This window comes from Lontra canadensis, unplaced genomic scaffold, assembly GCF_010015895.1.
Source record: "Lontra canadensis isolate GAN:19392208 unplaced genomic scaffold, GSC_riverotter_1.0 scaffold15, whole genome shotgun sequence".
Lineage (NCBI taxonomy): Eukaryota > Metazoa > Chordata > Mammalia > Carnivora > Mustelidae > Lontra > Lontra canadensis.
This window is the reverse complement of record NW_022631009.1, coordinates 13,088,021-13,160,109: the sequence shown is the minus strand read 5'-3', so window position 1 is coordinate 13,160,109 and position 72,089 is coordinate 13,088,021. Positions and strand designations below refer to the sequence as shown.

The window sequence follows — 72,089 nt, the reverse complement described above, 5'->3', positions numbered from 1 at the left end:
GGCTCAGGTCATGATCCCAGGGTCCTGGGATCGAGTACCTCATTGGGCTCCTTGTCCAGCAGGGAACCTGCTTCTCTCTCTGCCTCTGCCTGCCACTCTGCCTGCTTGTGTTCTTTCTCTGACAAATAAATAAATAAAATCTTTAAAAAAAAAAAAAGTCAGATGCCAAGATAAAGGAGTTGAAAATGTGCAATGCTCATCTTCTTTCTGGAGGCCCTAAAATTTATGGCTAAGTTATTTCTGTAAGTCTAGGACCAATTACTGCTGTTTCCATAATGTTTAAAGCAATCCTGCCACAGTACTGGATTCATATGGATTAATCTGCATTTTAAGTGATGGCTGTAATTATCAAAATCTAGCTTACTAAAATACAGATGGTGGAATAAAGGAGATTTTAAGAAATAGTTATTAATTTTTCACTTTTTATTTTAATAAAAATAGTTTTCACAAATAGAAATTTCCCTTGAAGTCCTCTAAAATCAGATTAATTTTTCTATCCTCTTATCCCATTTCAAATATTCTCAAAGTATCTACATGCTGCCCTGTAAAACTACTTCTCTAATACACCATGTAAAGTTAGGGCAATCATATATTCCAGCTCAGATAATAAATTATAATGTCAGCCTATCTAAAATGATTTTGAGTCAAAGCTATCAATATAAAATTAAATGTTCATTAGAGTAAGCACTAACTTACCAACACAAAATGCAAAGCAATTTAAAAATAAAAACAATTAATGTCTTCTACTTTTAATGAAATGACACATAATAAGTTGGTCTATATAAGCACTATCAAATAACAAGATAGAGTTTTTTTTAAGTACTATTACTAATATGTTTAAAGGATTATAACTGAAAGAAAGTCGAGCATAAGCTACACTCCACGGCATAAGAACCAAAAGATGTCTGTTTTGGTCCTTACTCTATTCTTGGCACTTAGCATGGCACCCAGAATAACTTTTGTCTGCTGACTTTAAGTCTGGTGGTTAAGTACATGGGTTTGGAGATCAGACAGAGGTTAAAATCCTACCTTATCTAGGTAGATATATACTAAAACTTTCATTAAAGACAGTATTATTCAGTTTATTTTTCTTTTTAAGTCTTGAGACATGAATTTGAAAGACCCTAGTTCTAAAAATCAAATCTGTTCTCAAAAGTTAGGATTACCACATGAAAACCTCTAAAAAGTCATGCTTTAGGCTTTAACAGCAACTCATAAAGAGGAGTTTCAGTATTTGTAGCATGTTATATAAGCAATTATCTGTGCGGAATGTTCACCCCAAGGAGGATGGTACTTTGGGATATATAAGCTCTCATATATTTGTTTAAATTCAGTCTCAGACACTGATTGGAGAATAAATTTAATAAAAAGGGGAATTATGTATCAAAAGACTTACTATTACTGTCTGTGTACTTTGGCTCATTAATTCCACTTCTGAGAATCTACCCTAAATCAAAATATAGAGAAGTTCATCAAAACATTACTTGAAACAATTGCAACAAAAGGAATAACATAATACCCAACAATAGAAATATGGAACCAACATTAATAATTATGAAAAGATTTTTGACAACAAAAACTGTTTTGTCACATTGCAAAATCAGAAGTGTATAATAAAAATTATGTATCTAGTATACATTCAACTACATAAAAATATACACAGAACTAGCATTAAAACTATCTCAATTTAAATATAAAAACTGTCAGATCAGGTTAAAATAAAAGGCAAATACTTCAGATAAGAGGAGCAACTAAAAAATAACAGACTGGTTTAAAAGTAAAAGACACCTTAGAATGTATTACATAAACACAAATAAAACAGGTGTCAAACATTAATTTCGTACAAAGGACAATTCAAGGACCAAAGCATTAAGTGGAATAAAAAATACAAATATATGTGTACGATAATATATTATAAAAACCTGTGTATCAAATAATCCAGTTCTAAAATATAGTCATTAGAGTATATGTGAAATACTTGGAAATATACTTTACATAGAAATTTCAACATGCTACTATAAATTCTGACATATCAGATAGAAAAAACAAATAAGAACAAAGAGATTTGAATAATTAATGATTAAAGTAATGATTAAAATAATTAATGATTAAGTGTTTGCACTTCATATAATTTGAAAGGCACTTAGGTAAAATTAATATACTGACCTCTGCTAAGCCAAAAAGAAAATATAAATAAGTTCTACAAAAATAAATTATAAAAGGCTAATTTTTAAATTGCAAAGCAATCAATTCAAAAAATAATGGAAATTTAAACAAAAACACTTCAACTTCAAAATTAACAGCGTTTCTCCTATTTGGATCACAGTCTGTGGGATATAGTCAAAGTTGTCCAAATGGGCAATTTCATAAGCCTATTTAAAAAAATGAATAGAGGTAAATGAACATTTTAATTCAAGAAGCTATAAAAATAAACACCTATTAAATTTTGGACTTTCCCAAGGCTAGACTCTGTTCTCATTCTGTTGCAAGGCAATTTCATCCATTCTTAAAGTTTCATTTGTCATTTATATGACAATCAAAATAAAATTTAAAAATCCCAGAATAGAAATTAACCTTCAAAAAGAAAGACAAAGAGTAAAAGAAAACTTTAGAAAGAAGAAAATACTTATAAACAACTTGGTCAGAAGGAAAAGAGAAAGGTAAGAAAAGTCACTATACTTAGGAAACAATTATTGTATGCTACTACAGATGATAAAAGAAAAGAAGAGATCTTAAAATCCAAAATAGAATAGACAGAATAAAAATTTTAAACAGTAGTTTAAAAGGCAGCCAGCACTTCCAATCTCTGCTCTGACATGCAAAAAAGTTTGGAAGTCATGTGCCCCACCCTCATACCTTCATAAGAAGAAAAAATCTGAACAAATGTGGCTGCCATGCCATGAGGATACTCAAACAGCCCGTAGAGTAATCCATGTAGAGAAGAACGAAGGTCCCTAGCATACAGCCAGTACAATTTGCCACCTTGGAAATGTATCCTCCAGCACCCTGCAAGCTCTCAGATAACTACACTCTCAGACAACATAAAACTTTAATCTCATGAATGACCTAGAATAAGAACTAATTAACTAAGCTCATTCTGAATGGGACCTACAGAGGGTATGAGAGATAAATAATTTTGTTATTTTAAGCCATAAAGTAATGGGTTTATTACACAGCATTGGGTTATTAATGCACTATTTTGATAGGTGTGTGACAGAAACATAGGAACATTTAGGGGGGGAAATCACATTATGTATAGAGAAAAACAGAGATATTGGTAGAGAATTTTTTCAATACTGATGAATGTCATCTTCTATTATATTCTACTGGCTCAAATAGTTCAATGAATTTTAAGTAGGCTTAAAAGAAAAAAATCACTTCTAGACATCATAATAACACTACAGAACATCAAAGATAAAGAGATCTCCAGGAAAGCCTAAGAGAAAAAGAAAAATGATCTTCAAAAGATCAAAACTTAGACTGATAGTAGACTTCTTCATAGCAACAATGGGTCCCAGAAGTCTATGAAATGATGTGTTCAATTTTGCTAAGAGAAGGGAACTATCAGAATCTACACCCAGAAAGACTATAACCAAAAAGTTATTAAAAATGGAGGTAAAATAAAAAATGTCTTCAGAAAAAAAAAAGTGAGTTTGCCACCAATAAAATATTACTAACTGGCACAAAAATAAGCACATAAAATAGAGAGCCCAGAAATAAACCCACGTTTATATGATCAAGTAATCTATGACAAAGGAGGCAAGAACACATAATGGGGAAAAGATCGTCTCTTTAACAATGGTTTTGGGAAAACTGGAGTTACATACAAAAGAATGAAACTGGACCACATTTTTACACCATACACAAAAATAAACTCAAATTGGATTAAAGCCTTATATGTGAGAGCTGAAACCATAAAACTCCTAGAAGAAAACATAGGCAGTAATTCCTTGACATTAGCCATAATAATAGTTTTCAATCTATGTCTCTTTAGGCTAAGGAAAGAAAAGTAAAAATAAGCTATTGGGATGACACTAAAATAAAACAGTTTTTGGTGCAGTGAAGGAAACTATCGACAAGACAACCTACTGAGTGAGAGAACATATTTGCAAATGATATATACAATAAGGGATTAATATCCAAAATATATAAATAACTCATACAACTCAACACCAAAAAATCAAACAATCCAATTTAACAACGGGCAGAGGACCTGAATAGACAATTTTCCAAAGAAGATATACAGATGGCCAACAGACACATGAAAAGATGTTGAACATCACTCATCATCAGTGAAATACAAAACAAAACCACACTGAGCTATCACCTTACACATACCAGAATAACTGAAATTAAAAACACAAAGCAGAACAAGTGTTGGTGGGGATGTAAAGAAAATGGAACCCTCATGTACTATTCATGGGAATGCAAATTTATTCAACCATTGTGGAAAAACAGTAGGGAAGTTCCTCAAAATATTAAAAATTTTAAGATTAAAAATTAAAATTAAAAATAATAAGAATTACCATATGAGCCAATAATTCCACTACTAGGTATGTGCTCAAAGAATACAAAAACACTAATTCAAAAAGATATATGCACTCTTATGTTTATTGCATCATTGCTTACAATCCACAGATGAATGGATAAAGAAGATGTTTTATATATACATATGTATATATGTATATATAATGTAATGTGTATATAAGTATATGGGTGTGTGTGTGTGTGTGTGTGTGTGTGTGTGTGTATGATGGAATATTATTCAGTCATAAAAAAGAATAAAATCTTGTCATTTGCAACAACATGGATAGACTTAGAGAATATTAGGCTAAGTGAAATAAGTCAGAGAAAGACAAATACCATATGATTTCACTTATATTTAGAATTCAAGAAACAAAACATATGAACAAAGAAAAAAAAGAGACAAACCAAAAAAACAGACTCTTAAATACAGAGAACTGGTGGTTGTGAGAGGGGAAGTGGGCAGGAGGATGGGCAAAACAGATGAAGGGGATTAAGTGTACACTTACCATAATGGAGAATGAAAAATGTATAGAATTGTTAAATCATTTTATTGTACACCCAAAACTAATATAACACTGTATGTTAATTATAATTCACTAGAAAAAATATTACTAAGTAAATTCCAAAATATGTCCTTTAGTCACATGGGATGGGAACAGAGGTGGAATGTTTAAAGTACAAGAAGCAGAGGGTTATATGGACGAATTCAATCAAATCTTGATGGTATAAAATGACAAAACTAATGTCTTCCTGGATTGAAATAAAAGCAGGAATAAGTTAGAATTAAAATGCATGACAATAATAAGACATAAATGGGAAGCAGGTGATTGGAATCAACTGTGCTAAGGTTTGTGTATTATTCAGGAGGGGTGTAAAGATTTTTTACTAAACTTAGATCTTGATAAGGCAACATTCATGTTACAGTTTCTATGAAAATCCTTGGAATAATACCTCTTTTATTATTTGATAGATAGGGCATCTACTAGTAAGACAAATGGAAAATAACAGAAAAATATCACTTGGGAGAAAGGACAAGAAAGAAAGAAACAGGAAAATAGAATAAGGAAACAAAATAAATGTTAGAAAAAATATCAAAATATGTATGTGCAGTAATTTAAAACATATATATTTATGTGAACAGATATTTATATATAAACATATGCTTATATATCATACATACTTATATACACATTTATGGTAATTATATTTACATATAGTAATTAAAATAAATTTAGATGGACTAAATACACCCGTAAAAGACAAAGATCATCAGAATACATTTAAGAAAAGAAAAATCTACATCTAAAACATGACTACGAAAAGTTTAAAAGGAAAAAGTTGGAAAAAATACTAGGAAATAATGACCAAAAGAAAATTGTGGTCATTATATTATTGTATTAACAACAGACACAATAGATTTTATAATTTAAAAACATTATTATAATAAAGAGGTTCACTACATGCTCATTAACGGAAAGTTAGCAGTTCTAGACTTCTATGTACCGAATATTATGGCCTCAAAACATACAAAGCAACAATTAACAGACTTCAAGGAGAGAGAGGAAAATCTGCCGTAACAGTGGAAGATTTTAACATAACTATTTCAGTAAGTGGAAGATTTAGTAGGAAAAAAATTAAGGATATAGACAATTTGAATAACACAAGTAATAAGATTCATCTTATGTTAGTCTAGAAAATTCACCCAACAACTGCACAAGGCACTTTTTCATCAGGTACACATGAAGCATTTACCGAGAGTGACCACATCCATAAAACAATTCTCAACCAACTTGAAAGGATTATACTCACGGAACTTTTGCTCTGACTATAATTTCGGTAAGTTAGAAATCAATACTAGAGTGATAAGGGAATAAAGACCTTAGAAAGAAATATCTTTCTGTGGTCATTTGCTCTATGATAGGGGTGCTGCTGCAGAACATCCATTCCTCACAACATACACAAAACCCATTCCATATGGATTTCACAGCCACATGTGAAAAGCAATACTATAAATTTTTTAGAAAACAGTATAGAAGAATATTTTTATGATCTCATAACACAAAAGGATTTCTTGAACAAAACACAGAAAGCACAAATCAGAAGAACAGATTAATTAATAGGAAGGCTAAAATTAAGAACTTGTGTGTATCAAAAGACTCCATACGGAACGTGAAAGGTAGATATCTGCAAAATATATAACCAACAAAGGATGATATATCAATAATATATAAAGAACATTGTACTTCAATTTTAAAAAGAACCTAATAGGAAAATGGAGGGGAGAAATAAAAATACACATACAACAGAAGATGTCAATCTAATTGGTAAATTGGAGAAATGCAAACTAAAATCACAGTGAGGTAGTATTGATACTAGACTGGCAGAAATTTAAATGTCTAATAATACCAAGTGCTAATGAGAATCCAGAACAAAAGGAACTCTCATCCAATGCTGGTAGAATTAAAAATAAATAAAATCACTTAGGGAAAATTTGATATTACTTACTAAAAAAGAACATACACAAAGACTACATGCCCCCCAGAGGCCCTATAAGGAGCACAAGAAGACATGTATAAAAATATTTATAGTGACATTGTAGTAATAATAAAAACCTGAAAATAATTTAAATATCCATCAGTGGTGAAATCAAGTAAGTTGTGGGATATTTACAAAAGGGATCACTGTAGAGACTGAAATGAGGCAAAGCTGTATGTACCGATGTGGACATAATCTCAAAAATAGTGTCAAGAAAAAGGAAAGCAGTCATAGAAAAATGCATATGGAATGATTCATTCATATGAATTTCATTGAAGGGAACAACCTAACAGTGTCTTCTTTAGTGGTGCACATGTTGGTGTAAAAACATAAAAGAAATGCAAGGGGGTGGGGTCAACATAAATGTCTGAACAAGGAGAAATAAAGATAGCAGGAACATGGGAAATATCTGGTCTATTTCTTGGCCTGGGTGATGAGTACATAGAAATCTGTTTTATTATTCTTGTAAATCTTCACACTTGCAATCTTTTTATACTTTTTTCTTGTTTAGATATGTGCTATATTTTACAAACACATACACAAAAATCCTTCCTTCTTTTTCTTCCTACTCTCCCTCCTTCCTTCCTTAACTTTCCTTTCCTTAACTTTCATTTTCTTTCTAAAAAGCAAAAACTCTGAATAAGTCAAAGTATCCACGAGCGCTCTTAGATGGAAACAAAAGAATTCACTCCAAAGAACTCAAGCAAAAAATTAATTTGTTAGTTATATTATGTGGTCACTGAATTTCTTAGATGAGCAACTATCCCAACTTGGAGACTATGCAGACAGACATGATGCCCATGTTATTCTGCTAGATGGTCCCTGTGGAGCTGTTACTTTAGCAGCCACAGCAGGGTGGAGACTATAGCTGGTCACACTGGGCAGTGGACATTGTCACAATATTCTGTCTCTGGGAGTTGCACAGTTCTGTTCCCATGAGCACTGGAATGGATTTCTGCAACAGCTGCCTCTTTGTGACGGTAGTTTCAAAGTGATGAGAAATAATGAATCTAAGTCATATGCTGGTCGTTGAACCAAGCAAAACTCTGCAAGGAATAATTCACATCACGGTTTATGTGAATGTTAACTTCCAAAGCTGTACGGCACAACCGTAGGAGTTTGTAGAGTTTCTGGTGCATGTTTGCAAGTGAGTATCTGGATTCTAGCATTTAAAGGTGTGAACTCCGGAAGTGCTAAATTCCCCCAAATACAAGAAAGGTGTTAGAAATTGTCAGGAGACTTCTAGGGGCTGAACTGTGTTCCCCAAAGAATTCATATGTTGAAGTCTTAACTTCTAGTACTTCAGAATGTAGAGGTGATCATGTGCACTGAGTGTTATACTCAACTGATGAATCACTGAACATTATATCAAAAAGCAATGATGTACTATACCTTGGCTAACTGAATTTAAATAAAAATAAAAAAATAAAGAAATAAAGAAGTGACCAAGTTGAAAAAAAAAGCCCTTAGGGCAGACCCTAATCCAATGTGATTTGGTCTCCTTATAAGAAGAAGAGATTTTTGACACACAAGGAGCCATCAGGGTTGTGTACCCATGGAGGAGAGACCATGTGAAGACAGTCATTGCAAGCCCAAGAGAGAAGCCTCCAAAGAAACTAAGACTGCCCATATCTTGATTCCAGCCTCCAGAGCAGTGAGAAAATTAATTTCTGTTGCTTAAACCATCTTTGGTGTTTTGTTATGGCAGTCATAGCAAACTAAAACAGTGGCCAAAGAAGGCTAAATGTTCACTGAGACCATTCCCAAGAGAAAAAAAAAAAGGAAATAAAAATTATTTTCAAGTCAAAATAGTGATTAGCTTTGGGATATTGGAACTATTTATATCTTGATTTGGGTAGTGAATGCAGAGATGTGTATGCATGTGTTTGTAAATGCATAAAATTTCATTGGGCTATACGCTTTAGGTTTGTGTACTTTACCATATGTATCATTTACCTCAAATAAAATTTAACTTAAAAAAATGACCACAAAAATGCTTGGCACCAGTTTTTCTGGTAAGGTCTTTCCTAGTTTTTTTTTTTTTTTTTAAAGATTTTATTTATTTGACGAGAGAGATCACAGGTAGGCAGAGAGGCGAGCAGAGAGAGAGAGAGAGGAGGAAGCAGTCTCCCTGCCGAGAAGAGAGCCTGATGTGGGACTCGATCCCAGGACCCTGAGATCATGACCTGAGCTGAAGGCAGAGGCTTAACCCACTGAGCCGCCCAGGTGCCCCTCTTTCCTAGTTTTTAAAACCAGATATTTCTCAGACTATACCAACTGAGAAATTTGTAAGTAAATTTGTCACAGATTTTGTGACAGAATTTGTAAGTAAAGCTATTGAATTAATATTATGAAATTAGCATAACTCTGAGACTGAGACCAAATAAAAAACTGGACCAATTTCCTTAGAAATGAAGATTTTTAAAAGAGTAAATTCATAGCAATACATTTCATCAGCACCTTAAAAAGTAAACCTTTCCCTGGGACAATGCAGAATTTATTCCAGGACTGCAGATAGTTCACTTTCAAGAAATTTATTAATGTATTCTACCACATGTCAGTAAATGTCAAATGGCATTCCACACAGCTTCCTGGTTTTAGAAATGAACAAACTAGCAAAACTAAAAGTAGCTGTTCAAAAAATAGATATAGTAAATTAAGAGACTGAAATGATACCCACATCATTACTACTGGTTAACATTGCATCAATCAGGGATTCCGGAAAAATCAGAGAACAAACAAAAATTGAGTTAGCAGAAGTCAATGCTATTGTTTGTAGATAATACAATTACATGCTTAGAAAACTAGCGAAAATCAACTTTACAAAGTTCTAAAATTAGGTTTTCAGCAAAGCAGCAGAGAAGGAAATAAATATGCTAAAGTAGCTTTCTTTTCAATCAGCTAAAAAATAATTGACAAGCATGATTCCATTTGCGCTAGGAACAAGAAACTTAAAATAATTCTAATAGGAATTATGTAGGGTTCTCATGACAATTTGTAACACTTTCCTTATGTAAAATCAGATTTTTTAAATGTAGAAACATACCATGATCCTGAATGGACAGACTAATTTTGAAAAGGTATCATTTCTTCCCAAGTTAACTTAAACTGGAAAGAATATTGGCGTGTGGTAGTTTCATAATGTGTCAACTTTCCTTTCTATTTCTCACAGGAGTGGAAAAGAGAGATTTTTAGGGGGAGACTTGGAGTAGAAGTGAAGCAGCAGCCATTTTGTAGGGTAAACAGGTTGTCACTGACCCTGTTTTATCTCTCGGTGTGATGGAGTGCCTGGGAAGGCAGCGTTCCGCCTTACCCTGTAATCCTCCTTCAGCTGCTCTGACTCCTTCTGGGAAAGATATGTGTTTGGCCCTGGGACTGCAGGCAGACATCTACACCACAACACGAGGGGCAGAGGCAATTTGAACAGGCACTGGTAATACTCAGTGCCCAAGGGGCTCAACTCATGATTGTGGCTGCACCTAGTCCTTGCTCTTCCCATGGTATCCCCATCTTGTCTTCCCACCTGCTTGCCTTCTGGACCTCAAGCTTCAGGATCAGTTGCAAAGAGAGCAGTTGCAAAGAGAACACAGCTAGCATTTGAATAAATAATAAATAATACATAAAGATGTTCACTTCAGTGTGAACATCTTTGTTCATACTGCTAACAAACCACTGCATACAAAATTATTAGGAAGTAATAGGAAATTGGTCAAATATATCATGGTACATTCATAAGATGGAGTCATAAATCTTCATTAAAAACTCTGTACTTGAGGGGCACCTGGGTGGCTCAGTGGGTTAAAGCCTCTGCCTTCAGCTCAGGTCATGATCCCAGGATCCTGGGATCAAGCCCCGCATCAGGCTCTCCGCTCAGCAGAGAGCCTGCTCGCCCCCCCTTGCCTGCCTCTCTGCCTATTTGTGATCTCTGTCTTAAAATAAATAAATAAAATCTTAAAAACAAAACAAAAAACTATGTACTTGAGGGGTGCCTGGGTGGCTCGGTGGGTTAAAGCCTCTGCCTTCGGCTCAGCTCATGATCCCAGAGTCCTGGGATTGAGCCCAGAATCAGGCTCTCTGCTCAGCGGGGAGCCTGCTTCCCCCTCTATCTCTGCCTGCTGTTCAGCCTACTTGTGGTCTCTCTCTCTCTGTCAAATAAATAAATTTAAAAAATCTTAAAAAAAAAACCTATGTACTTGAAATATTAAAAATATAATATCCATATACAATGCAATGTGAGAAGAATGATCTATAAAACATTGTAAAGTAGAAGTTTTGTTATAAATTATAAATTAAGTTAGATGTTAAAATAAAGGGCCAGAAGAAAAATACATCAAAATATAAGGGGTGATTATGTAGAAATTTATGGTGATTATGTAGAAAATTGTAGAATTTTTTAATTTTTGTCTTTTACTTTTTTTATATTTTTCTCTTTATACTTATATTTTTCTCTTTTATACCTTGCTGCATTTAAATCTTCTATAATCATAAAAATAGATGTTACTGATACATCAAATTATTGTCTCTGGTGGGATTAGAAGCAGCTGCCTGGTTTTATGGAATCCCATTTTTTTATCTACTAAGTTTATAATCTGACTTTTTATAAAAATCATCCTTTTCACATCAACTCAGAGGTCAAGTGAGCACAATTAAAGGTCTCACATACCAGTTGTTGCAAAAAAATGAGCTACCTTTCCTTTCCCTGAAGGTGTGAGGTCTCTGAGTTAGAAGCTGGGTACAAACAGTTAAAACTGTGATTGGTAAAAGTCTTGCCATTATTTTTCAGAACATGATTTTCCATGGCGCGACAGTTCTAATTGTTAGAAAGCACTCATCTCATTGAGTCCAACAAATGGTTCTAATTCTATCCTCTTGGGCCACACAGAGTATATCTAATCCTTCCTTCATATGCAAGCCCTTCAAATATTTGAAAAGTTTTCATTCCCCCTGGGTCTTCTCAAGGCTAAATATCTCCAGATTCTTCAACTATTTTTCATAGGTCATGATTTTGTCTCTTCAACTCAGATGTCATCCTTCAGACACATTTCCTTTTTTCAGACAATTAACAAATGGGAAAACCTTACTGACTAGCCACGAAAAAAGACAAAATGTCAAAGGTAAGATTTATTTTCAGATTATTTATTTTATTACTGTTTATTAGAAAATAATTTATTTTCCCTCTTAAAAGTTGAGTTTCCAGACACTGTTCATTTTAACTCAAGTACTCAGAAAATTCCAAGTTAAGGACATACTTTACTAAATTATTTAATTACTTCTAGAAGCAGGGGGCAGTATAGACTAGTGTTTAGGGGTACAGGCTTTGGAATCAGGCCATCTGGGTTCAAATCCTTCTCTACTATTGATAGCTGTATGACCTGAGCATAACTGTTTGAGTCCTTCTCCGTAAAATAGATAGTAATAATAGTAAACATCTCATAAGTTACTTAGAATTACATAGGATATTGTATGAAAGCACTTAAATCACAGTGCCTGGCACACAGTAAAGTCTTTAAGTAAAACAGTTTATATATGTTCTCAAAGAAATTTTAAAACCTTCAAAACAAGTCTATATGAAGACAGACTATAGGAAGCATCTATAACGAAGAGAAAATACAATCAGAAAGCAAAAGCACAATAGTTATTAACAGTAGTTTTTGCAATATTTCACTTGCCAATCCTAAATGCATGATTTCAATAAAAATTATACTTTCACAAATTTGAATCAAGGATATAGAACTTTACTGTGAAGGACATATATAAATAGGGCATGAGGACTAGTTAACTAAATAGTTTCCTAGGGGAGAAATGATGAGGGCTTGATTCATGAAGACAACAATAATGAAGACTATCATTTTGTTGAGAGCTAACCCTGTGCTAAGCACTCACTCAAAGAGAAGAAAGGCAGGCAGAGGGAGGAAGGGGAGCAGAAGAAAGGAGGATGCCGAGAGGAGGCAAGAAAGGGTAAGGAAAGGAAGGGCCAAGAGAAGAGTGAGTGGTAGCTAACATGAATTCAGTGGGTTAATAGTTTCACAGGAATTATTTCACTTAATCCCATAAACCTACAAAATAGGTACGAGAAACAATCTTTAGAGAAGTTAAGTAACTTGCCTGAGACCATATAAATTTATTAACTGGCAAAGGAGTCAAACCTAGTTCTTAGCCACTAAGTTATTATTAAGGGGGTAAGTGTCTAGGTTAGGGCAGCAAAGGGCAGGGAAGAAATTACGAAGGTCTGTTGTCTAAATGACAGAATCAGTAGTGATAAGAAGTATGGATTTGAGTGGAGATGGTAGGTGAATAAAAGGAGTAGACAGTAAATCTTTGGTTTTTGCATTCTGAGGCAATATTCAAGATACTCTAAGCAAAGAAAATTGGAATATTTCAATTATACTAAATCAATTTCACATAGTAAAGGAATCAAACACTAAAGGTCAATAACAACATTTAAAAGACTAGCTAACATTCCTTTTACTTAAATCTGATTTCTGGGAAAGTAAAATGAAACATGAAAGATTAAAAAAACACTTTCCTTTTTTTCCCCATCAAGTTGGTTTTTTAAGTTTGGTAACTTTAGAAAGGTCCATGTTTGCCTCAATTTGATAAAATAAAGTTTAGCAATGGGGAATGGCTTTAACCACTATCTTCTTAAATCCTTGCACCAAAGGAGACCTTTCAGGACCCAGCAGCATGTTTCAGTCATGCCATGTTCACTGTCAGAGAGATGTGGAGAATCTGGCTGGTGATATTCCTATGCCAGTGCTTTTTTCTTCTAGACACACACCTGATTAAAGGCTACAGGATCAAAGAGCAAACCACTTACAGCAAAGTGCTACAGACCCAAAAGCTCATCTGTGAATGGAATCACTTAAAACTATTTTAAAGGGTCATCACAAAGAGGGTGCTTATTTTTAGAAATGAGTTTTCTTTTGATACAAAGAAAAATGTTGGCCATTTCCCTTATGTTTATAACAACATTCCAATTTAATCTTCAGTTTAAAAATTCTTTAATTATTGCACAACAGTGTTTTGTTGATTGCATAACATTCACATCTCTATTTGATACTAAAATCTAGACTTTTCTACATGTGTGAGCGTGTGCACATGCACATTCTTTTCCTTTATGGTAATGGTATATGTTAAAGCTATGGTTTATAAATTTAATTCTGCTCTCAGGGGAAAGCTATAAACATGAATGATGGAAAAAATATCTGTTATAAAAACATTTTATTTCAACTTATTTCATTATGACTTACCCAAATCTTTTTCTGGTAACAGCATTGGGGCTAGAAAAGAGCATGGTATTGTGTAGGAATCTATTTCAAAAGTTTATTTCTCTGAATTCCACGTCTCTATTCTCTACCACTTAAAGTCATCGACGCATATATCGACATAAGTTCTTCAAGCAAAAGTAACCAATAGGTGTTAGAATTATTCTTACGGTGATGATTAGAATCTGGTACAGAAAAAGGACTTCCAATCTAAATTTCCTTTGTTGGTTATCATGCCTATCACTGAAAAAGCTGGAAGAACATATGCCAAAACACACAACCACATGTTTTTTTGTCCAGTCATACATAAAAATCCAACATAATTATTCCTGAATTAAAATCAAAAGTAAGTTTATAAGATCTATGTCCTTTCAAATACTGAGATTTCATCTCGCATTCAGTTGATAACAATCATTGTATTTACTTCCCTTTTGTTTATAGTGAAACTAAAAGTTGAAATATAAAAAGAAGTCCTACCCAACTGAATAAATTATGTGAAAGAAAACACTGCAAACCACTGTATACCTTTATGAGCTTTTGGCATTTCTATTCTGAGCAAATCTATTGTTCTAATGTAGTATAACTTTTTAATTTTCCTTGTCTTATACTGTTTTATAAAATTGGAGTGACCTTTTAAAAACAGACAAGCAAACAAATAAAAAACAAAAGAAGTTTGTCTGCTCCTAGAAGACAGAACCAAAAAAACACTGGGCAAATTTAAACACACACACACACATTAGCTTTGCTTCTCTACAATTTAGTCATTACAGTAGAATATAAGTTTCAAACACACAAAACCTCGAGTCTCCTGATGCATCTTGTGTTACCATCTCTTATTCCACTGGCATTCTTATGTTGGTGCAGAGTGTTCTTAGGATAATTTAACTTAAAAAAAAAAAAAAAAGCTACAGTTCTTCCTTGTCTATTCAAATATCCAGAGATGCCAAAGAGAGTTCTTCCCCCCGCCTTTTTTTCCTTTGAATGCTCTAGAAGAGAGCAACCTATTTCAATAATTTTTTCTAAATTTGTTGAGTGATGATTCACCTAAATGTTCACTCTGTTTTCTGATAAGAGAATGCAGCATCTTATAAATGTGATAATTTTGTCACCATGGGATTATACTTTCTGTTTTGTTTTTGCTTTAGAGTCAATTATTCTTTCAAGAGCTCCTTCCGTCACTCATGTCAGATAAGAAAAGTTTACCAGATGATCAAATGGTAAACCTGAAGAATAATGTTCAACTTACAACGTCCTTTTGAAACTCACTTGAAATAATGTGCATGATTGGTAAGTAAAAGTGAAAATATGAAGCAAAAAAGAGGCATTTTTATTGATTGTTGGTGAAATTTCATTTGAGTCCTACAAATCTTCAAAGAACAGGCCCCAAGTCCCATGGCAAGGGAGTTCTTACTAGATAACCAAGAATGTTTTCTAATCACATCATCTATTAAAACACAAGACATAATGGTTGTGTAGAGTTCTGGACGATTTCTGAATCAATGAGACCACATTCTACCCAATATTTTCTAGGACTAGTTATACTAACCTGTCAGTAGAAATTTAATTTTTTTAAATAAAATTGCTATAAAAAGTTCTAATACTTGTTTGTCACAGCTTAAATTTTGTCCCTATCACGTAGTGTTTACTCTGATAGCAGCACATATGGCAGCAATGTACTGACCTTTGACTATACCAAGATAAAACCTCTGATCTACCATTATGGGATTCATGCTTTATGCTTTGTTTGTTTTGTTTTTAAAAGCTGTGATGATTTTAAGCTGATATATCTGCACTCTTTTCAGGTCTCCCTCACATCCAATGGCATGCACTTAGGAAACAGCTGGCAAAGGTTCAAGGTGCAATCTGTGGCTAAGAATGGAGAAACACGAACTGGCTTATGGACAAATGGACCAACAGCTCTGGCCTGATTAGCTAACTGAACAAAGATACAAAGCTAATCGTGTGCTTCCTCTCTATACAAATCATTTGTCTTTAAAATCAAGTGAAAAGTTGCATACTCCGTAAGGAAACCAACCAGTAGTACTTCCCAAGCATTACTTGTGTACCAAGATGAATGAATGGGTTGGTGAAGGAGTAAATATCTACAGTATCTATTATCATGCCCACTGTTTGGGGAGTACAAAGATGAACATATTTCATGGCTACTGTGCTTAAAGAGCAATAGAGAAGGCAAGAAAAAATGGCCACAAATAAATGTAATTCAATAGTATTCTATTCTCCTAGGAGAGCTGCCAGGTTTCAAGACCTGATTAAATAGGACTGTCTTTCTGTGATCCAATTTTTTCTCCATGCTGCTCTGAATAAGCTTGCCTCTGATCCTCCAACATATGGGTTCTAGCACTGATCAACATGGAATCTTAGATATATACCTTTAAGCAACCAGACACACCTGGAGTTGTGCCTAAGTGCCCATGCTGTTTCCCAGTTCAAAAGAGCAACTTCTCCTTACCCCTCAATTGTCCTCACAACACTTAAAAACAAATGAATCAATCTGGCATTGTTCTCCCAATCCTATCAGACTAAATGGAAGCCAGCACAAAAACCAGAGTTTCAGAACCAAAATAGGAGATGCAGATTAATGTTATTTCTTGCAGATTCTAAGAGTCAAACAGTTTATTAAATACAGGAGATGGAAAATTAACAAAGCATAACAGTGTTTGTGCTACCTCTCCAGAAAGTTAACACTTTTCCAGATGATGGCTTGATCTCTAAGGGAACTTAAAAGACACGGGAGTAAATTACGCATGGAAAACACAAAACAACAGTTTAAAGCAGGCTATTTTGTAAGAATCTAATTAAAGCCTCATTGAAAATTTTAAACATTTCACCCTAGCAGGTAGTTTGACCTTGGCCTTGATTACTTCTCTTATTGATGGTCTTTACAGTTCACTATTTTACTTCTGACCTTTTTACTGTGGAGGTGAATCTGATTTGGGTTTTCAATTGCTCCTGTTAGTGGTGGTACTAGAACCAGAAGTATTTAGCTTCCAAGGGACCTCTTCGGGATACTTGAGGGTATTTGAGGATACCTGTATCCTTTGTCCACACATCTACCAGCTGGAAAAGAAAACAGGGGTCATATGTGAGGATCAACAGTAGGCTGGAAAACCTGAGTTCACAATATTGCGAATTTGAAAGTCAACAGTTTTGTATGTTGTCCAGCTATTTTCCTGACCACTGGGAAGTAGAGAGGAAGGAAAACATCTGAGGTCATTGGTGTATCTGTCTCTCTTTTCATTTCCATCAGTACTAAGAAAGGGCCAAGATCAAGAGAAAGATGTTTTGAAACATTTCATAAATTGTAGCTAATAATGATTTTTGCAAGTCTTCAATTGACCTTAACTATTAAAAAGTATCTTTCATAAGTGTAAGTGTTTTCACATAGAATAGCTCTTACCATATAGTATTGTTTGTGTATCTGTCTCAGACATAAACTGAATATACGTGAAAACAGGTGGGAACAGGGGGTCAGGAATAGTTATAGGGAGAGTAATTTAGAAAATATTATATTCATTAAGGGATGGATAACCTGGCTAAGAATGGTGCATAGAAGTAGATGGATTCAAAACACAGAATGTATAATAAATTCACAGAATATAAGTTGGCATTGGAAAATAGTAAAAAAAAAATAATAAGAAGAAGAAACTACCAAAGATGAAATCATTGAAATAAATTCCATGGAGGCTTAAGAGCAAATTAGATACAGTTTATGAGATCATTAACAAACTGGAAGAAAGAACTGAAGAAATTATGCAAAAATGTAATGCAGCACAGGTGGCAGAGATATAAAGTATGAAAGGGAGGTTTTGGGGGGCAATTCAAAAATAAACAAAAACAAACAAGAACCAGGGAGAATTATCCAAAGAGGTAACTTTCCAGAACTAATGTAAGACAAAAGCTGTTTTCAGAATCAGAAGACAAATGAATCCTAACCAGTGTAAATAAATTTCACATTTAGACACATCATAGTGAAACTTCAGAACGCTAATAAAAAGATCGCAAAAGCAACCTAAAAGGAACCTGAGGAACGTTGCATTACAAAAGGATTGAATAAGAAAAAAGGCATTATTGTACAATGTCTAACTTAAGACGTTACAATAAAAACAGAATGGACACAAATAACTGGGGAGGAAGATCACTGCAGTAAAAATTTTCCTTATATTGTTAGAGAGGGCCAGAGATATTAATTTTAGGACATTAAGTTAAAAAACACATGTTAAAATTTCTAGGATGATCATTAAATAGAAAGAGAACATTTAGTTGCCTAGCTAGAAGAGAGTAAAATCAAACCATAAAAAAGTCAAGAAATAGGGGGTGGGGTTAAGAAAAAAAAAAGCCAAAGTGGAATAAACAGAAAGCTTGCAATGAGATGGTAGAAATAAACTCATATAGGTTAGAAATCATAATAAAAGCAAATTGATTTAACTCACCAATTCATAACACAATTGTCAGACCGGTTCCAAAAACTCTAGATAAAGGAGAACATGGAAACACATGTGTTTGCCAATATTTGGCTGAATTAAATATGGCATATTCAGACAACAGAATACCACAAGGCAGTGAAAAAGAATCAACTATAGCTGAATACACCAATGCCAATATACCAACGTGGATGAATCTGTGTTGGGAAAAAGCAATAGATTACTAAGCATAATTTCAATTAAGCACATGTCAAAAACATGTTAAGCATGTATGTGTGTCCACAAAACCATACAGAAGAGCAAAGGAATTATTAACATAAAGGTCATGGTAGTGGTTGCTTCTCAATACTATCAACAAAGGGCCCACAAGCTTGTCAAAGTTTCTAGGATCATTCTATTTCTTGAGTAGCAAGGAGGAGTATTGGGTAAATGAGCATTGGTTTTTCTTTTATGTATTTCATATTTTAAAAAGCATAAACATATATGCTTGGGAATGCATAGAAACTTAAAAAAAATACACAATAAACTATTTACTTAATGTAAGCCTCATGAGCTCTTGCTCTTCAATGTGTTCCCAGTGCCTGTAAATGTTACTGACACATACAACGGTCTATTTGAATGGAAACAAGAGAACACAAAAAAGAAAATGAATCACTATGTCATTTGTGCTCAACATCTTACTGCGACAGTTTACCTGTTATCTAAAGTTATGATTATTTCCAGAACGAGGTAATTTGTTTCCATGCAAATTTCAAGAATACATTTTAACAACAAACAAGTATAGATAATGTGTAAAAATAGCCATTATGTATTTTTTTCTCATTGATACATTAGTAATCTATAGTGGTATCATCTTTCAAGATCAAAGGGCAGCAATATGTGAAAAGCAAAAAGTGGTAGAAAAGTGAACATTAATTATTCATATAATGGATAACCCTGACAGAGTAAACCATAAATAGAAAAAAATCAGAGATGTTTATCGAAGTTTTGTCAGTTCCAAATAGATTTTTTTTGGTGGAATCACTAGTATCCAATGATTATACTGGTGGGAAAAAAATAGAACATTTTTTACTCTCATTTGAAGATAATGGTGCCAAGAGACTTGAATAGTTTTATGGATCAAGATCCTCCTTTACAACCCACTTATCATACACCACTTAAACCTTTGTCAACTTAAGGCAATAATGATGTAAGAAGGGGCAGTGTGCTGTAACTGAAAAAGCCTATATTCAATTCATTGCTTTAACATTTAGTAGGTGGGACATAGAGTAACCATCTGTTTCTTCATCAATAATATACAAATGTTAACACCCAAATTTCAAGTGTTTCCAGGCAAAATTGAGGCACTCAAATATTAGCTTTCGTTCTTAAAATTTTCCAGATATATAAATGTGAAAATGCCTGACACATAGTAAATGCTTAATATTAGCTTCCTATCTTTCCTCCTTGGGTTTTTTCCTACTGGTCCACTAAAGCATATCAAACAACTGTTAGACTTGCTTTTAATCGCCATGTAATCACCTAGAAATCCTTGCCATTAACGTGGTTTGGTTGAGATATAATCTTAAGATAAAGTCATTAATGATGCCTCTAAGAACTTTTTGTCTTTAGATCTCTGGTGAAGAGGGAAACAGGCAGCTTAACATATTTCCTATTTCTGTATAGCTCGAATAACATGTAATTTTATCTAGTTTTGTGTAACTATTTCTTATATATCTATACTTCTGATTCATGTTGTTAGATATTGTACTCAAGGTAAGATGGGCCTGTTTTGATCTAATTACAGATACGCCCCTTTTTGGTACTTCCTTTATGAGCCTTGACCATTTTGTATTATAGATGATCCTTTGAAGTTGGCATTTTCACAACACTGGCTGGGTAGGAATAAAAAAAATCAGCATTTGGCTTACCCTAACCAGCAACCCTCCCCCTTACTTCAGCACCTTTGGGCTAGTTTAGTAGAACCAATACCATAAACCAGGGATCTGAAACCACAGCACATGGACCAAATCCGGTCCATATTCTCTAAACTTAATTGCGGGGTGAAGGTGACCTAATCAGATGCCAAACAAAAACCCAGTATGCATGCATCTCCTACCCTTGTACCACTTTTTGAGTGCAGAAATAGAAATGTCTTTGTTTGACTAGGTTTTAGTTCAACAACCAAAGTGAAAATCAAACCACTTCTCTGAAAAGGAGACCCCGAGCTTTATATATTTAAAGATCTTGAGTATCCAATAAAACGTGTTCAAGTGTGTGCATGTGTGCGCGCGTGTGCACGCATTTGCAAGATTCAAGAAGTCATTTATAAAGTTTAGCTTATACTCCTTTTAAGTCCTTGTAGCTGCCCACTTTAAGAAGTTAAGAAACAGCAGCTTTATTTGTGCTAGCCCCAAACTGGAAACAACCATAATCTCCTTAGAGGTTCATGGTTAAACAATGTGATACCTCAATACCATGGAGAAAGACTTAGCAATAAATGGGAAAAAACTACTGATATATATTAACACTTGGATAGATCTCAAGGTCATTATGAGTAGAAAAAGTTAAACTCAAAAAATCATACGTTGTATAATTCCATTTCTAAAATATTTTACTGATGACAAATTATAGAGATGGAGGACAGATTAGTGGTTGCTAGGGGTTAAAGCTAGTAGAGGTAGGTATGATCACAGAGGGAGAAGTTCATAATGATGACGGTTATCTTTTTTTTTTTTTCCCTAAACAAAATGTCTCACATATTTACTATTGAACCAACCTACTGGTGCAGAAGTAGTAACAGAGAAATCATTTCCCCCATAAAAATGTCTATTGTTCAGGTAGCAGTGATGTTCACAGAGTGACAGGATATGAGCATGTGACCTTCACTTAACATAAATGTGTGCCACCTCATGTGTGATCCCTTATAGACCCAGCCTGCTTCTTTTCCAATGCCTCCTCTTGGAGTTGTACCTGATTTTATCACCAGTTTTCATCTGAATCCCATGGGGAATGTAATAATTCTGCTTTTGTTCCTTGGCCGGGAATCACTTGATCCTGAGGTATCGTGGGAAGACATGGTAAGGAACAGCCGAGCCCACACACCATGATGGTGGAGAAAAGAAGAGAGTTCCTTATCTTGACTGTACTGAAATCTACAGTATTCTACACAAGTGATAAAATCTACACAAGTGATAAAAGCTATTTACACACATTGTCCCTATGTCTAGATTCTGATTGTGATAATGTATTACAGTAACACATATACAACAACAGGTAAAATAGGTTTAGGGTTCATGACACCTCTATTATTTTTGCAACTTCCTGTGAATCTACAATTATTCCAAACTGAAAAGTTAAAAAAACACACACTTGGATATACAAGGAAATTCACAACAAGATAAAATGAAACACAGCCAATTTTATTCAAATTCCCCAAAATTTATGCTCTAATATGTTAATTGTTCATAAATGTAGGTAACGCTTTAATATAATGGTTTTATTATTTCATCTTTATTTTATAGTTTTTTCATCTTATCGTTACACAGTTCTTCAGTAGAAGCCAGAGTCCTGAGTTGCCCAGTTAGGAGCCTAGAACACACAAAGAGAAATGTATAAGGTGAGAAGAAAGTACTTTCTAAAAAGCTGGCTTAGAAAAAAGTGATATTAGCATTTCCTTTTTAGTATTCTAGCCCAAAACCACTCTCTAAGATTTTAACAACCTCCACAATTTCTAAATGTCAATTATGCTACTTAGAACGGAAAAAAAACACACATCAAAATACCATCTAAACCAGCTTTTGACCAATTATAAAGTGTAACAATGACAGTATCACCAGTACTATAATGAAAGTCAATACAAATTGATCCTCAGGCATACAAAAAAGAACATTATATAAAAGCTGTTCTAGACTTGGTTGGAAAAGGCATAAACATAATTTCCCAATTCTTCCTCTCTTTTAAAATTGAAGAACTATTCAAAGGACACGAATCTTTTGCTAAAACTTTAATCACAGGAGGACACTGAGGCTGTTGTCTCCTTAAAAAAAAAACAAAACTTCCTATGCTCTAGTTTACACATAATCATAATGGCTAAAAAGCATTAAACCTGGTCTGGGATTCCAAAATTACAGGGCCAATCAAGTTCCTTCAAGATCTAATATGCACGGGGCGCCTGGGTGGCTCAGTGGATTAAGCCACTGCCTTCGGCTCAGGTCACGATCTCAGGGTCCTGGGATCGAGCCCCACATCGGGCTCTCTGCTAAGCGGGGAGCCTGCTTCCCCCTTTCTCTCTGCCTGCCTCTCTACCTACTTGTGATCTCTCTGTTTAAAAAAAAAAAAAAAAAAAAGAAATCTAATATGCACAGTCAACCAAAGTGGGAATATATTTTTTTTGACATAGTTAAATATGAGTATCAGATAAAATCAAGTTTTTAAAGATCAACACTAATAGCTAATAAGACCCAACATTTTTGTAAAAGTATTTCTTCAGACTTAAAAAGAACACAAATTTCAACCACTTAAAAGAACTCTAGATATATAAGTTATCATATGCTAGTATCAAAATGATGTGCTGTAAACCCTTAGGAGTCAATGAAGTCACACAGGCAGAATGAAAGAAAAGAAAAACAGATATAATAAACTAGGAACACAATTTTCTCAGTTTCCTTAACTAACACACACAAAATACATTTAAGAAAAATTCTTTTCAGTTTAGTAATATATCTTTTAAAAAATGTTCACACCCCCAATTAGAAATACAAAATCAGAAATAAACAATATATTAATATGTTCTCAAATGAAGTCCAGTAGAATACTGATGTCATTGCTAAATTCCAGACAAAACAGAAAATATGTGGTTCTTACCTCTGACCTACTATTCTGATTAAGTTTCTTCTCGATATTCATGGCCAACATCTGGCTTCTAAATGAAAGACTTTTGGTTTTTTCAATCACTTGCTGATAGGGTGAGACTGCATTGTTACCCATAACCACATGACCCTAAAATGAGACAGAGGGAAATTGATCCTGTAATATTACAACTGAGTTTCCCAGGTAGGTCACGAGCATGACATCGCAACACTACATGACTACTGCACACATTTTCATGCACTGTACAGAGATGACAATATTCATCCAGCAACAACGACAACAAAAACGTGGCTGCTGCTGCCTTAACACAAAGCAAAAATTATTAACAGAATAGAACAAAATGTCCTAATGAAAAATACCCAAAAAAGTATAAAAGAGTCAGCACCTTAACAGAAGTAGTCTAATTAATTTAATACTCACTAATTTAGAATCAATCTTGGCATCCAGTCTTGCATTTCTAATCAAATTTACAATCCACCTTTCAGCTTCTTCTGGAGTCATGTTCAGTTTGTCTGCCAACATGCTGATGAAAAAAGTAAAAATACTGTCAATGGAGTCTAAAAACTTAGTTTCATGTACACAGTCTCTGAAGCACACTCTGCATTAGAGACTTTCAGGCATTTATGGATCGCCTTCTTTCGAATACTAGGACTCAATACGGCACTGTTCACGTTTGTGCTATTATGCTGTACTGTGCAAGACCTATCCCAATTCACCAACCAGACTGAAAGATCCTTGAGGAGAGGGGACCATATTCCACATTTACAGAAATCTTTTGGCTTCTAGAACAACACCTTACACTTAGCAGGTGCTCCACTAATAATGACTTAAGGGAGAAAAAGGTTTTATGATGCATAATGATTACACAAATTAAATCTACTACAAGGAACATCAGTGGTAAGTATAATACAATGAAATAATCAAATCTTAGGGCTAGTGTATGTATTTATGTTGTAAACTCTGAGGGCACTCTGGGAATTGCACATTATATAACCTAAGTGGCCACTGAATTTCAGAGGAAAGAGAAAGACACACATATACACAGAATGAAAAAGAGGGAGAGTGGGAAAGGAGCAAGGGAGATGATCTGGTTGAAAAAGAGGCCGTTACAGGCCTTTTTTAATTTATCAGGACTAACAAAGGCACCCCTCGGTGGTAGTAAGTAAATCACCCAGCTGACAGAAGAGTAGGCATGTATATTATTTAAGAGTATACAGTATATATGTATGCATATATGGGTGTTTCAACATTAACTGTTCTCTTTTCACCTCTCTTCATTGAAGACATTATACACTTATCAGGCCCTCTAATGTTACCATTCATTTGATGAAGACAACTAGAATATCAATAACAAAATCTTTCCTCAGAATATTATAAACTAAAATTCCTCATCTGATAGCCTTTCTGATTTTAAAATGTAGTCAAGACATTGGCAATCACATAATTATGTAATTCCAGAGCTTCCAACCCAAATAACCTAGTTAATAAAAAAATACCCTTATGAGAATATTATCTGTGCTATTCCTATTTTATACATTTACTGAAAAAGAGTTAATAGAATTTCACGCAAAATGTAAAAATTAAGTTAGGTTATCAATAAAATAATTACAAACTAAATCTACAAAGATATAGTCATTTAAAATTTATCCTTAAAATATGCTTTTGAGTTAAAAACATCTTGATGATGAATATGAGCCAACTCAACCATAAAACTCCCTAGATTTATGTGTTCAAAATTTTGTTCTCTGTGTTTTTGCGATCAATTTTGTTCTAAGTACACATTCTTAGCAAAAATAAAGAACAATTAATCCGTGACCATTATTTCAATTTCATGGATTTCATTTTATTCTCTTTATCACTGTTCTCCACTAGCCCTCCTTTTATTTAAGCTACTAAAAATAGAGAATTGTGTAAATTTACTTGAACAAAAAGGCATTTTTTTTTTACTGGTAAAAATTCCCACAGCTGGTGTTTCCTGTTAGTGCCTGACTTATTTTAAAAATGTGTAAATTTCATTGTCTCTGCACTGCTATAGTTAGCAATTATCTGATACTCTAACCTAAAGCTCAACTCTAAAGGTAAGGAACAGATTTTCCAAAATATACTCATTATTTTATCACGTCCTATAGCAATTCATCTTTTGTGTGTCTCCTACATCCCTCCAAAACATAACTCTTTAAAGTGAGGTCAAAAGCTCATTTTACTCTGAAAAACACAAAAGAAACTGTACTAAATATATTAGAACTCCAATGTTTAAGATCACTATATTTTGTTTTAAAGAGCAGTAAAAGTATTCCCAGTAAGCTACAAATTATGTGGAGTTGTTATTATAAACATGTTTTTTAATTATAATATAAAACCTGTTTATAAGGGTTGTTAAGAAAGTAATATTTTAATGAAACATTCAGTTTTGAAGCCTAGGTTATCTGTTGGATTCCTCTTCTTGCTGCCATATACAACTGAGAAGACTTAGAATTTTCTTTAAGCCACTGCCTCTTATCTAATCATTCTACTCTTACAAGGAGGACTCCTCACCACCAGCCATACCTCTCTGTTCATTAAACATGCCAACTTTTTAATCACTTTGGGGCCTCTGCATATACTTTGTCATCTGCTCAAAAGGCTCATCCACCTTCTTCGTTTAGCTAGCTGTTACATGAGTCTCTGCTAAATCAGTACCCTCATAAGCCTTCCAAGACACCTCTGCAAACTGTAACATATCTATTTGATACTTTCACAGCCCCTCTATTTTCTTTGGAGCAATCATAAAAGTTGTAGTTTTTTCTGTTGAATATGTGTTTTCGTGATACACTGTATATATAACTGAAGAGCTTGAACCATAGCTTCTTTGTTCACTGCTATCTATCCAGCAATCAGCACCAATGCCAGGTTTATAGGAGGCAAGTAATAAATACTTACTGTATGGTTCCTAAATTGGTCACTCCCCTAGTCCAGGCTCCATTACTATTTCCCAGTTTTTTAACTAATCTACCTCTTTAGTCTCTCCTAAATCTATTTTACATAATTGTCAACTAACCAGTTTATGCCCAAATTCCTTTCAAAACTTTAACAAAGCCCTTCTATCAAAACAATATAATCCAAACTTCTAAATTTCTCATTCATGGTTCTCTACAATTTAGCTACAACCTCACTTTCCAACCTCTCATTATTCTCCCCCATGAGTACCACATGCCAGCCAAACCAAATCAATTGTCTTTCTTCCTTGCCATTCATTCAACAAAATATGAACTGTTAGATACTAATGACAAAAGACAGTCTATTCCCCACTTTTATAAAGTTTAAGCTGGGGGATGGGGAGTAGAGGACAGTCACTTCATCCCCGAAATATATAAACTATGCTAAGTATAAAGATAAAAAAGTAGAAGAAGCTATGTGCGATGCAAAAGAGTTTACTAATTCTAGACTGGAGGCTTGGGGAGGTATTATTTAAGGAAATATTTAAGGTCAGATTTTTAACATAAAAGAGGGAAAAGTCTATTGTGCATAGTAACTCCACATAGAATTCTTCATCCTTCCTTTCTTTACATCCATACTTTGTCTCATATTCCAACATGGCTGGGGCAATATGGCAATATGCATCAAGGACCATAAATATCTATATGCAAGCTCTGACCCATAATCCTACTTTAGGGATTTACAGCTTTGCATTGTACTTGTTGATCCTTTATGTATTAAATCAGATCAAAGCAAAACCTGAAATAAGGTCCAAGAAATATTAGTAAATTATTGATGGCATCTCAGGTTATCTAGGCTACCAATCATTCTGAGAGTGAATTAAAGAATGTGGCAACAGTCCAGTTTCTTTTAAATAACATGAAAATACACCGAATAAAAGAAATTAAACGACAGAAATCCTCAAAATTGACATTTCTTACAGCCTACTGATTTTATGCAAAAATAGTAAAGATTTAAAAATAAAAATCCTATTAAAGCTTAAAGAGCAAAAGTTGGCTTATGCTACCCTGTATAATGCTTATATTTAAAATAATTCAGTTTATCAATAAACTAAAAGACAGAATATATCAAAATAAAGAATTTTGAGAAAAAGATCTATTTGATCAAGATCTTAAGCACAAAAACAATTTCCTGTATTCAGATTGTATAGAAAATCTCAACCTTGTCTACAGGCAGCTTAAAACAGACATTCAAATATTTTGTGTAAATATCCCTTATACATCTCTTTAAGCTGATGAGCACTCCTTTCTCAAGTGATACAACAAGATATTGAATATGTTAAATAAGAAATACGTATGGAGCCACAGAAGACCCTAAATAACCAGAGCAAACTTGAGCAAGAAGAACAAAGGTGGAAGTATCACACATCCTGATTTTAAATTACAATACAAAGCTATACTAATCAAAACTGATTAGGGCGCCTGGGTGGCTTAGTGGGTTAAGCCGCTGCCTTTGGCTCAGGTCATGATCTCAGGGTCCTGGGATTGAGTCCTGCATCGGGCTCTCTGCTCAGTGGGGAGCCTGCTTCCTCCTCTCTCTCTGCCTGCCTCTCCATCTACTTGTGATCTCTCTCTGTCAAATAAATAAATAAAATCTTTAAAAAAAAAACAAAAACAAAAACTGATTAGTATAGTATGGTACTAATAAAAATAGACAAATGGAACAGAATAAAAAGCCCAGAAATATATGCTGAATTAATATACAACAAAGGAGCAAAGAATACAATGGGTAACTGTATATTCTTTGATTATATATTCTTCAATAAATGGTGTTGGGGAAACTGGACAGCCACATGCAAAAGACTGAAATTGGGACTACCATCCTACACCATAAACAAAATTAACTCAAAATGGATTAAAGACTGATTAAAGACTTGAACATAAAACTTGAAACCATAAATACCTACAAGAATATCAGGTGGTAAGCGCCCTGACATTAGTCTTGGCAACAATTTTTTTGACCTGACACCGAAAGTAAAGATGACGAAAGCAAAAATAAACAAGGGGAACTATATCAAAATAAAGAGTCTGCATAGCAAAAGAACCTATCTATAAAATGAAAGGGCAAGCTACCACCAAGTGGGAAAACAGATTGCAAATGATAAAGCTAAGAGGTTAATACCCAAAATATATAAGGAACTCTTAGAACTGAATAGCAAAAAAAACCTAAGTAATTTGACTAAAAAATGGGCAGAGAATCTGAATAGACATTTTTCCAAAGAGGACATATGGACAGGTAACAGGTACATGAAAAGATGCTCAGCATCACAAATATCAGGGAAATACAAATCAAAACTAAGTGAGATATCATCTCACACAGATTAGAAAGGCTATTATCAAAAAGACAACAAATTGGGACACCTGGGTGGGTCAGTGGGTTAAGCATCTACCTTTAGCTCAGGTCATGATCCCAGGATCCCGGGATCTAGTCCTGCCTTGGACTCCTTGCTCAGCAGAGAGCCTGCTTCTCCTTCTTCCTGCCACTCCCCCTGCTTGTGCTCACTCTGACAAATAAATAAAATCTTACAAAAAAAATAAGAAAGAAAATATGATACGGGTAGCATTTCAAATTAATGGGGGAAAAGATAATTTTTCAAGTGAATAGATGAATGATAAGAAGCGAAAAGCCTCATTGCTGATAGGGAGAAATTTTCAGTGGTTTTGAAAAAAGATCAAAATAGGTACAACAACATTCCCTAAAGCCAAAACCTAATCCAAAGCAAAGCCCTAACTCTTACCAATTCTATGAAGGCTGAGGGGGTAAGAAAGCAACAGAAGAAAAGTCTGAAACTAGTAGAGGTTGTTAGTTCGCAAAGTTTAAGGAAGGAAGTTATTTCTGTAACATAAAAGTACCCAAGATGAAGCTGCGAATGTAGAAGCTACAATGAGTTATCCAGATTACGCCAAATGACAGTATTTCAAGGTAGAGTAAATAGCCTTACACTGGAAGAAGACGCTACCTAGGACTTTCATAGCTGGAAAGGAGAAGTCAATGCCTGGATTCAAAGCCTCAAAGGACAGGCCAACTCGCTTATTAGGGGCTAATGCAGCTTTAAGCTGAAACCAATGTTCATTTACCATTCCAAAAATCCTAGGACCCTTAAGAATTATGCCAAATCTACTCAGCTTGTGCTCTATAAATGGAACAAGAAAGCCTGTATGAGAGGCAAATCTGTTTACCAAATAGTTTACTGATATTATAAACCCACTGTTGAGATTTGCTCAGGGAAAAAGATTCCTTTCAAAATGTAACTACTCATTGACAATACACCTGGTCACCCAAGAGCTCTGATGGAGATCTACAATGAAATTAATGTTATTTTTGTCCCTGCTAACACATCATTCTGCAGTCCATGGATCAAGGAGTAATTTCTAGTCTTATTACTTAAGAAATACATTTTGTAGGGCTATAGCTGCCATAGATGTAATTCTTTGGATGGATCGGGGCAAAGTAAACTGAAAACCTTCAAGGAAGGATTCTCCACTAAGATGCCATTAAGAACATTTGTGATTCATGGGAAGAGGTCAAAATAGCAATATTAACAGGAGTTTGGAAGAAGTTAATTCCAAGCCTTACAGATGACTTCAAAAGGCTCCAGACTTTAGTGGAGGAAGTAACTGCAGATGTGGTGGAAACAGGAAGAGAATCAGAATAAGAAGTGGAGCCTGAAGATGGGACTGAATTGCTGTGATCTCATGGTAAAACTAACAAATGAGGAGTTACTGCTTATGGATAAGCAAAGAAAGTGGTTTCTTGAGATGGAATCTACTCTTGGTAAAGATTATTGGAAACGACAACAAAGGATTTAGAATATTACATAAACTTAGTTGATAATGCAAAAGCGTGAGAGAATGGACTCCCCATTTTTAAAGTTCTACTGTGTAAAATGCTATCAAACAGTATCACATGCTACAGAGAAATCATATGTGAAAGAAGAGCCAACAGATGTAGAAAACTTCACTACTGTCCTAAGAATCTGTCACAGCAACCCCAATCTTCAGCAATTGCCACCCTGATCAGTCAGTAGCCATTAAAATCAGAGTAAGACCCTCCACCAGCAAAAAGATTATGACTCACTGAAAGCTCAGATAATGGTTACCATCTTTTAGTAACGAAATATTTTTAATTAAGGTTATGTACACTGGTTTTTTTTAGACATAATGCTATACTGCACACTTAAAAGATGACAGTATAAACACAACTTTTATATGCACTAGGAAACCAAAAAATCCATTTGACTAGTTTTATTATGATATTCACTTTACTGCAGTTGCCTGAAACCAAACCCACAACATGTCTGAGGTATGCCACATACTACTTTATAGTTAACACAGAAATAATAAAAGGCTTTTGCAACTATATTATCTCCATCTGGAAATGTACCTTTCTCTATTTCTCCTTAATATTAGGAAGTATAATTATGAATATAAATTGCTATGTAGTAGTAAGAACTTTAAGAAAAACAGGAAGACCTAAAATGTTACTTAATAAAATAAGCACAAAGTAGAATGACTTCATAACTTAAAGAAACACAAGAGTAGTTGGCAAATACATTCATTTGTGAAAAACCGAACTCACTAAAGAAAAATTATATAAATGTATGCTCCAACATGTTTATCACACACATTCAAAATATTACTTCCATACTTTGTTTTTATCTACAATTGAAAACTGGTCCAAGAATTATTCTAGAACAGCTTTTAAATTTCAGACACACACCATATCTGATAAACTATTCAGCTATACTAAATTAAATCCCACCATAGTAATCTTTTTTGACAGATGTTGCATACTTTATGGTAAACAGATTGGTAACTTATCCTACAAATCTATAAGGTTGTATATAAACTGATAAAAGCATTCTTAATATGCATTTTTATAAAGATATGACTATCATATGTGCTTACGGCCATTAGTCAAGAAACCTATCAACTGACAATGTTCCAAATCACAAATAGAAAGAGTTGTTTAATAAACAACCATTGGTTTTATAATATGCACTATTCTCTTCAGAATTTAAAATGTGTCCACTAGTTGGGACAGAAAGGAGGACAGAGATAAACCCTTCCCCCTTTACCCTCGAAAGGACAGAATATCAAATAATTTTAAATTAATTAGAGGCAAAGATAGGTCAGCACAAAATAATGAATAATTTGTCATAATTAGTATACAGCAGAAAAAAGTGTACTTTGCAGCTTAAAAATATTCCATTCAGTGGGTTATCAGGCTTCATTGAAGCTTCAATCTAAATTACTTCTCTGATTTTCCAACACACAAATTATGTCCATGTCATTCTAATTACTCTTTTTTTTTTTTCAAAATACCTATCATAATTTGTAATTTTATATTTAGTATGTTTCTTCCTCTGGACTTTAAGCTCTGAGAGTGTGCTCCCTACCTTCTAACCAGTGCTTGGCCAGAAGAGCCACTCATTCACATTTGTAATATTTCCTTCTTTGAACACCTGTACCTGTTATACTGCTATTACTAATTACATCATAATCATGATACATACTGTATTTATCCTCTCTGGAAGGATGAACATTAGCTTTTTAAAAAGTTTCTATATATTCTTAAAAATGACAAAATTACAGAAATGGTTAATAGATGAGAATGTATCAATGTCAACATGCTGGTTGTGATATTTTACTATAGTCTGCAAGATGTTATACTGGAAATGTGAACTGTGTAAATGGGAAACTGTGTGAAGAACAAAGGGGCTCTCTTTATTATTTCTTAACAATTGCATGTGAATCTATAACCATCTCAAAATAAAAGGTGTAATTAATAAAAGAGGTTTTACATCAGAATTATTTACAGGCACTTTAAAAAAATAGAGATGCCAGCCAAGATTTCCTCCTAGAGAAAATTTCAGATTTTTAGGGATTGGGCTCAGTCTTCATTAATTAATTAATTTTAAGATTTTATTTATTTGAGAAGGGTGCATAGGAGTTGGGGGGGGCACGGTTGCAGCACTCGGGGAGGGAGAGAAAATGTGAAACAGATTCCGCCGTGCAGTGCTCAATCCCACAACCAGGAGATCATGACCTGGGTGGCATAGGTTGGCTATCCAACTCTTGGTTTCAGCCCATGTCATGATCTCAGGGTCATGAGATCGAGTCCTGCGTTAATGAACTCCACACTCAGCACAGAGTCTGCTTCAGACTGTTGCTCTCTCCCTACCCTCTCCCCTCTGCTTGCAAGCTCTCTCTCAAATAAACAAACAAAACAACAAATCTAAACCCTGGACTAAGTTCTACTAGATACACCCTCCCCCCTGCCAATAAACCTTACAGAGATCTCTTTGTTTGTCTAAGATGAGTACTTCTTTTTTCACCTGAAGCTATATATTCCGCTTTGCCCCTATCTTCCTCACTCTTTATACACTAAAAATATTAAATCACTGATTTTTCTTTCCATTACTTAAATAGGCTGTAAATATGTGACCTAAAAATTGGCAATCTGATGCAGGTTCTTAAGTCCCGGATGTGCTTCGCAATAACCACTCTGAGGGTAGAGTATAGGAGCTCTGTTACACGTCATAGCAGAGCTTATTCAGAAAATCTGACCTAAGAAGTCTGAGGTGGCTTCAGGGAAATCTATATTTGTAAAACAAAACTCCATAATTGATTTTGAGGCACAAAGTTAAACAATGACTTATGGTTTCCATCTTTATCCTCTGGCTTTCAGTGAAAAGACTAATGACTAATTAGTCTAAATCTGATATTTCTAAAAATATCAATTGTGCACAATGAAAAAGAAAAGAATTTCTAGTGACGTACAATACAATGAATGTCAGAGACCTATTAGTCCAGGTTCTGTCATTAAATAAGACCTAAGCAGCTTAATGTCTCTGAGCCTTAAGCTTCCCAGCTCTAAATAAGGAGCCACAAAACCACTAGAAAACAAAGAAGTTGTACTGATTTTTTTTTTTTTTAATGGTGTTTCCAGAAGTCTTGGGACTCCGCAGAGTGCTTTGGCCATCAGGAGGAAAGCTCAACAGAGATACAGGCTGAACAGCATGAGGGGCTCTGATCTGACTTACACAGATGTACACACATACACTGCCGCATCTGAGAACAAGTTGTTAACACACACACGCACAATTTAAAAACCATGGTTCTAGAACTTGAAACCTGAGCCACATTTAAGTGCTCAAAAGCCACAAATGACCATTGGCTACTATGCTGAACAATATAGATATAAAAGCATTTCCATCGCTGCAGAAAAAAGTCCTAAGGTTGATTCAGTAACTGTGCACTACTGGATCAGAAACTCTCTAAGATTTCTTCCAACTCTAAAATTCTTTCTTAATATTTGAAGAAAATGCATTAATACATGCATTCAAAATCACCTGAGTTAGAAAACATTCTAAAGGTAGTTAAAAATATTTAAACAACTAAAATAAAAAGGAAACACTATCACTGGAAAAGAAAAAAGATTTCTGGACTTTAGAAAGTTACCACAACTTTAGTCTGAAAATGCTTTAGACTTTGTCCAAAACTCTGAAAAACTATAGGAATCAAAGAACCACAGCAATCAAAGAAAAACGTAAAAACTACACTGATACCACCTTTAAAAAATTCTTAGGTAATGATAAAGTCACATAAAAGCTTCTGGAAGCATTATCCACTCCATTAACCTCCTTTGAGCTGTACTTCTCTCTTGAGTACACAGGACAAATACTTTATTTTACTGTTAAACATGGTAAACTGAATCTCATAAATGTAAAATAATGAATACAAGGTCCAGGGTTAAGAAAGGGAACAAGTCAGAACTGGAACAAACCTTCTTACTCATGGTACCTCAGAAGCAAACACCAAAGTGAGAAAGCATTATCATGGACAAAAATACAAATTCACTAATATAAAAGAAATAATTTATTCATTTAACAAATATTTACTGAACACCTATACTGTACAGACTCAGTATACGAGGTGCTAAAGATATAAAAAGGAGAATTTGCTTTCAAAGTGTCATAGCAGGGATAATTAAATAAGTTCTAGATGAAACAAAACATCCAAGTGACCATATTGTCCTAAGAAGTGGAGGAAAGTCCACAAGGAAAAAAACAAAATATGAACATCCCTCTTTCACAAGGTTGAATTATATAACTTAAAAAAAAAGGGGGGGCAGTGCATGAATTCAGTTATCTATTTTCCATTAGCATCCTACATATGATTCATCTATTTCACAATCAATGACATATTAGGAATTTGTATGTATTTTTTAAGAGAATCAGATTTTTTAAATTATATGTTTGCTAGCTTTAATAAAGTACTAATAAAACTGGTCAAGGCTTTAATTCCCATAGGAAAAGCCCCATGATTGCACTGCACTTCTAACTCTAAAAAACCACTTCAATGACAACCCTAAAATTAGGCAAACAAGTACGGATGCCTCAGCAAAAACAAATGGCACTGAAGAAAAACTCTGGTCTACACTCAATTCCAAAGAGGCAAACATTAAAGTAATTTTTTAAACACTTATGGAGCATATTTACTGTTTGACTTCATCTGTGGCCAAAAGGGCGCTAGTTATTTTTCAAATTCTAATATGTAAAATTAGTTTCTAATAGGTTACGTAAGTTTCACAATTTTTCCGCCAATAATTTTCTCACACAACAAAGAAAATTTCAACTGAAATTCACCATACTTTCCATGTTTCAACATTTTAGGATGTCACAGGAGTTTACTATATGAGAATTCAAATATATAATTAAATAAAACAAACTCAATTAACTGAAATGATTACCAAATGTGGTCTTTCAACAGTATTCCTGATTCACTAACTTCTTCCTTATTTGAACTCCTGCTGAAACCATTCTAAAACCGTCTATTTCCTTTTTCTCCCTACACAGGGCATAACAGTACTTTTCAAAAAGGTTAAGTGACAATCATAATACTGCCTTGAAGTTACCATTTTCAAAAATCATGGTTTGCCACACACAGAGAAGCTAAAGAAGGTATTTTTGAGTCTGTAGCACTCCCAAATAAAAACAAAAGTTAGGATTTTTAATAAATCACTATCAGATTGTTTTCTTTTTCTTCTAAAGCAAAGGGAAATAAAATAAAAATCCAATTAACTAGAATCCTATTAAGTATAATTTTACAGTCAATGGAAATTTCCAGGAATTTAAAAGTAGAAAATACAAATCAAATCAGGGTGTTCTTACTTAATGCTGATACACTGGTGGATGCGACAAAAAGTCTCAAATATGAAGAGACGAGCATTTTCAATGAAATCCTCAAGACAAGCCACCAAGAAGAAGTCATTCACAAGTACCTATGTATGTAAAAATAACAAAAAAAATTAATAGCACAGACAAGCAATTTTCAAAAATATGACCAAAGTATTTCCTGTGTGCTTTACTCATTGTTCCAATTACTAGAATTCTCTTACCTAATATCACAAGTTCTATACACCACAGCACTTTCTAGAACACTATGTTCAAGTCTCTAACAATTTAAAGTAGTAAATGAATGCTGCAAGAAAAACCTGAAGCACTGCCATGTTTTCTTATTCTACTGATGACTTGGGCAACCTTGTGACAAAGGAGCTTTGTCCTGTCCATTATCCTACATAAATTCTTTGTAGATAACATATCTTTTCTAGCTTCTTAAAATAGTTATAACAGACTAAAAATAAGCACATTTCTATGAAGTAAGTAGACCTGGGAATAGACAAAGGAAAACAAATTCAAGGGGTGGCTCCTACTCCACAGACAGTATCATAATTAAAAGAGAATATTTTAACTTCATTAGTGTATATTTAACAAATATACACCAATATATAATAACACTGCATATAACTATATGAACACAAATTATCACATTGGAGTCTATTTTATATTTTGTCCAATGTGTGAAAGTCCCCTCTGAAATTATACTTAACATGATAATTTTCTTTTCCTTAGAGAAATAAAATTTTAGTCCTTCAATAAACTCTTTATATTTTGTGTTAACATTTGGGTTCAAAAATGAAACTGACAACTAATAACTTACGGATTTGGTAAATGTATATAAAAGGTAAGTTTTTAGTTTAATTTCTTAAAACTTTGCAAACTAACACAATAAAACCCCAGAAATCTAACTCTTCAAGTTGCTCAAGTTCTACCAATCAATAGAAGACAGTATTGTTAAAAAATTCATGCCCTTATAACTTTACTGGTTTATAGCAAATGTTAAGTACAATCGTGTGAAAAATTCTAAAGATAGGCCCACTTATGAGACAAATTAAGAATCACAGTTAGGATGTGCAATTCTATATGATCTTATAAATACATACTTCACACATTTACTCATATAGGGTAAGACATGGAATTATGGGTGTATGTATGAATATATAATGCCGCCAAAGTTTAAAAAAAATACTAACAAAAGGGATACACATATGGCAATAACATTAAAAATGTCATTACCCCAGCACATTTCTAAACAATCATTTTAAGACTGTTTCTGATCTAATTACTTTAATAAAACACTGCAAGTTAACTCTTACAATATCCAAACATTAAAGAATGTTATTAATTTATAAGTAAAAATTCATACTTACTGATTCACATTCCCTCAGCTTTTTCTGAGCCCCATCAAAGTCAAAGTTAACATATAAACATTCAACAAATTCTGTAATTGGGTCTTTATATGTGTAAGACTCCTGTAAAATTAAGCCAAAGGTCAAGCTGGATCAGATTCAACACTATTTGGTAGACTGCCCCAAGACTATCTCAATCTTCCTGTTTTCTCCTCCCTTACTATTAATTTCTAACAAATTACCCTGTGTCATCTCAAAGCAACCGCTCATACCCTAATTCCAGGCAACACCTTAGGCTTATAATACCTTCCAGACTGAGTTCTCTAAATTCTCATCCTAGAACCATTCCAAAGGCTTTCAAAAGTCTCCCTTAGTCAATAAATACTGAAGAACATCTAAGTATGAGGGTATTCATACACTGCTGAATTTGTCTTTTTGTATTTAATTCATTCTTAGGTCAAGTAAGTTTTTTTCTAACCCACACTTATTGCTGAGAAGCTCACTAAAAATCAATCAGTAGGGCTGCAGCTTTTGTATAACTTGGGGACTATTATTATTGTATCCTATGTAAAGATCATTACTCTGGAATTATGTAGGTAAGCCATCTTCCAACAAACAGTGCCAGGCTCCACATCCCCTTCACTCTTTGCAGTAAAGACAACACTAATATACAGTGTATAAAGTATCCACCTAGCAAGGATCAATATTCATTCCTACCACATCTATTGTAAGTATATCTTAGAATTAAAGGAAGTAAATGCCCATCTGAGTATCCTGGGCTCCTCTTTCTCTATGTATCCTTTCTCCTATTTTTCAAACATTTTTACCTTAAGAATTATGAGTCTTACTCTAGGAACAGATACTACACCTAGCTTGGACAGATTTATAAAACGCAATAAAGATTTTAGTTTTTACCTGCTGAATAACTTTAACAAGATCTTTTAGCACCTGTCGGCGTTTCCGAACATCTTTGTTTGTTATGACGGCTGTAGTCAAATAGCGCAGAATATGTGGACACATTGTCTGAATTGCATTAAGATACCTAAGGTAAAAATATAAAAAACTTTAATATTTTTTAAATTTAATATTAATAATTTACCCAGTTTCTCTAAATCTGTAACCACATGTGATTTAAAGAAACACTTGAACAGCCCATTACACTGCACTGCTTCAGTAACGTGTAACTGCAAGCACTTACTGATATTACAAGACTATCACCTTCAAGGAAATGAAAAAACAGAAGTCTGCAGAGAATGCCAACTTGTATCCCCCCAGTATGAAGTGAATTGCAAGATTCATTTCAGGGGTAAATAATCCTATTATTATTGTTGAGTAAAAGGATTTTGGAAGGCCCCTATATGTGCTGTCTGTTCCAAAAGGCTGCTAAGCTATGGCTTTCAGTCATTCACCCTTTGGAAAAAATGTGTCAAAACTTTCTATGTGTAGATCAGTCCTCATAATAAGAAAATGAGGCACTTAAATAAAGATTCAGATGATGAAAGACTGAAAACTACAGGGAGAAGTAAACTGTTACAGTATTATAAGGCTTTGGCTAAATTGGTAGCACTGGGAATTAGAGAAGAAGGATTATATATCAGACAAATATCAACAGGGCCATTGCTAATATTTAACAAATCCTGCCAGTCTGAACATCGGCAGCTGGCCGTCCTCTGTCATTCGGTGTTTATGTTGTATTCCTCCTGTTCAACTCTTTAAATAGCTCCCTGATTTTTATCCAAGAAGTACCTCTGAGTGTCAGGCACTATGCCAACCTTGGAAATACATGTCAATAAAGTCCATTCCTCTTGACTGAATATATAAACCCCAAAGTACCACCAGCTTCATCTCCCACCAGACCATCATTGACTGCTTCTCGTTTTTCTCACTTAAAGCTCACTCCATAGACTTCTCCCAAACACATCCCTCTGAAAGCCCAAACTCTAGCCATCCTTCAAGATCCAGCTTAGATATGGTATCTTCCAGATTTTTCTAAACTATGATATTAATAAGTCTTTATATTTCATTACACTGTAGAGTCCCCATAAAATGTTGTTTGAACTCCGTATAAGACACCAGAATCTAACAGTCGTCTAACAGCTAATGTTTAGTCTCTCCTTAAATTCCCTCTAAATAAGGCAGGGAATAAAAAGAATCAACACCCACTCAAGAATAAACCAATTTCTAGGAAAAAATGACTAAATAAATCAGCTAAAAGTTTCATTATCTGAAATATTAAGCCTGACTTTCAGGTAGAAATTTTTAAATTGCAACCTTCATTCAGAATAATTCTTTGTCTCAATAGTCTCTTGCCAGAGATGTCATGCACAAGCACAAGGAAGGCTGACTATTTTCTCAATACTGATTTTGAAGTAAGTAATTTTAGTAAGCATTTCTGGAACTCATAAACTTACCCTTACGGTTTAAAAAACTAAATTTATTGTATAAAATGTTAAACATATTTTACTTATCCTAGCTTTGTATCACTGCATCACATGTATCTTCACTGTTTTTAATGGAGGGTGACTTCTTGGGAAATCATATCCCACTCTCTTTAAGAGTTTATGGTAGGGGTTAGCAAAACTTTAGTAAAAAGCCAGATAATAAATATTTTAGGTTTTGCAGGCCAGGAGGCATAATTGAAAATATTGCACAAGTACTTATATGAAAAAGAAAACAAATTTCCAAAAATTTTATTGATAAAACTCAAAATATTAAGAGTGGAGTATGATTTTTTTATAATTTATCTACTAATGAGAAGAACAGCATTTATCTACCGGGGACAATTTTACTTAAATTGCATTCAAAGTTAGAAATCCTAACACTAAAATTTATTGCAAATGTTTCTCTGTTAATGCTGTTCTCTAATGAAAATTTACATACTCAGTCTTTGTAAATGTTTTTCATAAACCTAGTACTACCAAAAACTGGTACCAATTGATAGAAATAGGATTTTAATTTATCATACTTATCACCTAGGCATTACCGAACTGTTCAACTCTTCTTTTCATATTGTCCCTTAGGGTACATTACACTACACATAAATCACTTCCAATTCAACAGCACAGTTAAGTGAATTTTGAAATATGGAAATTTCCCTTGTATTTACAATGAGGTCTAAAACTTTCTGGAATTATAATTTGAGCTTAAAAAATCTCTGCTGCAAATCTGTGTGGGAATGAAGGTCTCCTTTCTTGTTCTACCATGTAAAAGAACAGAAAACATAAAGCAGCTGGACATTTCTTGTTATTCATGCTATGTTAATTGTCACTGAAGTGATTACTGAAATATAGCTTCCCATATAAATACTATTTTGTTTAGTAATTTTAGGGTGAATTAAGAAACATTTAACAAGTTACAGCAAAAGTTGATTTCCAGAGCCACCCAAGGCTTGAAAATAATGTCTGAGCGCAATTTTTCTCATTCAGAAAAAAATCCAATCTTAGCCATTGCTAAGGCTAAGCCACCTACCTGTTGTTAAGTAGAGAAAGTCAAGATATTCTATTTCTGACAAAAATTCATGGACTGATAACAGTTAAGTCCACAGGAGGAAAAGAAGCTCAGTTGACAAAAATGGTTCAAAAATACACCACATGGGATACCTGGGTGGCTCAGGCAGTTAAGCTTCCAACTCTTTATTTCAGCTCAAAGCACAATCTCAGGGCGGTGAGACTGACATGACTGGGCTCCATACTGGGTGTGGGGCCTACTTAAGATTCTCCTTCTTCCTCTCCCTCTGCCCTTCCCCCCTGCTCACTCACTCTCTTGAAGGAAAGACAGAGAGTCAAACAGAAAGACTGAAATAACACACCACAGATTCAAGTATTTTCCACGAAGTACCTGGTGATGAATAATGTAATGAATAACCATAGGCTTTTAACAAGCTTTTTTTTTTTAATCCTCCACTCATATTTGCTACCAAGTTTTAAGACATCTTAGCAGATTCCACTTCGGGTTGTACTAAATTAGTGTTTTATCAACTTTGAAAATATTTTCACCTGTAAGCTCTTCCACATAGACTATTTATTCATAAAGGCATATTCTTTAGTCACTTCAAATCCAACACTGATTACTCAAATCAACAACTGGGCCACATTAGTAAAATCTGTTGACTCCTCAAAGAGCCAAGGAAAATCACTAAAAATCATGTGCCTTGTTTTTTAATTAACTGATGTTGCTCCAGATAACTTCAATTCCGAGTAACTGTGCAATGGCATCACTGAGTAGCAGTGTGAAGCAACAAGGGTGCAACATTGTATGATCCCTGTCACAACTCAACTCTGCCCTTACAGTTTAAAAGCAGCCAAAGACACTATTATAGATCAATGATGCTGGCTGTGTTCCAATACAAATTTATGGACACTAAAACTGTAGTCTCATATTTTATATGCCACAAAATATTTTTCTTTTTTCAACCATTTTTTTAAAGATTTTGAGAGAGAATGAGAGATTGAGAGCACAAGGCATGGGGGGGAGAGGGAGAAGCAGGCTTCCCACTGATCAGGGAGCCCAAAGTTGGGCTCGATCCCTGGGAACCCTGGGATCATGACCTGAGCCAAAGGCAGACACTCAACCGACTGAGCCACCCAGGTGCCCCTTCTTCAACCATTCAAAACGTAAAAGCCCTTCTTAGATAGATAACAGGTCTTAAGAAAAAAGGCAGTGAGCCAGATTCAGCTCACGGTCCAGATCCCTAATATATAGTATTACCATGGGTCCTGACTTCTAAACATAGCAGGATCTCCATACCTAGTGGAACAGAAGTGATCCTTCCTATGTATGCACCTACATAGATCAATACATAAGGAAGGGGAGTAGGGATTAAGAGTGACTCTTATGAAGTTATCTTCATTCACAATCTTGTAGGATTAGTGATGATGTATTTTTAGTTCAAATATAAGCAAAACCACAGATGTGGTTTAACAGTCTACATATGTCTGCTGTGCTCTTTTGTTCTATTTCTTTCTTACCATCTCCCTTCCTGTCAACTGAAATTTAAGGGTCAGTTTTCATCTTTACGGGACTCTTCTAACCTTTGCAGATCTTAACTGGTAGTTGTTATACTTACCCTGTGTTTATAATGCACGATACTATCAGTACTTAGTTAAATATGTTCTCAGGCTATTTCTTGTATTATTTGTCTGGATTATAAACTATTTAAGAACAGAGGCTATAACACCCTTATTCTTAAAATCTAACTTTATTAATTTTCTTTTTTCTTCTTTTTTTTTTCCGTAGGCTCTGTGGAGCCCAACATGGGGCCTGAACTCAAGACCCTGAGATCAAGACCTGAGCTGAGATCAAGAGTTAGTCGCTTAACCCACTGAGCCACCCAGGCACCCCTATTATTTTTTAAGGGGGGGGGTGGGTAAGAGCATTGATATTTACTATGTTCTGAAGTATAATTTCATGACAGGTCATTAAAAATGTTTAGCAGACTTTTTCTCTAGTACAACCCTGCTCCAATTATACAGTTTTATGGAACTTTTTTACAGGGTTTTCTAATTGCAAGTCAGATGATTTAGTAATCAAAAGATAAGACAAAATACCTCAAAAAGAAAAAAATACTTTAAGTATCTATCATGTGCCAGATGCTACAAGAACATAGAGAATAAAAATTTTGCCCTCAAATATGCTATACTCCAGTAGGAAAAATAGCAATTGTAAATTATTTATTTTAAAGACATTAAAAAATTAAGTATCAAATATAAAGTAGGCAAAATATACAGGACTTCACGAAAGATGAAGTTAACCTGAACTAGAGCTTCAAAAACAGGTAAGCCTGGATAGGTTCAAAAAAAGAGAAGTGCATTTCCTGAAAGGATAAAAAGAAAAAGAAAAAAAAAGAAAAAGAAAAAAGAAAAACAAAACAAAAAAACAATGCAGGACACTTAATAGAACTTCAGAGGACACATTTTTATTTTATTTTATATTTTAGACAGAAATCTTAAAGGTCATCATCCTGAGCTAAAATATAGATAAAATACCTATATGAAAAAGAATCTTCTCATCAGTAACAATTAGAAAATAGGAAAGATAAAGATGGAAAGGTCAGTCAGGACAATTTCTGACTACTACCCAGCTGACTATTAACAGTAAAACTTGAAATTTCTTAGGGTGTTTACGTTATTTTTATTTAGAAAACACTCAACGGAGTATATAATTCAAACTGAACTTTGAATCTTTCTTTTTACAGCTGTAGAGTAATAACTAGGGCATTCTATTACAAATGTATTCTTTTCTCTAATAGCATCTACCTTTAGTGGCAAAGCCTCATCTCTTAATAGTCTATGAACACTTCTCTTACGCCTGATACCTTATCTTTATATATAACGTTACATTTAAAAGTTCAACATTTTTCAAATATGTAAATCATCTCCATTTTGGATTCAGAATACATAACTGCAGAAATGGTAATATATATGATGTAAGAGACTTTATTTAACCTGCACTGGCACCTAAACTTTCACTTCAAGGACAAAGTATAAATTATCCACAAAGTACTTTTTATTTTATAAAAGTCCTGAAGTCCACAATCTACATAAACTATCAATTTAACAATTTTATCAATTAGTATACTCAATGAGCCACATTTAATTGTATTACTGTGCTATTAGAAATTGAAAGCAGGAAAAATATAACTTCACCACTTTTTACTATTTATCAAAGATAACTGAAAAGCACATACTAACTACAGACAAATGCAAATTACTCACTCCTTACTAGTAGCTATGCCACTTGAAGAATATACAACCTAGAAAAATGGCTGAAACAATGATCTGTCAAGCCAACTAGGCATATTCTAGTATGAAAAAAGTCAGAATCAAGCAAAACTCAGAACATGCTATGGAGATGTTACTATTGAGGAAGACTACTGATGGTAACCTGACCTTACACAGTGAAGAGGAAGCACGATATTTCAGTGAAAAATGAAAGCTGTAATCCTACTGGAGCAGTTTATTTTCCACATTGTGCTAAAAGGCTGTTTCTGTTTTAAAAAAGTTCCAAAGCTATAAAGATTCTTATTGAGCAGCTGAAAATGTTCAAAAACTGATCTATGGTATGGTGCCAATTCTTGGCAAAGTTACTAAAATTCACTGAATTGTAAACAAACAAACAAATGACATTCTGAGTACCTTAGAACAAATAAGGATAATGGCATTCTATGCTGGTAGTAACTGTTGTGGTTTTTTTTTTTCCACTACCACACTCTTGCAGTTTAAAAAAAAAAAAAAAAGCAAGTTGCAACTACACCCTTGACTAGGCAGTACTGATTGTTAATTAAAAAAAAAAAAAACCACCCCCTGCATACTAATCTTTTTAATAATCTGTATGACTTATGGGAAGTATGTGTAATGCTCTTCTGCTATATACTTTTGTGTCACAGTTATCTTAATGAAAGGCACTTGTACAACTGAGTTGTAAGTTTAACTGTTTTTCTCACAGAATCTTACTTTTACTTGAAACAATGAATCACTGATAAACCAAAGCTATTCGGAACTGGGTATCTGGCAGACATTTTCTAGAAAATAAAGTCAGCCGAAACTTAAAGAAAAACAAATGGTAAAATTAGATCTTTCCTAAAAAAAGAAAAATTTTGGAAAATATGTCACCAAGAGCTTGACTACTAACCAGTATGTTGAGCCTTTTCTAATAGATTTAGTGGTGATACTAATGGGTGATTTTTTTTTTTAAAGTACTGTATATATGTCAACATATTTGGAATACCTGCATAGCTCATGGCTCTAACATTTCCCAAACAATCAATGGATGATATTATACAGGCACGGGTACAAGATCCATTAAGGTACAAGACTGACCACTATAGTTTAGACTACTGGTATCACTGAGATTCAAAAAACTGAATAAGGTTTCCTTCCGATTCCACTTATAATAACTTTTAAAGTACTACTACTTGTTGACTTTTGTTGGTTACCAAAAAAGAATACTCACAACTATCTGAAAAGGCTACTAAAACAGCTTTTTTGTAACTCTGTATGTGTAAGGCTAGGTTTTCTTCATATCCTTCAGACAAAATAACATCAGGTAGGAAAAATGTAGTTTATGCCAGAAATTGAAAAGTCTGCAAAAATGTAACACAATGCCACTCACTACTCTCACTAAACTTTTGTTTTTAAGTTATTCTTTAAAAAATCAGTCAACTATAATCAATTTACTACTTGTCAATTACCAAATATATTTTCAATTTCCCAGTTTTAGGAAATTAGACAAATCCCTATAACATCTAGTGCCACCCAGGTGCATAATCTACCTTTCTGTATTATTACTTTTTGCAAAGTGTATTTATTTAATTTAATTTTTTTTTACATTTTAAAACTGACTTCTAAAGTTTTTTTTTTTAATTTATTTTATTTTTAAAGAGTTTATTTATTTCAGGGGTGCCTGGGTGGCTCAGTCATAAGAATCTGCCTTTGGCTCAGGTCATGATCCCAGGGTCCTGGGACTGAGCCCCACAATGGGCTCCCTGCTCAGTGGGAAGCCTGCTTCTCCCTCTCCCACTCCCCCTGCTTCTGTTCCCTCTCCTGCTGTCTCCATCTGCCAAATAAATAAATAAGATCTTTAAAAAAATTTTATTTATTTCAGAGAAAGAGAGCATGAGCTAGAGCATGAGTGGGGGGAGGGGCGGCAGGAGAGGGAGAAGCAGATTCCCGGTGGAGCAGGGACCTGGGATCATGACCCGAGCCAAAGGCAGATGCTTAACCCACTGAGCCACCCAGGAGCCCCAGTTTCATTTTTATCTTAACACTTTCTGCAATCTCAACTGAATTACCTTTATATTTCTAGTATCCATAACAAATGGTTCTACTAATTAGACATATTCTATATACCTTCTAAATTTCATATAATCCATAAGGCTGTCAGGAATTGATCCATATCGTTCCCCTCTTGTATTACAGAATTTTCAGTGGGTTTGAATACTTTTATTTTTCTTGTTTGCATGCTTCATTACTTGAAAATATTCAAAGAGCCTGTTAAATTTAATATTACTTCCTAAATACACATGTAACTGCAAAAAACATGGAAGAGTGGGCCTACAAATAAGTAGTATCATGGAAAGGCAATTTATAATAGTTCCTATAAAAGGTCCTTATCCTTAACCCATCCCCTAAGTATCAAGATTACAGCCAGGTGTTACGGGCCAAGCCTGGGTCAAATCTGCTCATTCAGAAAAGGTTCTTCCTCCCACACAGAATTTTGGGGATATCAATCAACTCTTAAGACAATCTTACAGAATTTATTAATCAGAACACAGACAAAATACTAACGTTAGTGTTATTTTTAATCTCTTTTCATTTGAATGCATGTTTGGTTAATCTCCATAAATACTGAGAAATATATCCTTAATTCTTTTTGAATATTCTCAGAAAACATCTTTTCTGTAAGATACATAGATAGTTCAACATTAAAGACAGGTATGTAACTATTTTACTAACCAACATTTCCAAATTTCTTGCAATGATTTATTAGTCATTTTCCTGGATACTCCAGATTCAGCCAATACTGCTATGTCTCAACTATTGCACGAGATTGTAATTGTCAGTGTCACAAATGAAAAAGCCTCCTCTAAAATGTAATGGCTGCATAAAGTACTTCTCAAAAGGGTACTTCTCAAGAATCACTGCCTTGAGAAGATTAAATTAACAATGCACCACAGCAGAAAGAGATTAATCAATTTAATCTCTAATAAGAGAAAGCTACCGATCAGGAAAGACTTAAGAACTTGATAAAAGACATTAACATATTTAAATTAGAATGGGGGTGGGGGTAAGAACACAGTGAGAAGTATTGATCTGAAATGGAATCATGAAAAGAGAAATAAAAAGCAAATCTTGGAAATGCCCATCCAAATATTTAGGGTGACAAGTCAAAAAAAATGTTCATTATTTGGTCCTAGTGAAAGAACAGTCCTACTGTGAAGATAGATAGGTTAGGCCAGCTTAACCTGATGGTGCCATTAACAATAGTACAGTCCAAATTCACCTCCCATTCTGATTCCAAGTACTTTACTTTTGTAAATTTTTCAAGATTTTATTTATTTGACAGAGAGAGAGAGAGAGAGATCACAAGTAGGCAGAAAGGCAGGCAGAGAGAGAAGGGGGGGGATACAGGCTCCCTGCTGAGCAGAGAGCCCAATGCAGGGCTGGATCCCAGGACCCAGACACCATGACCCGACCCAAAGGCAGAGGCCCAACCCATTGAGCCACCCAGGCGCCCCGATTCCAAATACTCTAAAGCAGCTTTATTTGGCTTAAAGGTCGATTTATGAAGAACAAAACTGAACCAGTCTCAGCAAGACTGATTTATAAACCAGAATACCATCAGTAACTCATAATGAGAAGTATAAGTGTTAAGAGTTCTGACCCTGTAAGTTTTACACACTGGAAGCCAAGAGAAGGAAGGTTGCTTTAAGAGTACTTAAAATCAATGGAGTTTACTATACTAAAGCCCAGAACCAAGTATTATACCCTTGTAGGATCTTACTTTAATGTACAATTGTTCTGGTTTTTTAAATTTTTTCCACTAGCTTTTACTTAATTCAACATACAGACTATGATTTATATACCTTTTCAGATTATAAACAATTTATTATGGCATTCAGCAAATGGCAGAATATATAATAAATACAATTTAAAAACTGTATATATATAATTTCAACAGTGAATTTCCCACAAACAGGATTTACGGAATAAAAGCTTAGAATGAGGCTATATGTACACATCAGTGAATAATATGAATCTAGAAGGCATACTTAAGTACCATAAAATACCTCTAATAAAAAAAAGAAATATAATGTAAAATTATAAAATTTCACCTCTTATCATTTATACTTAAAATGGGATGCAAAGATCATGTATTATTGTCTTTTATCTTACCTAATGCCATGTATTTTTTTTTCTTTTTTTTGAAGAAAGAAAACCGTAACTTCCTGTTAGAAAAACTCCTCTGCCTATGTTTGATTTTAACATACTGGGTCAACATGTTGTTAAAATACTATTAATACTGAACTTACAATGCCAAGTTAACATGAAAAATAAAACAGACTATTTCTGTTTAAGACTGCTTCTTTTTAGCAGATCCAGGGGAATATTTAGCATTTAATGCAGAGAACAGAACATATACCATTCAAAAATGGTTCCCTGGTTCTCCATAAAAAAAATACTGGTATTTCTCAGTTGCCTGAGTATTTTTCATCTGCATTACCACTAATAACTTAATTTCTCTTATTTTTCTTTTTTTTTAATTTTCTTTTTTTAAGATTTTATTTATTTATTTGAGAGAGAGAGAGAGAGAGAGAGAGAGCACGAGAGGAGAGAGGTCAACGAGAGAAGCAGATTCTCTGCCGAGCAGGGAGCCCGATGTGGGACTCAATCCCGGGACTCCGGGATCATGACCCAAGCCGAAGGCAGTCGCTCAACCAACTGAGCCACCCAGACGCCCCAATTTCTCTTATTTTTCAAAGTGCTATTGATTAAGTTAACTCCCTGAAGAGGTCAAATATTTTAGTCTTAAGAAATCTTACTAAAATGAACATTTAATGTATATTTATTAAAGTACATTTATTAAAGTCACATTTATTTATATGACTCAGTTTAGAATATCCCATCAACTTCTCTAAAAATATTGCCATAGATATTTCCAAGACTTTGAAAACTATAAAACAACTTAAAAACAGCTTATTCAATCTTCATTGATGTTTAATTCAGAAGGGTATTACACAATCTATGTCTAAGCTATACCTTTATAAAGTATACATGCATTTTAGAAAAAAAATTAAAATCATAATTTGACAGAAAATAATAAGCAGAAATCAAGTGAAATATAACAACTATATCTTCACTTAGATTAACATTTAACAAATGTACAGCTCAAGAATGTTTATATATTATAATATAATATATTAAATATTAAAATATAATATAATATTATAATAATATATATATTATTTAGCTAACAATATAGTCAATATAAGCCATACCACGAACCAAATGCTAGTTATTCCAATCTTGAACTAGGTTTATCTAAGCACACATACAAGTCAGGAAGCTAATATTGCCCCTGTAATCTATAAAACTCAAGTGACAATCCTAGAATTTTGAAGATCCGTATTTCAAGATGATTATGGATAAACCGGCAGTTATCTAAGAAGGACAATCAAAATACTAAAGAGTCTGAAAAATTGCACACTTGATAAAATCGTCGATACTTAGCCTGAAGGAAGAGATAAAGAAAAATTATCTTCAATTATCTAAGTGTTTCTACCAAGCAATTTTGTTTTCTGTTGTTCTAACCAAATAAGGAATTAGAAGATTCAAAGGCACTTAAGCTCAAATGGAAAAATAAATTTTTAAAAATGATTTGTAGCTAAAAACAGAATAGTCTAATTCATGAAGTAGTTAATTTCTTAGCACCGAAGGTTGGATAATTGAGCAATGATATAACAGATTCTGGGATGTATACATTTCTTCCATGTAATCTGGCCTGGAGCCCTAACTCTAAAGCTTTCATTAATATGTTAATTACCTGGAATCTTGCTAAGATGCAGATTCTTATTTAGTTCTTCTAGGGTAAGGCAGAATCATGAGATTCTACATGACGCCTATTCTGTGGCACAGGAACTACACTAAATAGCTCTTCAACAGACTTAAAATATACTTTCTTCAAATAATTTACTTGAGTTACACATAAGCTTTTTTTTTTTTTAAAGATTTTATTTATTTATTTGAGAGAGAGAGAAAGAGGGAGCACAAGCAGAGGGAGTGGCAAAGGGAGAAGGAGAAGCATGTAAGCCCCATGTGGGGCTCAATCCCAGGATCCTGGTATCATAACCTGAGCCAAAGGCAGACGCTTAACTGAGGCACCCAGGCACCCCCTTGTAGGCTTTTTCAATTAACAAGCCAATCTACCATGTACAGGGGGAAAAAAGGTTGACAAGAAATTCAAATGTTAGAGAGAAGTACATTTTTAAGTTTAAAAAAAAAAATCCATGTAATTTCACATAACGAAAGCCAGAATTACGCAGTGAAATAACTTACTGTGGCTGGTAAAGGAAGAGATCAATGATGTTATCACGCCCTTTGGGGTGGTTGAAGAAAACGAACAGAGACCAGTGGATGAGCCACGTTCGCTGCTGAAGAGACTGAAGTGGAGAACTCACAGACTAGAGGGTTAAAGGATACTTGCGTAAGGAAATCTTAACATATGAGAAAGAGGCAACGGAATAAACATCACTGATCTCCAAATTTTAGTTAGGAAGGAGAACCCTCTGAGGCATGCTCTATGGCCATGATGATCTAAGTCCTATCCCCTAGACCCTCTGCACGTACCTCAACCTTAGAAATTACCTCCCTGCTCTAAGAAATAGATTCAATAACATCTGCTAAGTCATTTTTACAGAAGCTATAAATTATACTTATTTCAGAAAACATTTTAAAAGGACTGAACTAAATACTCCATAAGTAGTTTTATTAGATGTAACTGTAGGTGAAAACGGTTACCTTCTACACAGGACTTTACTGAGGACCTATCACTGAGCTGCTACTAATAGAATTAAGCCATTTTCACTATACAAATAAAAAAGGTGCAGTAGCTGTAAGAGAAATGAAAACTTGAGTTTTTATCTTTAAGAGCCAAAAACAGTCTGACAGCTTCTTTTACGGAGATTCAGTGAAACGAGTCAACCTACTAATCCACTGTAATTTTATGTCAAGTCAACAAAAGCTAATCTGAACATTTTTTCCCCTTCCTCCCTCCTATCACCCTTCTCCTTTTTTTTTTTCCATTCCTCCCTCCCCAACACCTCCTTTACAAAAAAAAAAAAAAAAGAAAAAAAGAAAAAAAAAAGGTACACAGTGTTTTCTTATCAGAAAGTATGAAGGGTACATAAATATTTCAGAGAATCACCCTGGAAAAATGTAACTCACATTATTATCTATGGTCTCTTTCAATCGTGTAAGGTCTTCCATAGCTGCATCCCAATTCTGCATTAAGATTTCAGAGGCCAGTTTTCCCCAGAGTGAACTCAAAGCATTTCTATCTGTTGCTGGAACCTGTTTAAGCAATCACAATTAATTAAATTCTAAATATTCTAGGGAAAAAAGATACTGTATATTTTAATACCTTACATAACCACCTAGCCTACTAAAAGACCTGTAACTTTCTACCCCAAACAGTAATTACCTAAGTCCTTATTGGATCACACTGGTTAAACTGATTCAGTTTCCATTTAGCTCAATTTACTAAAAATATCAGCTCAGAGTGCCTGGGTGGCTCAGTCAGTTAAGCATCTGCCTTTAGCTCAGATCATGATCCCAGTCCTGGGACTGAGCCCTGGCATCAGGCTCCTTGCTTAGCAGAGAGCCTGCTTCTCTCCCTCTCCCTCTGCCTGCCACTCCCTGTGCTTGTGTGCTCTCTCTCTCTCGCTATCTCCATCAAACAATAAAATCTTTAAAAAAAAATTAAAGAAAAAAGATTTTATTTATTTGACAGAGATAGCAAGAGAGAGCACAAGCTGGCAGAGTGGCAGGCAGAGGAAGTGGGAGAAGCAGGCTCCCCACGGAGCAGGGAGGCCGATGCAGGGCTAGATCCTCTGACCTGAGCTGAAGGCAGACACTTAACTGACTAAGCCACCCAAGTACCCCTAGAAGTTTTTTTTTAATTTATGTTTTTAAATCACAACCAATTCAAGACACATTCCAGTTTGATAGTAAAATGTGGTAAATTGTGCATCTGAAAATCAATATGAAACAGACATCTTTTATACCAACATTATCAAATAGGGCACATCAGACCCAAAACTTCCAAGAGTCATCATTACTAAAGCTTTCTTCAGTCAAGGAAAAGTACGTTCAAATCAAATGGCATGCACTTAGAGGAGATAAATTTTAAATTCTGAGTGAAAAGAATAACAAAAATTACACTACTAAAATATGATCACCAATAGTTCTAGCATCTTAAAATCACTTTCATTTTAAATATCTCCTGGATGAAGGGAGAGTTATATTTTTGAGTCAGACCAAAGGGACAGAGAAAGCAGATTTTAACAAAATAATTAAAAAACAGTGTTAATCCCTTTTATTTATTTTTGTAGTAACTTTTAAAACCAAAACGTTCAAAAATCTTTACCAACTCTTCTCCACTATTTCATTCCAAATTAATTCATTTCTTAGAACACAATCAAATAGGATGCAGGTAAATATTCCTTGATGTATTCTAAAAGCCATCAAATTTTTTAAAAATAAAGGTACATTCTGGGGTCACACAGCTTTAATTTACACAAAACTGACCCTACAATAGGTCACCTGAAGAGTCAAATTCTAATCTCAGATCAAAGTTACAATGGTTCTTTCATAGCTTATGTTTCCCTAACTATAGATTTAAAAGAATAACCAACCACCAGACAAGCATTTAGAAATGAAAAAACTGGTATTACAAAAAAAAAAAAACCAAAGTAAATAACAAATATGTAAAACACACACATTTTTCATCCCAAATCCAATTCAGGATTTTTAATCTTTAATATTAACAAGATTTTGAACAAATACATAAATTTTAGTGCCTATCTAAACAAAAGAAAAAGAGAAGTAAAATTATCCCTTGTTTAAAACTAGCTTGGTTAGCCCCTATCAATATGCCAACTCCCAACTATTCAAATGTTTTGTCACACAGATGGGACATAAATTTAAAATAAATTTCATATAATTTCTAAGCACTACCCAATCACTAGATTTTAACTACTCTTAATGTAAAACATTGATTTTTGTGTTCAAATCATGGTAATCAATCATCCAACCAAATGCCCTTTGAATTTCAACAATGCAAAAGCTTAAAACTGAGAATTTTTTTTTAAGTTAGGGAACAAAGTAGGATCTTCATATTTAAAAAAAAAGGAAACAAAAAAACTTCACAAACCTTTAAGTATATATACCTATCATCTGTAAACATTTTCAGACTAATTATAAAACTACACTACATAAATATAATATACTGTTAAAACTAGAATATGTTATATTTGTTAGGATAAAAGGTTTTTGTAACAGCATAGCAAGTTTTTTAATCCCCCAAAGTTTCATGCGTACTACTCTGGCTCAAGTCCATGTCAGTACAGTTGGCTCTTCATACCAATGTGCTTTCAAGGGTGGATATGCTAGAAGAGTTTCAGTATCTGGATTTCCAACAGTTACCTTAAGTTTCCATGTCTTAGCAAAATGGCACATTCACTCACCAACCAGCAACAATAAATTTACTGTGCTAGAACTCTAACATGACACTAAATCTTCATTCTCAAAATTCACTCCCAGCATTAACAAATGATATGAATAACCAACTCTTTTCATGTAGCTGTAATCATATCAGGCTTCTGATTTTACAATCCTGGTTTAAGCTGTTTACATTTCCAAAGTAATCAACTTTTGCTCTCCTAAATCCTTCATAATATTCAAAGTAAAACTGATGGAATTTTCTGATAAGCCACTACAAGTTTAGCATCACCGATTACCTTCAATGCACTTGCAAACTAATCACAGCTAATCTGTAAATTAAGAATATTCACAAACAAAGTAAGAGAAAATAAGTATGTTTCAAATCAAACTTTGAAATAAACTGAGAATCTTTATTTCCTTTTGAAGGATGGAGCTTTAAAAAATGAAGTTAACTACTTTTTAAGTGTAGAAATTAGCAGTATTAATAAAACACCAAACTCTTCCCTTCCCAGCTCCCCCAAAAAGGAATATTTAATTTCCAAAAAAACAACCAAAGATAGAAGCCATAAGTCTTTTCTTTCTGGCAGGTATATGGGGCTAAAAGAATAAAGGCACCAGAAAGCATAGACAGAAGAAACAGACTCTTCCAAGGTTAGAAAACAGTAAGTCCCTGTCTTTAGAGATCATTTCCCAACATCTAGGATTAACTAGATAAATCAGAGACTTACGTACTTGCGGACTAACCCAAAATGAGGAACAAATTATAATTTCTCAAATAAGAAGCTAGTTAAAACAAGGGCATTTCGCTAACTCCAGAAGGCACTGATCCAATTACCTACACAGAAGGCAGAATGAGAAAAAAAATTTTTCATTTGAAAGCCTGATTTTGGGGCGCCTGGGTGGCTCAGAGGGTTAAAGCCTCTGCCTTCAGCTCACATCATGGTCCCAGGGTCCTGGGATAGAGCCCTGCATCAGGCTCTCTGCTCAGCAGGAAGCCTGATTCTCCCTCTCTCTCTGTCTGCTGCTCTACCTACTTGTGATCTTTCTGTCAAATAAACAAAATCTTAAAAAAAAAAAAAAAAGCCCGATTTTTTTCCTTTGGCTTCATGTAATTTTCCTTTTTCCCATACTAAAGCACTTAATCTAAGAGTCTGTCAAACAGGCAAATGAAAATAACAAACAGGGTTCTTTATGGCTAGAAATTTGCTCTAATAGTACAATTCAAACTCACCTTCCTCTTACATTATTAAATCATTGAGCTTTATTTTCTAATAGCTAAGGGTAGAAGTAAATGGAAAAAAGCTACTATTAAGGCATAATTTTTTTTCAAATATCTTTAGAACTTCATAGTTATTTGAAACAAACTCAGGGGATGTATATAGCCTAAGATATTTAATTAAAATTAGGAATAATGAAATATTTTTATTAAAAAAATATTTATTAAGCATCCACAATGTGCTGTTCACTGTGCTACAGAGTAATTTAACAAACTGATCATGACAGAATTTTGCTAATGCTAATCATACAATTACACATGAAGTAATAAATTAGCAGCTCTTACTTTCTGTATTTCAAGGACAAGTTAACTCTCCCTCAAATTCTGAGGTCCTGATACAAGCTTTCCCACTTCTATTTGTTCTTTGTTGAGGAAAGTTTTCCTCCCTTCACCAAGGATTCTTGAAAATTTATGTACAGACTCAAATCTATAGACATGTTTTGACAAAAACAGGAGAATCCTACAAAATCTGAGAGAAGAAAAACAATTTACTTACCAATACTCTAAAGAAGTAGAGATATTCTGCAGCTCCAGAGTAATTCCCACATTCATACTGGAATTTCGCATACCTGTAGAGTGTATCTAAATATTCCTGCCTAAACTAAAAGAAGAAAAAAAAAAGCATCAGTTATATTTTTAACTCTGAGTTTTAAAATTCAAACCATTTACTCCTTTAAATATCCCCAGACATCAGTATTTTCAGTATATCCCAAGTGTCACAAAAAAAATAAATAAAACAAAAAGCATGAAGAAACACATCAATCTTAGAACACGAATTATCAACTGACAGATTTATCATTCATAATTCTGGTCTCAAAGAGTTATGAACTGTAACAATATCTAATTTGTTGCAATGAGCATTTGAATTGCAAGGAAAGGTCTGAGGTGTGAAGTTCTCAATTAGTGACTGAGCTTAAACAACTACCAAGTGTATGAATCCCTGTGAGGGTTTGTGATTCTGTACAATAATAGGTACAAGTAAATTTCAGTTCTCTGTGAAAACTAGCCCCAAATTACAGCAACTTTTAAAGCTAGCACTGCAAGCAAAGTAAAAGTAATGTAAGAGAAGGGCTATGAACTAGAACACTGTCAAATATACCAAACATTATATTTGGAAACCAGAAAGAATAATTTGCGCAGTGATCAGCATACCTCGTTACAGGTGTTAAATGAGAGATAAAACTTGAATGCAAGTAAACAATTAATTATATGCAAATCCTCACACTTTGAGTTAACACAAAGGAAAGGAGAGTGGGAAATGACTACAGAAGGCTATAATAAAATTCCTTTACTGGGGATTTATGAAGACCTCGATAACATCAAGAATTACTATATTCCATATGGCAGCCAAAATATTACCCAATTATACTGCTCAAAACATTTCAAATTCAAATTTAGTTCTATCTTTCTTTGTTAATCCATCAGAAATATAAAACAGTACCCATTCCTTGGTTATTCTAGAAAAAATAAAAAGTTTTGAACAATTCTAAGATCTAAAGTTAAATATAAGCAAGCACCTCATTTTCCCATCAGCATCAATTTTTAAAAACTGAAGTTTCAAAAACATACCAGGTCTTATATTTAATAAATTAATCTAGAAATAATACACTTTCTAGCCTCAAACCTATCTAAGCAGCACTATTCTTTAATTAGCCTATTAAAACAACACAACTGAAGAAAATTTTTAAAATACCACTTACACCATGCTTGTCCGCCAGGTAATCAAACAGCATCCGACCATCTCTTAATTAGAAACAAAAATTATTAGATTTTATAGGTCACAGAAAACAAAATAAGCATATTCAAAGTTTATCCTATAACCCACATAAAGCCATTTAAATACCTTAATACTTAAAACTCTAGAAATAAGACTTTCAGAATAAAATAAACAGAACACTACAAAATTAAACAATTATGCTTAACTTACATATCGATGCCACACACCCTACTGTAATTATTATCTGTATCAGTGTCAACCCAATTGAACCTTTCTTAAATTGGCTTTGCATAATAACTAAGATGTTGCCAGGCAGGCTGGTAAAAGACAAAGTGATCAACAAAGACATGAAGGAACAAGTGATAGATGGGCACAGCTTACTGGGCATTTTCAAAAAAGAAAACATTCTCTTAATGCTTATCACAGAGGGAATGCTATGGTGTGTTTTTCCAGAGCGTTATTTTACCTGAAGATTTAATGGGGAAGGAATATATCATCACCAAAATTACATGGGTATATCATAATACTGAATATGAAATATGCATGAAATTTTAACATAAGATTTCAAAAAAAACTTAACACTTGTGGATCACAGTGAGTAACTTTGTGTTACACTCCTTGTATCTTTCAGATACATAATCACTGTTCCTTGGTTGACTGGGTTATTTCCAGGAAAGTATGAGAGGTAAAATGTTACATGTTCAGTGAAATTTAGAAACAGGAATTGGAAGGAAGAGGTTATTCCTTTGCAAGTTTTTAAAACACAATTCCATCCTTTCATTTATCTCAATGCCACGCCTGTTAAACTGCAAGGAATCTTCTCAGATAATTGGTAAATAAATCTATATTCATCTTGATTCATACTGTAATCACATTAGTTTCTAGTATTTAAGTGACTAGACTAAATTTAAAACTTAAATTCTAAATGCTCTGTTGTACCCTAACAGCCGGATTATTTCAGCTGTTCCTTTGTGTGCACTTACAAATGACCTGAGGGTTTTAAGCCATTATATTCTAAGTGTAATAAGAAGTATAGCACACATGCACATATATCATTGCTTTGTAAGACACAGCTATCTGTGTAATAGGTATATATCTACCTGTATAGATAAAACATGGTGTAGTTAGTGATGTGGTAGATTACATTATAATATGGTATAGTAATTGTGCACTATTTGGTGTTTTGCTTAAAATTATCTGGTTAACACTTCCCTAAATCATAAATGAAAACTTGAGCTCATCTCCCTAAAAGTTTGTTTGGGTCACATATTGTATGAACTAAAGACACAACATGGCAAAAACTTCAGCAATTTCTCTAGTAAATACACTGGCAGCTAAGATTTACCACAACAATATTCAGTTTTAGAAGATTTTGTTTTAAAGATTCCTAATAACCCAAAGGGCTTCAATTAATGATAAACATTAAGTCTGAATGAGGCAACATGCATTTTTTGGAAACCAAGCAATAGGTTTATTTCTAGTTAAGAGGAAGTTAAGAATAAAATAACCTTATCAGCTCCACACTACCCTCCCTTCCTGGGCTGGGCAATGAGGTTGGAAAGATACTAGAGAATGTAGCCAAGTGATAAAGTGGGCTCAGGCTTCCCTCCTGGTACTGCCCAGGCACAGGTACGTCAACCTCAGTACTACTGACACTTCCGGGCTGGATAATTCTTTGCTGGGGTAGGGTACTGTCTTATGCATTGCAGGATGGTGAGCAGCATCCCTAGCCTCTCCTTAATTGGGATAAGTAAAAATGTCACCAGACAATGCCAATGTCCCCCGGAAAGAGAGGAAGAAGGCAAAACTGCTCCAGCATAATCAGATTTGGATAAATGGTAAAGAAGTTAAAAATAAAATTAATATTACTATTTATTAAGGAATTCCTGGTCCCTACACCATAAGGATAAGTGAAAACAAACAGATAAAGTATCAATTAAGCCATGAATTTTATGATGGAATATTAGACAAAATTTGAATTTTTAAAAATTTTTTCAGTGTTCCAAAATTCATTGTTTGTGCACCACACCCAGTGCTCCATGCAACAGGTACCCTCCATAATACCCACCACCAGGCTCACCCCATCCCCCAGTGCCCCCCAAAAACACTCCATTTGTCTCAGAGTTCACAGTCTCTCATGGTTTGTCTCCCCCTCTGATTTCCCCCAACAATTTGAATTAACATTTGTCTTAATCCAGAAAAGAGAATTTTCAGAATTCAAATTAAGGGAGGTTACCTGGTTGACTGCATCTGCCTTGTAGTTTCTGGATCCTCAAACATCTTCACAATTGGTTCTGTTTCTGCCTGAAGCTGTTTAAGTTGTGCAACAACTGTGGTTCTTTTTTCTCTCAAAGCTAATTAAAAATGCAAAGGAGTACTCTAATGTTAAACTATACTGCTCACCATGAGGATGTCTCTGGAAAATTTTCAAGTTATTTAAATTATGCATAAATTTATTTACCCCCAATATATTCATATGGCAGCAACACCAACTCAATAAGTCTCCCAGATCCATTTTTTGTTTTTCTTTCTAGCACCTCTTTCTTTCCCTAAAGAGGGAATCTTCTTCTAATTCTTAAAGAAAACTGAGAAATATGCAGATACAGTCTGGGGGAGGGGTGGCTGCTAAGGAACAATGATCTAATTCCACATTTCAGAAGCTTCATGTTTTTATATTTGTTCTCACTGAATGTTCTCAGATGAATATTATCCCAGAGTTTCTGAACAGAGACTCAGAGGGTTTACATATGACTATAGATTTTCAATTAGGCTGAATGGAATTTAAATCCAGTCAGTAATCTCTTTACACTATAAATCTAATTCTGTAATCTCTCAAACCCAGTTCTAGTTTCTTTTAACTGTATTATAAAGAGTCAGAGAAAACTTGCAGATAACCTACCCTGCAGACGTGTTTTAAACTGTCACTAAGAAATAGTTAACTTTTTAATCACAAACTAAAATTTAAAGAGCTATTGTCATTTACTGTAATTAAAAAAGGTGACAATATTTAGTGTAGTAATTTGTGTTACATATTAAAAGGATTACTACAACAGCGTTTCTTAAACATAAAAGGGTATCTGTGATCAAATTTTGGAAAATGTCAATTTAAACAAAGTAAATTGTATTTCTTTATTGAAAACATTCTTAGAATTTTTTAAAATATCAGGTTCATAAGAGAAATAATACATTTTTCAAACTTACGGGAAAAAAAATTTTTTTTTTTTAAAGGAACATTTATTACCACAGAAAACAAGAATGTAGAAAACACCATACCAGAGTAGCTCTCCAATTTAAGTGCTGGGCCTCAGCCAACACTTTCTGATTAAGTAGATCTGGGGTATGACCCCCAAATTTGCATTTCTAACAAGCTCCCCAGGTGCACTGATGATCTGGTACTGGGAACAATACTTTTGAGAACCTTGGCTCTACCCAGATGCTTCAAGATAAAAAGTCTCTAAGGCACACAGATACTAACTGAAAAAGTTAGCAGGCCAAAACCAGCAACATTCTCAGATCATTTCTAAGGAGACAATATGATTCATAAGCCCAATTCTGATGTTACATACTATGAACTGAACATATTTGAAATTCACGTTTTAAAGAAGTTTCACACCTTTTGTGGTGAGAAAATAATATACTTTAGATGACATGTAACCTTCACGTTAACTTTCATTCACAGAACTTTTAAACCATTCAAATAGTTATTAAAGACTTTTGACTAAAGCTCTTTTATAAATCATAAAACTTTAACACACATCCTCAGTTCATGAGAGAAGCTGACAAAACTTACCATGTGGAATATCATCAGAATAAAGGTTTTTGTACACATCCATAGCAAAGTCTACCATGTTGGTATCACTAAGGAGATCCAATTTCCCTTGTAATAATTCTTTTTCATTATATATCTGCAAGAGAAAATTACGTTCTAATGAGTATGCCGAAGTTCTCCCAAACAAACTGATAAACCACACCAACTCTACTGACAGGCACAGCACATGTAGTTGTTTTCTTGCCACACCAGGTAATTAGTAATCAACTAATTTTTTTATCTTCTCACCATCTCACATCCACATGATAGGTACTCAACTCTCCTTGGGGTGGCCTTTTGTCTACCCCCATATCTATTTTTTCTAAATGATTTGAATCCTTTATAATCCTTCCCTATCCATACCACTAAAACAGAACTAGCACCCATTCTCTAAGTCAACCATGTCATACCAGGTTTTTGCAAGGAAGTCAGGAAACAATTTAACCTACAGGTCAAGGACCAAATAAATACACTAGCAAACTCACATAAATGTGAAGTTTAGGGAAATGAGCAATATGTAAGGATCCTATATAATAGTATTCAAGGAGATAGTAACCAAAATTTGAAAAAAATTTTTTTTTTAAAATACGCAGTCATCAGGATAAAGCTTCAGCAAAAGCTTTGCATACTAAATCCAATTTTGTCAAGGAAAGAAAAATGTAGGAAGATTCCACATTTCAAGCCTGTAAAAAGATGAAGGTGATCAAATGGTACAGCCATGAGATCAAAACTGAACCTTCCAAACTCTACAAAGAACTCTAACAAAATAGTAAGAAAAGAGAGAACTGAAAATGGCTATAAAATTTTAATAGCCACTTTACAAGAGTATAACCAAATAGCCAACAAACCAAATATCTCAACTTCATTCATTGTACAGAAAATGCAAATTAAGCCACATTAAAAACACAAACCAAAAAAAAAATGGCAATACCAGTGTTGGTGTAGATTTAGAGTAACTGAACACTTACTCTTCTGGCAGAAGTACAACTGCTTTGGAAAACTGTTTTCATCTTCTAAAATCAAAAATACTTTTTGACCCAGTAATTCTGCTCCTTGATACCCAAGAGAAATGGGTGCAAATATTCAAAGGACATTTCCAAGAATGTTCATGGCAGTACTACTTGTAATAGCCAAGTTTATCAACATTAGAATGGTTAAACTGTAATATACCCCTTTAACACATTAACATTCAGCATTTGAATCAAAGAACTACAGTTATCCTACCAACCTGGATGACTCTCACAATGTTGAATAAAAGAAGTCATATAAAGCAGTACAATGCTTAATTTCCTATACGTAAAATCAAAACCAGGCAAAACTATTCTAGATCAGACTAGCGCTTACCTTTGGGAGGTGTGAGTAGTGACTAAGAGGGATCAGGGGAAGGTTTTTAGGATATTTGTAATGTTTCATTTATTGATCCGGATGGTGGTCACATAGTGGGTTCACTTTGAAAAAAGGTGCTTATATTTGGCACTTTTCTGTATGAATATAATATTTGATAAAAAGTTTACTTAAAAAAAAATTGAGGCTTCCTTTCAGTGTACCCTATAGAAACCTAATCTTGTGAAAACATCTTTCCCTAGCATGCCAACCTCTTCTTGCCACTCCATTAATAGCTTTTAATTTGTATTGTCTCTTATCTATTGTAGATTCAAAACCCTGCTCCTCAGCCATCAGATCTTACTGGCCTCTTAAATCCGTAGCTGCTTATTATCAACTTCCCTAAATTCTACCTTATACCCACACTTACTCTGTAAAGGGCAGACAGTAAATATTCTAGACTTTTGAGCTAAGAGGCAAAAATCTAGGAAACTAGGGGCACCTGGGTGGTCAGTTGAGCAAATGGACTCATGGTTTCAGTTCAGGTCATTATCTCAGGGTTCTGGGATAGAGCTCCACACTTAACAGGGAGTCTGAGATTTTCTCTCTTCCTCTGACTCTGCCCTCCCCCACCACAAGTGCTCTCTTGCAAGCTCTCTCTCTAAAATAAACAAGTCTTCAAAAAAAAAAAAAAACCCAAAAAACCAAGATAGTATAAGTACTATAAGAGTTTTCACAATTCCTTTTCTTTTTGAAGCAAAAAATAATGGACTAAACTTTTCTGTAAAAGAGATCTACTCATGGAAGTATGAAATTTGGGGGGGGAGGTGGAATTCACTTAATTGGGGACAAAGTTAGTGTTCTATAATTGAAACTGCAAATGTTCATTAGTTAAAAATTATTTTTAGGGGCACCTGGGTGGCTCAGTCAGTTAAGCGTCTGCCTTCGGCTCAGGTCATGATCCCAGGGTCCTGGAATCAAGCTCCACATGGCGCTCTCTGCTTAGCAGGGAGCCTGCTTCTCCCTCTCCCTCTGCCTGCTGCTTTGCCTACTTGTGGTCTCGTTCTCTGTCAAATAAATAAAATCTTTAAAAATTAAAAAAAGAAAATATTCTTTTGACATTTCTTCCTGCTGTCATCCTCTACAAATCCAACATCCATACTGATGATTCCTAAGAAACTCAAGTCTTAAAATTTCCCACAACTTCCCACAACTTCCATTTAGTACCTCATCTCTAAGATTTCAACTTAAATTCATCATCTCTTTCACCATTACCATTAAAATGCTTCATTATACCCTCTGTTCTTTTTTATTTTTATATCCCCCTTTTTGGTTGTCATTTACCACATTAGATCCATTTTTAGCTATTCAAAGATCTTCTCATTAGTACTATCATTGACTCCATCCATTCTCTCCAACTAAACACAATTCAATGTCAATCTTTATTTCTGGAAAAAAGTCGTCTGTCTTCTATGTTCTGGCTAGGGATGACTCTAAAATGTTTCAGAAACAGGCAATAATGCTATTTAATCACATCTGTGCTTTTCTCTGCTAATAAGCAATCTCTAGAATGACATGTAAGTCTACCTCCAAACATTTCTACACTACTTAAATAACCTTCCACTGCTCCTATCACTCACAGAGTGATTGTCATCAACTCTTACAAATGTATAATTTTCAATCTCAGTTGGGCCATCCACACTTCCCAATCCTTATACTTTGGTCAGTTTTCTCAGTCCCATTTCCATTCCTTATCTCACTCTACTCTCACACAGGATGGCCTAGCCTCCTAATGGAAAATATTCAGGAATACTCACTTTGTCCCAGAAGGCTAAGTGCTTTGTATGCATTATCTCATGTAATTTTTCTAACCCCATAAGATTTGTGGCAGTATCAACACTTTATGCATGAGACAGGCTTTCTTAAAAAACAGCTCTGAAGTACAGAGATATTAAATAATCATTAAAAGCTTTTACGCCCCTCTATTTTACAGCTAAGGACACAACAGAAAACAAAACAAAGATCCTGCTCTCATGGAGCTTACATTATCCAGCATATTACAAATATATCAAATTGTTACTCTTAGGAATCATGATCCCTGACTCCATCCTAACCATCTAAAACTCAACTTAAAACCAATCCTCAAAGTCCTTTTTGCCCACCGAATAGAATCTCCAATTTTGATAGCACTCTGCCCCTACTTCTCTTTTTTTTTTTTTTTGCCTCATATGTAATTATAGACCTTTATCTCCTCTAAAGGATAGGTAAGTTTTTCAGCGGTGAGATGTCTAGGTCTTATCCTGGATTTAACACAACTCCATGACAGGCCTATACTTAGTAACTGCTAAGTAAACCTGTCTTCCTCTTGGTGTATTCCAGCCATTTTACCAACATTATCTACAAAGAGGCAAGTACTGAGCAGTTATTTTCCACCATTTCTCAGCTGCCCTTCATAGTTTTGGTCTTACCCTATGAAAACCTAATTTACACTCACATATTCCTTCCTGTTATGTATCTGCCTTATAAGACAAAAGTGTAAAGAACACAGTACAAGAATATGAACTTTGGCTGATTTAGAAGCATTTCTACTGGGGCACCTGGGTGGCTCAGTGGGTTAAAGCCTCTGCCTTCGGCTCAGGTCATGATCCCAGGGTCCTGGAATCAGCCCGCATCAGGCTCTCTGTTCAGCAGGGAGCCTGCTTCCTCCTCTCTCTCTCTCTGCCTGCCTCTCTGCCTACTTGTGATCTCTGCCTGTCAAATAAATATATAAAATCTTAAAAAAAAAAAAAAAAAGAAGCATTTCTACAAGTAGCTGATAAAGGATTTCAAATATGGCATTTTTCTATTCCTTGATCTTTGGTGAATTATCCTCACACATCCAGAAAAGGAAAAAAGGCAGAATGTACTGTTTTATGCAAGCTCTAAAATACAGGTGTAAGTACATCCTACCTAAGGAGAAATTAAAAACAAAGAAACAAACAAAAAAAACCCTCTCATGACAAAGCTTTATATTACTTTATTTTTACATTCCTGAAATTTATTGAAAATAAACTGCTTGTTCCCTAACATCACAACTTTAGAATCCCCTTATGTGTTTAGAAAAGCAGATAAATTTGAGGATTAAACCTGTCCAGTGAACAGTAAATTCCAGGAAGATCTGACGTTATCAAAACAACTTAATGTTTATTTGCAGAGCTTTTCTGTTTTACTGTTGAGCCATAAATCCACTCCCCAAATTTAGAGTTCCCTAAGTAGGCTTATGTTGTAACCTGCTTTCAGATACAGAATTCGTTTACTTTTCTGGCCAATAATCGAATCCCTTCAACATAGTAACATTATTATAATTACTAAAACGTACCAACTTCCCAACAAATTCAAGGTATAACTAAGCCCAGTATTTCAAAACTTTCAGGATTGAGACGTTTTGAAATGAGGTACCAGAACCACAGGCTAATTCTAGGTATCTCGAGTAGCTAAATGAAAGTTAATCTTCATGTTAACTCGAAGTCTGTATACACCGGAAAACCACTTTTAAGTTAAAAAAAATAAATGTGCAGTTTGGTTTTTTTTTTTTTTTCTTTTTGGCGGGGGTGGTGCGGTGGGGGGAGGCGTCCCCATCCGACAAAATATGGCACGCTTCTAGGAAGTGGCTACTTGCCGAAAAACCAGGAACTCTCTGCGAAGAATTCGCAACTTAATGTAAATTAAAATACTAGGTGTTTAAGTGTAAGAAAATTATTCCAAAGATCGGCAAACAAAAACAAAGCCAAGCACACCCTTCCCACAGCTCCCGAAAGAGCAAAAAAGATCTGTAACATTCCAATATGCTTTTTGAAGCAAGCGTTACTGCAGGGAAGCGGCGAATGGTTGGTCAACTTGAGAGGAACTGACGCGGAAGTCCCTCTGGCACTGTCACCTCCAGTAGTGAAGCAGAGACCTCTTCTTCCCCTAAGTTGCCGGCTGTCCCCTCACTTCTCATCACAACCAAATTCTGCGGTGCTAATTAACTGGGACTGTGCTAAATTACCAGCAGATCCTTACTCCCGAACGCAGGACCAAACTCGCGGCCGCCTCACACGTGTATCAGGCCTACGGCTATCGCCACTGCCTCTAGGCCTCGCCCCGCGCCTCATACGCTCCCACGCCTTCCTCGCGGTCAAAGCCCCACTCACCTCTTTCACGGAGAGAAACTCGAGCAACGGAAAGACTAGATGCCGATCCAAAAAGTGCGCGATGCGAGTGGTCAAGTCGTACTCCGCCATCTTGCTAAATAAAAAGGGAGTCTGCCCACTAAAACTTTATTGACAGCGCCGACAAAAGAACAAACAGGTCCATGTTGCGCAGGCGCAGTGGTTAAACAATCCAAGGGTAAGGGGTGGGGTCCAGCCCGAAGAGCTCAGAGAACAAAGGCGCATGCGTGCGGATCTTCCCTGCCTTTGGGCAACTCTGGGATTGGGCGGAGCCGCGGGCGCAAGTTCTTCTGTTGGCAAGTTTGCCGGTACCTACTCTCCGTTCGGCTAATAAATTTTGCAAAAATCTGAGAAATGACTGTTAAGGGGTAGTCGGTTACATTGGGATGCGGCAGAAGACGAGATAACGAAGCTCTTGCTGTCTGGAAAGTTGCGTAGAAGGAATTCTTGAGGTTTTATTTGGCATATTGTGATCGTTTTTTAATCTTATGTTAAATTAAGGTGGACGGGTTTCTAGGCGGGAAACAAGTTAAGTAATTATCGATTATGGTAAGAGCCATAATTGGGTGGGGGTGGTCGGGCTGGGCCCATTAATTAGGGGCGGGGGGTTAGAGAAAAAACTCAGAATAACAATTTAACTGAGAGCTGTAGTGACAGAAAGAAGCGGCTAAAACTGGAGCCAGGGTAAAACCAGGGCTGGTGGATGGCTTAGCAAACAAAAAGGTCACGAGACAGGAAAGGACTTGGTATATTCCAAAAGCTAAATATCCTGTGAGATGAAAGACGTTGGGAAGGGCCAGGTCATGATTAAGGTAAGGAGCGTGGATTTTATTTTAAGTGCTCTGAAGTCTCCTTTGCTAGTCCGTTTTCATCTTTCAGGCCTCTTCATTTTGGACTGCCTCAGGCTCTTGGACCTCTTCTCTATGTAAGTCAATACCCTCGGTGATATCATTCAACCTGGGGCTTTAAGTGTAGTCTGTACATTGACAACTTCCAAATTATAAGCCAATACAGAATACTAACCGCAGAGGCACATATATCTAGCACGCTACTCAATATCTCAATATTAACATGTCCAAAACCAAACTCCCACATGTAGGTCATCAAAACCTGCTCTTTTTGTACTCTTCTCCATCTCAGTGAATGCTAGTTCCATCTGTCCAGTTGCTCATACCCAAAACCTTGGAGTCATCTTTGACTTTTCTCTTTCCGTTACACTGTGCACTGAATTCACCAACAAACCCTTTGGCTTTAACATCTGAAGTATATCTGGATCCAGTCAGTTCACACACCACCTCTAAAGTCCCTAGTCCAAACCATCATCCTATCTTGCATTGATTTTTGGAGTAGCTTCTTCACTGATTACCTTGCTTCCCCTCTTTTCCACCTGTGATTTATTCTCACAAAGCAGCCAGCATGACTTTTAAAACTTAAATATGCTTGAGACTATCCACGCCTTGTTATCTCGCACTGACCTCATCTTCATCTCATCTCTTCTTGTTCACTCTGCCCCAGCTCTAAACAACACTATTTTTCTGTCTGTATAGATTTCCCTATTTAGGACTTTCATATGAATGGAATCATATAATATGTGGCCTTGTCTGTCTGACTTTTTTCACTTTGCATAATATTTTCAAAATTCATTCAAGTTGTAGCATTTCATTTCTTTTCCTGGCCAAATAATATTATATGGCTACACCACATACGGTTTACCCATTCATCTGCTAATGGACATTTGGGTTGTTCTCTCTTTTGGCTACTATGGATAATGCTGCTGTAAACATCTGTGCACAGATTTTTGTGTGGACATACGTTTTCAGTTTTCATGGTTATATATCCAAAGATGGAATTGGTGGGATATATGGCAACTATGTTTAATCACCTGAGGAACTGCCAGACTGTACTATCATTTTACAAGATGTTAACACTGGGGGAAATTGCATAAAGGATACGCAGGATCTTACAAGCGCCTGTGAATCTACTATCTCAGAATTGTTTTGGTTGAAAAAAATGATTCCTAGACTTTGGGCATAAGAAACTGGGTTCCCACTGGTGACTCGTAGATGAAGGGAGAATGATAAAGGAATAGGTATGGGTGCTAAAATCAGGAATTCTGTTTCAGACAGAATAAGATCCCTATTAGATATCCAAGTGGTGATGTGTAGTATACAAATTGAGATACAATTCTTGATCAGTTGATAAAGTTGTTACCACTTACCATGCATGTAATCTTGTACAGTAGACCCTCCCCCCTTACCCATAGCAGGTACGTTCCAAGACCCCTAGTGGATGACCGAAACCATGGACAGTACAAAACCTTATATATATTATGCTTTTGCCCATACATACATACTTACATGATAAAATTTAAATTATAAATTAGGTACAAAGTTTCCTGGAAGCCCAGAAAGTAAAGTTGTAATAGAATATAGACAGGAAAAGAGGAAGTTAAAGAAATAGCAGCCAAGGCTTCCAGCAGAAGTGAGCTGGAGCAGAAGAAGAAAGCAAGCAGGTACAGTATGGAAACTTGCCAAAAAAGGAACAGAGGACATTTTCGAGAAGCAGAGAGAAATAAGATGCAATTCAGTTTGATTAACATTTTAAAGTTTTACCATATGGAAGGTATTAATGGGAATATATAATCAGTAAAGCTATATAGGAGCTTTCAAACGAATAGGTGGCAATTATTTATTCATTCTGTATAAATCAAATACAATGTTCCAGGCCCTGGGAATATAAAAACAGACTACCCTCTCTAAAGAAGTTTATATTCAGGGGGGAGGAGATGGATACAAACAGATAAATACATACTTTGTCCAGTGGTGATGAATACTATGAAGAACAATATGCAAGGCAGAAGTTAGACAATTGTGGAGAAAGACTTCCGGCTTATATAATGTGATTAGGGAAGGCCTCTCTGGTAAAGTAGAATGTGAAAAGAGACCTGAAGAGAGTAGGGAACCTGTGGCTCTCTAGAGGAGAAAAATTCCAGGTAAAGGAATATGAAATCTAAAAGTACTGAAGCAAAACTGAATGCATATATAGAGAGAAACCAGTTAAGAGACTACTGAAATAATTCAAGCACGAGATGATGGTGGCTTAGACAAGAGTGATAGCATTGAAAAAGTTGTGCACAGTAACAAAATTCTGAATATATTTTAAATGCAGAGCTTTCAGTCAAATAAATAAATAAAATCTTTAAATGCAGAGCTATCAAAATTTGCTAATGGATTAGATGAGAAAAAGCAGGGTCAAAGATGACACCAAGGTGTAGAAGAACTGAGATGCCATTTACTAAAATGAGGAAGGGTGTGATAGATGCATGTTTTAGAGGAGAGAAGTCAAGAGTTTAGTTTTGGACATACTGTGTTTTGGATGCCTATTAGACATCTAAATACAACTGATTAGGCAGCGATGTATAGAAATCTGGAATTTCGGAGATAGGTAAAAGCTGGAGACAGAAAACTAGATCTTGTTAACCTGTTGGTGAAATTTATAAACATGTGAGTGGGCAAGATCAGAGTATGAGAGTGTTTGGAAGGAAGGCTAAATCTTAGGCACTTCAATTTATAAAGGTTGGGACAACTTAAATCAAGTAAAAAAGCTAGAGAAGGATGGGCCAGCAGGTGGTGGAGAGAATAGGAGAAGTAAGAAAATGGTGTCCCAGGCCCCAAAAGAAGAGAGTGGTTCAAGCAGCAAAGAGCAAAGAACTATGTCAATTGGTGCTGTTGGTTCAAGAAGACAACTGAGTATTGTCCTTTGGCTTTCAAAAATATGCAAGTTATTGTTGATCTTGATAAAAGCAGTTTCAGTGAGTAGCAGATGAAAGCTTACTTTGTGCAAGCTCAAAAGATGGGAGAAAAAGTGAAACAACATATATAAACATATCCTTTGAAGAATTTTACTAGAAAGGAAGGCAGTGAAATAGAGCTATAGATGTGCAATCTAGGGAGGGTGTTTTAAAAGTTGTTTGTATACTGATTGAAATGATATAATAGTTCTGTATATAACCGTAATGAAAGGATAGAGTATTAGCAGAAACTGTAGGGAATATGAAAAGATCATGGATCCCAATCAGGCTGATCCCATAGACTGATTCTCAATGGGAGTAGAGAGAATGGAGAAATCTTGGTGTGTTGGATATCTTTTGTATTTGGACTGCTGACTTTTTACAACAGCTATGGAAGAGAGCCTTGCAGGTGATTGAGGAACAATTTGAACATTGTATGTAGAGATACAAAAACAGGAAAATGGCAGAAATATTTGAGAAAGACAGCTTGGGAAGGTAGCTGAAGATTGAAGACTAGGGGAGGATATGCCAGAAAATAAGACAGGGGTCAAATAGTAGAAAGCTTATATGAGGAATCTGAAATTTATCTGAGGTCATGAGGAAGTTTAAAGTATTTTTGAGTATGAAAATGAATAATTCTGTGTTTCAGGAAGATAATTCTGACAGTTTGTGGACCGTGGATTAGATAGTGAAATACAGCCAGACTGTAGAAGGTCTTCAAAACCAGACTGGGAAACTTGGATTTGATCAGATAGGAAATGGGAGCCACTCATTAAGTTCTTAAATTAAAAAAAAAAAAAAAAAAAGGTTAAAAAAAAGAAGACAGTGATGTTTTGTCCTTTAAAATTAAACTAGAAGTGATTTACAAGTTGGATTAAAGTGGTGACAGATTGGAAACTCTGTTGATTTGCCTGGCTTTTCCCCTGGAATTTTCCTTGCTGGTTTATGAAAATATCTTGTTTCTTTTTATAAGAGATTTAGCCCCAAATATGGAAAATCTGACTTTCTTGCTTTAGTCTTTTCCTAGTGTTTTAGATAAAAAGAGATATTACAGAAGAACAGGCAAGGCCTTACCTGGTACTCAGTGGTATTTGATTCTCATTCATTTATTAGATATTGATTAAATACTTTCCATTGGCTTTCACCAAGTCACGCTCTAGGGAAACAAAAAAAAGAAACCAATCTCAGCCCACATGGAGCTTATAGTTAATGGGTGGTAGCAGGTGTGCAAAATGTAAAATAATCTCGGAATAGTATGAGAGAGTCCAAGCACAAAGGACTCTTGGGGGTCCAGGGAGGGAATGATTTGTTGCCAGAAGAAGTTGGAGCTTCGTGGGGAAGGTAGCGTTTGACTACCTCTACCTGAACAGATGTAGCTAAGAAAAGAGGAAAGAATGTTTCAGGCAGAGAGATAAGCAGGAACACAGGCTTGGCCTTGAAAAAAAGCTTAGCGTGATCAAAGATCACATTGGGAAGGTCTTTATGCCTAGAGGTGTGATGTTGAGTGGCAGAACAGGAGTCTGCATTGAGGGATGTTGGCAAAAATGTCAAGGGCACTGAGGATTTTGCTATTAAGTTCGAATTCTAGCTTGCAGACCAGTCTTCCTGATAACTCTTTTAAAATCTCCCTTCAACACATCCTCTTCCTCTGGCTTTCTAGTTCAGTCCCTGATCATCTCACATATAGATTACTGGAAAGTCTTTCAGAGGTTCTCATTGCCCCAGATCCTACACTTATCTAACCTGTCCTCCCTCTACTGTCTGGATGACTTAAATATACATCTAACTTTGCTATGAACTGAATTGTGCCCCCCAACTATCAAAATTCATATGTTGAAGTCCTAACCCATTGCGGCTTAGAATGTAACTGTATTTGGAGATAGGGTCTTTAAAGCGGGTCATTAGGGCACCTGGATGGCTCAGTTGGTTAAGCATCTGCCTTCAGTTCAGGTCATGATCCCAGGGTCCTGGAGTCCAGTGCTGTGGCTGGCTCCCTGCTCAGCACACACACACTCACACACACACACACACACACACACTCTCTCTCTCTCTCTCTCTCTCTCTCCTTAATAAATAAATTAATTAATTAAAAAATAAATTAAAAAATAAAAATTAAAGTGGATAATTAAATTAAAATTAGGTCATTCAGTGAACCCTAATCAAACATGACTCATGTCCACATAAGACGAGGAGATTAAGATACATACATGTACAGAGGAAAGACCAGGTGAAGAGACAGAGAGAAAATGGCCATTTACAGGCCAAAAAGAGAGGCCTTTAAAGAACTCTGGCAACACCTTGAACTTGGACTTCTAGCCTGTTATTAAGCCACCCAATCTGTGGTACTTTGTTACGGCAGCCCTAATAACACTAATACACTTTGCACTTCCTATTTCATATAGTAAAAGTCAAAACTTCTTAGCTTACTATATCAAGTTCTTTAGAAACTTACCTCTTCAGAACCTTGTGCCTTTCCATGCTAAGTTCTGCTCAAACCACCAAGTTTATTGTTTTTCTACATTGAGAAGCAAGAAAGACCCCAAATAAACAACCTAACCCTACACCTAAAGGAACTAAAGAAGAACAAGCCCAAAATTAGTATAAGAAAGAAAATAATAAAGAATAGAACAGAAATAAAT

General features: G+C 34.8%; 1 protein-coding gene across 1 annotated transcript; it reads right to left on the bottom strand.

Moving 5' to 3' along the window:
* Window positions 1-22,149: 22,149 nt before the first annotated feature.
* Window positions 22,150-65,771, bottom strand: EIF3E (eukaryotic translation initiation factor 3 subunit E). The gene is made up of 13 exons (XM_032858470.1): window positions 65,643-65,771; window positions 60,130-60,244; window positions 58,576-58,693; window positions 56,323-56,365; window positions 55,119-55,223; window positions 51,070-51,195; window positions 50,182-50,306; window positions 38,045-38,171; window positions 37,151-37,252; window positions 35,772-35,881; window positions 24,041-24,143; window positions 23,615-23,749; window positions 22,150-22,339 (listed from the first exon to the last, which is right to left on the bottom strand). The coding sequence occupies exons 1-13, from the start codon at window positions 65,730-65,732 to the stop codon at window positions 22,301-22,303; spliced, it is 1,338 nt and encodes a 445-aa protein (XP_032714361.1). The 5' UTR covers window positions 65,733-65,771; the 3' UTR covers window positions 22,150-22,300.
* Window positions 65,772-72,089: the final 6,318 nt, after the last annotated feature.

Excerpts from the sequence above, each read along its gene's own strand:
- EIF3E (XM_032858470.1), bottom strand. The coding sequence starts at position 65,732 with ATGGCGGAGTACGACTTGACCACTCGCATCGCGCACTTTTTGGATCGG. Across the intron at positions 51,196-55,118 it reads TCTACTTCTTTAGAGTATTG|GTTCCAGCAACAGATAGAAA; the intron begins GTAAGTAAATTG and ends TTGCTTAAACAG. Across the intron at positions 50,307-51,069 it reads AAGAGACCATAGATAATAAT|TCTGTGAGTTCTCCACTTCA; the intron begins GTGAGTTACATT and ends TTAACCCTCTAG.